The following is a 70,926-nucleotide window of genomic DNA, read 5'->3' as shown; positions in this document are numbered from 1 at the left end:
GATGTTATGTAAGATTAATGTTATCATTGTGAGCTATTAATGATACCATTAAACTTATAGGTTTGCTACTTACATGTATATCTGAAGGTATTCACTAATCATGTTAGGATGACTGAGGCATTTGCTATGTCTGTGTGTGTATATATATATATATATATATATATATATATATATATATATATATATATATATATATATATATATATATATATATAAAAGTTCCTTTTTTCTATAGAAAATATTTGAGGTTTAAAGCAGTTGAAAAGGTACTGCAGTGTTTTACCATAAGATCCTCATAATAAACTCAATGCCTTCAGACTACATTATTTTGCATGGATATTGAAAAATAAAGCAATGTAAGCCATTTTTTTTCCTGCAATGACCTGTCAAAACATCTGCTGGGAAAAGCACGTGTCGTTAAGCCTCTGCAGCTGATTTGAATAATCAACTGATTGATGAAAACGAGGCAACACTCACACTAGAAACTGCAGGATCTTTACTCCTAATCCGAAAAGCTCAGTCATCCGGCTAAATGGACGTTCCACAGCAAAATGTAAGTCTAATCTGTTATCACTATTCTTTCAATGAAGTTTGAGCAAAAAAAAAAAAAAAAACAATCCTAAATGTCATCAGTAAATGGGCTTTTTTTGATGGAACAGAGACCACGTCTGGAGCCCATCCAGGAAGAGTCAGAGCGTGAAGATGAAAATGAAAGAAACAAGACAGGAGAAGGAAATGAGGACGATTTTCCATTTCAAGTAGGTGTGGAAGAAGAAGGTGCACTGGCAGAAGATGAGAGCGATAAAGATGACGGTGCTGCTCAGCTGAGGGTTCTGAGACCTAGGAGACTGTCTCGTTCCATGAGCCAATTACCAAACAATCAGCTTGAAGAAACCGAGAGCTTTTCTGTGTTTGATCTGAGCACATATGCATTTGTTCTATGTGGTGAAGCTACAGCACCTGGTCAACCAACATTAACAAATGTAAGGAGATCCAGTACTGATAAGCTGAAAGTAAAGGTAGGTGTTACTGAGTACTTGCTACGTGCTTCTATTTAAAATCTGGCAACATTTAATTGAAAAGAAAAAAAGATGAACAGATGAATTTCTTTTGCTTTAAGGTCTCCAAAATTAAGTTGCAGAAATGGACACAACCTAAACAGCCAGCGCAGAAGCCAAGGAAACGCTCCAAGAAGGACTTTGTGATTGTGAGTGTAATTTTAAGCAAAGCAGTTTTAAATTTAAAAATATGAATTACAATGCAGCTCCTTTCTCACTACTGTCCTCTAACATATTTTAAAGCAGGAACCCTTTCCCCAATGGCTAGTGGACCTGATGGTCAGCATTGAAGAGGCAACAACTCATCAACTGGTGGTTGAGTAACACTGTCTCATGAAACATTCAGGACACTCCAAGCCGTGACCTCATTCGTGACAAACTGAACGTGGAATAAATTCTGGCCAACGTGCCTTATTGAAAGTTGCTGCTGGTGGGGAGTGAACTCCATGTGCAAACCTGTTTTGTTCGTCATACACGAATAAACAAAAGGAATGATAATTGGTTTCATTACAAGAGTGCACTACTTAATGCAAGCATCTGTTTCATTACTCTGTATATATTTTTGTTCAAGAGTTAATTATTTCATTCTTTTATCTTTGGTTTTTGGTTATGTGTCCCTCTCACCCACCTGTGCCTTCACCATACTATTATGTTCCTTTTGGTATTAATCCCTTTATCAGCCACAGCAGGCAAGGACCTCCTTCTGTCAGGCTCAGTCTGTACCTGTTTACTGCTCTTCAAGTCACTAGATTTGGATGCCAATGAAGAATGCAACTTTAAAGACTAAGGCTCTCTTCAGCGAGCATACAAAATTGTGAATACTGCTTAAGATTTTTAAAGATGGCAAATTTAAAACAACAAAAAAACATACATTTAAAATTAGCCAGACCCTCCCTATCAAATGCATATTGAATAAATATGCACTTCATGTACTTATTGTTTTATTTCTTGTTTTGGTGCAGTGCCCAGATCCTCAAAACCAGCAGCATTTCTCTAACTTCATCATCTCATCCACAGACTGTACACATACCTAAGTTACTGAAACTCATTATGTTTTTAGTAACTGACTGTATATCTGTCTCCTGGATGAATACTTATTACAGTGAGGGATTTTTTTTTTTTTTCAGGAAGTCTTGATTTAAGTAAAGCTTCTTGTATGAATGAACAAAAAGCTTGGGGTCACTACTTATTTAGAGTGTATATCACACATTAAATCGTATATGGAATTTGACATAGATAGTCATGACAAATATTACACCAAGAAATCAGCCTTTTACTGCCATCTTTTCCCAGATAAACATGTTGTGATTTTTAGCGCAGAATCATTTTTGGGTTAAGCAACGCTACAGGTGGAGGACCTTGTTTATCTGCTCGCTTGATAAGAGGAACCTTCACCAAGAAGATTCAAAGGACAAATGGGATTTTTCTGTCAAAACAGTGTCAGCACCCAACCTGTCGGCATTACTTCACAAGATAAAAGTTTGCTGATAGCCACAGCAAAGTTTTATTCATTAACAAGCCATTATATCAAAGCCTAGAACTCCTTGGATTATCGAATACTCCCTATTGCAGATGTTATTCACTATTCATCATGTTGGCAGCACTGTGCAATTGTTTTCATAACTCTAAAGTAAAGAAAGATGACAAGGTTGTTTTGATGTACAAGCCAACATCAATATTGACAACTGACCTCAATCTACGCAAGTCAAGCGGGGTCATCCACCTCTGTGAAAAATATTTTATATCTGTGCTGACATGTCAATCATTAACTCTTCTGGAGGCCAGAGCTTTTATATAAATACTGCTGGTTCACAGAAAACTAGTTAGAAGAAATCAACCGTTTTAAAAGACAAGTCTAAAAAGCCAAAGAATTTTGTCAGAAGGAGATGTTTGGATTAAACGAGAAGCTGACATTTGTGGCAGCAGCGGCTCTGGTTTTCTTGTCAGGAGTGAGGTCATCTCCGGTGGTGGGGCCAGAGCCCATCCGCTGTGCTCCCTGCACTCAACAGAACCTGAACGACTGCCCTCCCATCCCAACAGACTGCAAGCAGGTCATGAGGGAGCCCGGCTGTGGCTGCTGCATGGCCTGTGCGCTTGAGGAAGGGGCTTCTTGTGGAGTTCACACAGCCCACTGTGCTGAGGGTCTCCGCTGCACTCCCAGGCCTGGTGAAGCCAGACCACTGCATGCTCTGACCAGAGGACAGGGGGTCTGCACTGAAGATCTAGGCCAAGGTAGTCTGCCTGTGTCATGGATTCTCTGTCACATGTGCTCATATTAATACTTGTTAAGTAACTTCTAAAGCATTAAAATGTATTCTTTAATGGAAGTCAGGATGTAACTATTTTCTAAAATTTCTACAGAGGAGGCTGATGGAGTCCCTGATCATGTCTCCTTGCAACACCTTCTGGGCCTTAACCTTCCCTTTGATCACCAAGATTTTGCTGAGGGCCAGGAGAGTCTCAAAGCTAAGGTCAATGCCATACGCAACAAACTGGTGCAACAGGTGAGGAAAAAAAACAAAAAACTCTGACTGACTGATTATTCAAAGTAATTCATCTTTCTTTCCACAAGAGGGAGTGCATGGCTCTGAGGGAGTGTAGATCATTTGTTGGTGCATTTGTGTTTGTGATTGTAGCTCTCATTTCTTCTTCTGCACAGGGTCCGTGTCACACTGAGCTACATGAAGCACTGGACACGATAGCTATCTCTCAGCAGAGATTAGGAGAAAAGTTCACAACTTTCTACCTCCCCAACTGTGATAAGCATGGCTTCTACAAGGCCAAGCAGGTGAGAATTTTTTTTTTTTTTTTTCATAAATTTCACAAAATAAAATTGATTTTGACTCTGGGTGTCAAAATTACTTTGTGATTTATTTGTGAGAGCTGCCATTTCTATTTCTTCTTCAGTGTGAATCATCTCTCATTGGACCGCCAGCTCGCTGCTGGTGTGTCTCTTCTTGGAATGGGAAGAAGCTCCCAGGATCGAGTGACTTGCTCAGGGACTCAGAGTGCCATCAGGAAGTTGCTCACTGAAGGAAAGACTGTTGTCACTCATAAACCAACTTTCACACACACAAAGATTTATAGGCACGGGAGGTCACATTCTGTAAGTTGAGGTAAATTTACCCTCAGCCGCCGGATGAACTGGCTTTCTTTTGCAAAAATGAAAATGTGAAGACTTATTCCAGTGGAGGGAAATTTCCTCACATCTTATTTACATGATGTACATATGATCATCTTATTTATTCACTGCCTGTATATTCGTGCAAGCATTAACCATTTGTCATTTTTAGCTCTTTTATATGTTTGCCTGTTTTTTTTTTCTCTTTTCAGTTGTAAATATAGGGTGACACTGTATACATTTGTGTTTCTGACTAAATAACTCCATTGCTCAAAACCACAAGTCCATTACGGTGCCAAGCCCATTTCAGAGTCTTCAGGATAATTTTTTCTTCTTTTTAATTCATTCATAACTAGAGCTGTGCATGGAAGGAAACAACACAGCAGCTCATTCATTCATTCTGTTGACATTGTCTGAATGTATCTCCATTGGCGTTTCCTCAATGGGTATTGGGTGAAATACTTAAAGTGCCACAAGTATGTGCATGGTGGCCTAGCACAAACATATCAGTGCTCTTCCAAGCCGCACTGAGGTTTGGGATGGGTTCATCATTCGTCTACCTCTGCTGGTCTCTGCAGATCCACAGGTTGAGCAGAGGATTTCTGAGGCCTCTTCTTAGCTACATCTTCTCACATTAGGGACTTTATTTGACCTATTCTTTATGTGACTACCTACTCTAGTATTTATTATCAGTCACTTGTGTTTAAGGTTTTGTTTGTTGATGTAGCCACGTACAGGAGATCCAGTTTCAATTGAATGGTAATGGCCCTGGACTGCTGCTTTCCCATTATTGGGTTTATTGTATAAACTTAATATATTTTATTGTATATACTTAATCAATACTTAATTATGTGGATGTGTATCTTAATAAAATGTTATTTTATCATAATGGAGTTTTGTTTTGTGTCTATAAGTAAAACAGAAAAAAAAACAAAAAAAACTTTATACTGCCTTTATTAAGTAAAAATAGACTTCTGAGGGCTGCATTGTACATGCAAAACAGCATATTTAAACCAACCAGTTAAACCAAGACAAGTGCTGAAAAAATATCACTGGCTACACAGAGACTGGAGATAACGGTAAGAACCCATTATGTCATATATTCAGCTTATACAAAGTGACAACAAAACAGAAAAAAAAAAACAATACAGATTATGAAATCTCTTTCTGTGGCATGAAACCCAGCATAAAAATAACTTTTTATGCACTGTAGTGTCTGAGCTGCACAGTCCCGTCCGACTCTGCAAGGAGCCAGAAGCAACCAGAAAAATGGAATTCATACAAATAGCAATTCATAGTTAAGGCACTGCATGCTTACTTTGAAGGACTTATTCATATATATATATATATATATATATATATATATATATATATATATATATATATATATATACTGTCATGACCAAACACAACAAATCACAAGCATCCAAATAATGATTACACATCACAAGCATTTACACATATGCAATGCCATTTAATTGTGCGTAAATGAAGAGCTCTCTTATGACGGTTTGTGACATGTTTTTGTGCTTTATAATCAGAATAAGGCCTCTGAGATATTCTCTTTAAGTGTAATTATTCCAGAAGGTGTCTGGGGTGAGTCAGAGAAACAGGTTATGAAGGATCCATCCATGTACAGAGGCTACAGGCTTTTTCCGCCTGGTACTCTTCCGCTGTCCTCTGTGCCGTGCCTCAGAAAAAGGTCCCACAGGCAACAGATAGAAATAGCAAACATTCATATATCAGCTGAGCCATCTCTGGACTGCTCCTCCAATATCCTCAGTTTCTCCATTTGTTTACAGTTCTTCTCGTTCAATCCCAACCTACCTCCCTCCAGTCCTGCTCTGCTCCTATTGGCTGTCAGAGTGGTAGTACTGGGCGTCGCCTTGCTCCCTTCTATCAAAACCTGGCAGAGGCTGCCCATATTTGTCCACACACCAACAGTAGCCTCGCTTTCTGCCTTTGGAAGGACGGCACTGAAAGTGAAGGAAAGGACAAGGTGAAAGGAGGAAAGACAAATGAGGGAGGTGGAAAAGCTGAATATACAAATCCGGTTGAATATGAAGAATTATGGATAACAAGCCATTTTAGTCAGTGAAGCAGAACAGCATAGTTAAGATGCATTAATGGTCAGATTGTGCTGAGCCTCTGCTATCCAACATGCTGTGGTATTTTGAGCTGCTTTTACGGTCTACCTCCTGTTACACACACATATAGAGACCTTTAAGGTAAACAGAAACCTGGTAAAATATTTGCTTAGTCCCGTTTGTGAACAACTGTGAACCAAGATCTATTTTCAGAAGCTGGTGGCCAGTACGAATCATCTGTTGCTGATTATACCCCACAGCTCCAAATTATGGGTAGGCCTACTACAAATGACTTACAGAGTCTGTGGAGCTACCCAAGGGCTGTTATTTTACTGCCAATTTTACTAAAGGTCCACCTCCACTCTAGTTAAACATACAGCCATTCATTTCAAGGGCTAAAACAACTGTACCGCTGCTGCATAGAAGAGGAAGACATCCTTACTTAGCTAGGTCTGATCTTAGGTGATCAGTTTCAATATATATATATATATATATATATATATATATATATATATATATATATATATATATATATATATATTATAAATTTTATATATTATAAATATATATTATAAATTTTAGCTGCAAGTCAAAAGGATCATAGACTGTATAATGGGGAAAATGAATACAGTAATCAAAATTTTAAAAAAAATCTTAAGAAAAATCTTAAGTGTAAAAGAAATGCATCTGCTTCATCCACAAAATCTTTGCTGCATAGTTTGGTTTTGTTTTTTTCTCTAACAGGCATTTACTGTTAATAACAACACCTGTTTTCACTTAAAGTCGTACAAATGTACAAATTGAATTAAACGACATGAAATGCCTGCCACTGCCACTGCACCTAAAGGCTCAGTGTGGTACACTAGCTCCATTCTGCGTAAACACAGACAATGAGCCTGGCATTGTAAGGCTGGTTATGAGATGATTGCAGGTCAAGAAGAACGCTTCTATTAAGCGGGAGGGACTGCTATGTACTGTAATAGGGAAAGCTGCCTCTGTGATGCAGCAGCGCGGGAGCCCTAAGTGCCTCCATATGAATGCGTCAGAACCACTCATTTATTACAACCCGATCGTGGGTGAACCATGTGAGCGTAGGGATGGCTTCAGCTCTATTTCTGTGTCTGCCTCTCAAAAGTCCAGCAATTATGGGGCAAGCACATGGGGTGCCGGTGGCCACCTTGACGTATGTCTCCCTGGGAGGGTTTCCGTTAAATGGCCATCGTCCCAGCCGTCAACCCCACTGGGGTTTGGCCCCCGTGGTTCCAGTTTCCAGAGCCAGTGGCTAGGGTATACCTCACTGGTGTGGTGGTGCAATGATGAGGCTCTAATAACTACCAATGAATACATGAGGACAGCAACAAATCTGTAATTGGGATGCAAGAGACTTAAAGTTTGAGTCATTCGTCTTTTAATCATTATGAATGTACCCTGTAAAAAAGCAAATGTTGACTTCCTTTTTACAGTATTTTGATTCCGTAACCAAGTTTGCATCAAGCTGATCATTAAATAAAGTGCAGGCCTTCGTGTCCACTGAATAAAGATGCTCTGAGTCAATGATTCTCAAACTGTGGGAGTAGGCCCCACTGGTGGTTTGTGCCACTGGAGGTACGCACAAACAACCAGGTGACACTAAGGAAAGTGAATGTGAAGTATTTGCTGAAGGTATTGATTTTTTTTTTTAAATTCAACTTGGATTATTTTAGATTGTTAAATCTACTGTGGGGTATGGAGTACAAATATTTTTCTGGATTCTAAAGTGAGGCAGGCCAGAAAAAGCTTGGGAACTACTGCACTACTAAAACTCTCAAGTAATCAAGTATCAAGTAATATGATGTTATTACATGTATTTTTTCTTACCTGCTTTTTCTTATAGAAACCCTTCTTGTCACAGTTTGGTATGCGAAAACCTCTGGGGTTGAGAATGTTGGTAATCTTGAGGTTGCTGAGAATGCTCTCAATCTCTCTTCGACAGGGACCCTATGAATGAGGGAAGACATCATCACGTTTTAGTACTTTCTTTAAACACTGGAAACTCTATAGTTCCAATTTTAAGAATGGTAAAAAGCAAACAAAGCATTTATATTTCATCACCATCAATCCCATTTAGTGGTGTGCTTTTAACATTAAAGGTTTGGTGAACAAACACTTTAATAAAGCTCACTCACGCTGCATCACACACTGCCCCGCTGTAATACCTAAACAATGGTGGCTGCAATATGAAAGAGGTGGCAGACGAGGAATTAATTCATCTGACTTGTGAAAGTTTAACAGTTTGCCAAAGCTGCTTAGAAGTCTTACACAAAGAATGGGGGGGATAAAGCGAATTCAAACAGCTCAAAGACAGAGTCAAAAGGCTTGTCCTCAAGTCTAAGTACTCAAGTCACTAATCAGAACAGCCAGTCAAAGCCCATTACTAGAATGTGCTCACTTCTCGGGCCAAAGAGAAGATCAAAATAGCAGCAGGGCTTCCCAACAGGCACTAACATAAGCCAATCCATCATTCGCTGGCTCTCAGTACACCCGGCACGCGGACGCCTTGTGGCCAAACAACCGCCTGACCCAGGTCAGCCGCAGGGCTATGGCACCCGCTTGCTGCCATGCCATTCTACTGCTCACAATCCCTGCCAACCGTCAGCACCGCTACCCAAAGCATTTCATCACCCGCAGGGGGAGAAAAACACCAAAGCACAGAGGAAGAAGAGAAAAACATTCCTCCAGTGTGCTCTGAAGACAGAAAAAATACTGGTTGTGGTACTTACATACTCAGGCTCCCGCTTGGTCTCTAGAGAGAAGTTTTGTTGGTCTGTCATGAGTGGTCCTGGTATCTCCCCCGTTTTAAAGATCTGGGTTCTTCTGTGCTGCTCCCGCCTCAGGATTTCTGACTTAGCAGAAGGGATGAAGGGGTGAAGTGGAGGCTTAAGCGGTCCAGTAGGTCTGTGGGTGCTGTAAGTGGTCTGAAGACCCGAGTCGGTGGAATTACGCTCCTCATTCTGAGTCTCAGCGTTCTCTGCTAAAATTTTGTGAAAAATATGTTTACTTACAAACTGACCAGAGTGCTGTTTTCACACTTTTTCAGCAGGCTAGGGTTCAGGAGAGGGTCATGGATATTGTGTCTCTAAGATGCAGCTTCTGAAAAACTTTTGAAAAATATTTAAAATATGACTTCCAGGGGGAATAATATGATTTATATGATTTCATTTATAACTACAAACTAAATAGTCATGCAACCTTGAAGACTGGGGCTAGGCTTTAAAATCCCTCTAACCTGAATTATTTACAATTAATTCCGAAAGGGTCAAGTCTTCCCACTGCGGTACAAAAAGGCACGTCGTCTTTCCACAATCGAAATCCCTCCAGTGCTCACTACTTAAAGTCTTATCCTCTACCCCTCCTTTCATGAATGTAAAGAATACAGTGGATTTTAAATAGGAAAAAGTTTTCTCTTTTTACTCAGCAATTGTTAATCCCTATATTGACCGATGATCACTTGCATCAAAGATTTAGCAATTCTTCTACTTCTTATTAAACTATGTAAAATGGTTCCAATATCCTGTAATATGTGAGGTGTCTAAAGAATGCACATAAATCGTAAAGATGCACGCAGAAAAATTACCTGGTAGCTCATTGACTGGCAGTGTTGGTCTGTCAGTTTGTCGCTTGTTAGTAGCGTTTGCACAAATCCCCCGTCCCTCCAGCAGAGCCTGCAGAGGTCTCGTTTCACCGGGCTGATGTTGACAAGTCAGCCCGGAGCCACATCTCATGGTGTACACTCCGCACGGTTGGCCGAAGCTCAGCGCGCAAGTCATGCAGCAGCCGCAGCCCGGTTCGCGGACCTTCTCGGCGCAGTCCTTGGGTAAAGGTTTGCACAAAAGCCGTGCAGCAGCATCACATGGTTCGCATCTGATAACAGGTCCGAACGCACCTGACCTCCGGGTGAACGATGCCAGGACAAAAGTCATGCAAAGTGCGCAAAAATAGGAATCCATGGTGCTGTGTGAGAGCGTATGAAGAGAGGAGGCGCGCTGTCCTGCTGTAGGGACTTTTCACTGGGCAGCTTCGCTCTCATTCACATAAAGACAGCGGACAAAACATCTCAATATATAGACCCCAATGACTGTAGTCACACCCCCGAATAGCTTGCGGTGTGCTGATGAATTGCCTCGTCTCCGTTATTCCTTTAAAACATCAGAGAAATATGCTGAGGTTTTGCCGAGAAGTAGAACAAGGTTTAAGGTGTGGCTCTTTGAGATAGATATTAAAGAAAATAAAGAAAATCATAAGCCAATACCTTTATTTCCTTCACTCTCTCTCTGATGACTTTAAGTGAGCGATGTCGTTGAGATCTTAAAAAAATAGAATAATCAAAATATAATCAACCCCCTGCAGAGTATTAGAAGCATACTTAAGGTACTATGGATATTCAAGCAAAAATAAATTAAATAATAATAAAATAACTAAATATTTGTCGCGTACTCACGGGTGCGTGTAAAGTCTTAAAAGTCCCCCACACGAGAGGAAATCCAACCATCTGCTATGCGCGCAATAATCCACAGGGGGAGCCAGTTATCGTGTGTCAAGGATTATACAACTTGCTGATCTTCTGTCCCTCATTGATTTTTACAGGGACTCAGTGACAATTTACAATGTAAAAAATTAAAAGAAAGTTAAAGTTAAAATCATTTTTTTCTTTCTGTGCTTTTACGCGAATTGTTTAGTTCTGATGCTGCAATCTATGTACAAGTACAGTGACACAAGTACAGTGAAAGTAATATTAAAGAACAACTGCAAAACCAGTGGTGACATGTCACACTACCAACTTTACTCAGAGTTTTTGTTTGTTTGTTTGTTGTGTTTGTCTCCCTACTTTTTAAATTAAGCTTTCTATTGCACAGACTAGATAGGTGAACTGGTGTTTATTTAAAAAAAATAATATCATAAATACAAAAAAAGCCCAGCAGTATTTGCTGTTTACATTACCTGCACCTTGACTATATTCAGTTATCAAATGCTGCTCAATTATGAACTTGTTAGTGCACATATTGCATAATAATTTACATCCATCCATTTTATTAGTAGAGTTGCAGGCTCAAGGCTGTCCCAATGGATTTTGGGTACAGCAAAGACCTGAAGACCTCCTGAATACAGACGACCTCATCTTCAAACCCAGAACCTTTCTGCTGTGAGGCAACAGTTCCAATCACGGCACCACAGTGCTTCCCCACGCACTCTACATCACCTTTAAAAATATTATGAATTAACAATAAACATAATAATACAATTTTTGCTGCTTTGCTTGTTATTTTGTTTCTATATAAATTACAACTACCTCCAAAATGCAAAATATGAATTTACAAGACTTTTATTTGTTGTTGGCCAGATGAAAGCTGAAATATTATCCAGCCACAAACTAGGCCTACAAAAGTGCACATAAAGTAAAACGTTACATAAATATAATTCAGGATCCCATCTGGTACTCAGAGGTTTTGTGTCATGCAAAAAGTGTACCTTGTGTTCCTGCTTCTCACACACACAGTCATGCATTTGTCTCTGGATTTGTTTGTATGGGCGACGTAGTTGATCCTGTCCCACTTTGCTACAAAGCAGTCCTTAAAATAAGGACACATACCACACATGTAAGTGAGAAAATTCCTGAGTAATTACATCTGTGGTGTTTTTAGGTCCACTATTGGTTGCAGATGAGAGAGCAAATACCATAGCATAAATTGTCCAAAATACCTCAACAGGATAACAGCAGCAGAGTTTAGCTGCAGTTTTGTTTTGTTTTGTTTTTCATTTCTAAGAAGTCAGTGTCAAATCCATTGCCAATCAGCCCTGGGATTTCAGACAAGTCTACAGCAGAGCAGTGCTCTCTGGAATGCAAGACATTTGGTTCATATGTTCAAAATAAAAAAAAAAAGCCTGCTGATTGTCCTCCTTTTTCTCCACTCATAGCTCTTTGGAAGGGGGTTTCTCAGCCACCTGTGCATATTCAGCATAGCAGAGGAGAGTAAGAGTAATGCAGTGAAGGAATGTCGTCTCGCAGAGCAGCCCCTCAATAAAGAGAGGGAGTGTGAAGAATGTGCTTTTGCACACACAGGATATTACTGTACATGTGTTTAACATAACCTGCTGTCAGAGGCTACTCTGGCCAACCACAACAGCTTGTCAAATTGTAATGTGGAGCAATTTTCCACAGTTTTAAGACGTTTCAGACAAATCAGATACACTTTCTCGAAGCCCTGATAATGGCCTTCACTGGCTCCAAAAAACTCAGACTGTAGCTCACAGTAGCCTAATGCACCACTTCCCGCAGGTAAATATAAACGGAATTAAAATAAGCAAGTAAATTCCTACTTGTTGACATTGCAGTTTTAAATCTTTATTTTACTCATGGATATTTTTTAAAGGATTAAAGGAGCAAATTATTTTCTTTGCTTCAGTAGTGAATTTCATAGCTAGACAGATTTGGTTTTAAAGACACAAAGTGCATATAACATAAAAGTTCAATGGCTGCATATAAATAACTCAGCTTCTTTCACTTGTAAGCTTCATCAACTGCATTTGATTCGATTCAATTCGATTCGATTCGATTGTATTTCTATAGTGCCAAATCACAGCAAACTGTTGCCTCAAGACACTTTATATTTTGAGGCAAAGACCATACAGTTATTACAGAGAAATCCCAACAATCAAAAAAGGGGCAGTCATCTGCTGTGAGTGGTTGGGGGTGAGGGGAGTTAGACAGGACAAAAGACACACTGTGGAAGAGAGTCAGATATTAATAATATTTAATGATTAAATGTAGAGTGGTGTATAAACAGAGTGAAAAAAGGTGAGGAAAAAAAAGACATTCTCAGGGCACCATGGGAGCCCTCCAGCAGCCTAGCTCTATTGCAGCATAACTAAGGGAGGGTTCATGGTCACCTAATCCAGCCCTAACTATAAGCTTGATCAAAAAGGAAGGTTTAAAGCCTAATCATAAAAGTAGAGAGGTTCTCTGTCTCCCAAGTACAAACTGGGTGCTGGTTCCACAGAGGAGAGGCCTGAAAGCTGAAGGCTCTGCCTCCCATTCTACTTTTAAGTATCCTAGGAACCACAATTAAACCTGCAGTCTGAGAGCAAAATGTTCTCTTGGGGTAATATGATACTATGAGGTCCTTAAGATAAGATGGGGTCTGGTTATTCAAGGCCTTGTATGTGAGAATAACTATTTTAAATTCAATTCTGGATTTAATGAAGTGCCAATGAAGAGAAGCCAGTGTGGGAGAAATATCTTTCTAGTCAGGATGTTTCTAATTTTAGAGATACTGAGCAAATGCAAGAAAGCAATTGTACATATTTGTTTAATGTGTGTATTGAAGGACATATCCTGGTCAGAAATGACTCCAAGATTCCTCACAGTGTTATTGGAGGCCAAGGTAATGCCACCCAGAGTAAATATCTTGTTAGACACCATGTTTCTAGGATTTGTAGGGCCAAGTACAATACAGTTTTGAATCTGATCTGAATTTAGAAGCAGGAAATTAGAGATCATCCAGGCTTTTATGTCTTTAAGACATTCCTGCAGTTTAACTAATTGGTGTTCCTGGACCCTGAACAGGATAAGTGGAAGAGAATGGATGGATGGATGGATGGATGGATAAAGCTAGGTATCAACTGCAGAGCAATGAAAATTAAATATATATAATGTATATAATGCTTTCTAATAATACTGCCCAGGGGAAGCATGTACAGTAACAGTCAAAAGTTTGGTGCTCAAAAGTTTCTCTCTATAATGTAAATAGAATTGGTCCTAGCACAGAACCCTGTGGAACTCCATAATTAACCTTAGTGTGTGAAGAAGACTCCCCACCTGACATAAACAAAGTACCATTAATGCCCACAGCATACTCTAACCTCTATTATCATTGTCAACAGTTTTGAATGCTGCACTGAGGTCTAGCAGGACAAGCACAGAGTCCACTGTCAGAAGCCATATGAAGATCATTTATAATCTTCACTAATGCTGTTTCTGTACTGTGATGAATTCTGAAATTCTGAAACAAATAAACCTTTCCTCTGCAAATGATCAGTTAGCTGTTTTACAACTACTCTTTCAAGATTTTATGAGATGAAAGTAAAGTTTGAGATTGGCCTATAGTTAGTTAAGACAGCTGGGTCAAGTGATGGCTTTTTAAGTAATGGTTTAACTACTGCCACCATAAAGGCTCTGTGGTATGTAACCAGTTAATAAAGATAAACTGATCATTAATTTAATTGAGTGCCTCTTGCACTCAGTTTTATTGGCTAAACATCCGAGGACCTGGTTATGTCTCTACGTGTATCTGCTTTGAGTGATGCTTGTCATGCAGCCAACCAGAATGTGCTTGAGTGTTTGGGTTGAACATAGGGGGCAAGATAGGTCCATTCTGAGCTATAACTGCAGGTTTGAGGGACAGGGCAGAACATACATACACACATACCTTGGATGATGAAGCTCAGCCTGATGCTCCAGAGTTCACTCCATGGTAGTTTCCTCTTTTTAACACCCTCCCACCTGATTCAGCGGCCCTGTTTGGCTTGTGCTACAGCTCTGGCTGCCTCCTTCTGTCAGCACACTTCCTCTACCACCATAGTTTGACATTCAGTTGTAGATGCCTTTTGCCAGAAAGATTTTGCTGATCTGAGGCTGAGGCCTTCTCTGCCTTGTTGGATGTGGCCCACTACATCACAATGGAGAAGAACAGATTTGGCCTTTAGCACAGCTGTGGCTGAGGTCCACTTCTTCCGTTTTGCTAGGGTAGGAGCAGCACCTCTCACTACAAGGTCCCAGGAGTCAGTGAGGGACATGTCCAGCCTCACCTTGGCACATTTAAATTCTTCAACCAGGTTAGAAATGGGCAGTGACAGGGCTCTTTTGCCGTACAGTCCAACATTGCTAAGGCATTTTTAAAATTCGAGCCACTTCCTCGCAAGAATTCACTTGCCTTTCCAGTCAATTGGCATGGGATAGCAAGACCTCATACATGGTCATCAGCAACAGGAGTCTAGTCCAAACTGGAAGCACCAGAGCTTCAGTTTCTCTGGAAGTGCCATGTTGTTGATCTGCCTGAGGCTGTTAGCCACATCATGCTGGAGTTGTTTCAGATGCTGGGGGTCTCTGACGTCTGAATTACACCATTGTCTAAGGCTCTTGATGTGCTTCACTAGGATCGCTGATGTGGAACCACTCCTCTGTTAGTTGACCTTTAACAAAGGAGATCCTGCAAGATTTGCTTGGCTTAAACGCAATTCATGCCCACTGAATGGTTTCCTGGAGTTTCTGCAGCATGAGTCTTGTGCATGGTTTTGTTGTTGTAATGATAATCACGTCATCCATGTACACTCTAATTGGCGTAAGATGCAGGCCGCTCCTGGTCCTTTTGCCTCCTACTACCCAACAAGAAATATGTATGATCAGTTCCATCGCCATAATGAATGCTTGGGGGAAATAATGCAGCCACCATGATGCCTGTTTTCAGATGCTGCCAAAAGGTAATGTTGTTCTCTGCTGTTACACAAATCTGGAGATCCTGAAAATAGCTTTTGACCAATTCTGTGATGTGGTTTGGTACACCAAAGTAGTTGAAAGCTGTCCACAAGATCTTGTGAGGGACCAATCTGAGGTCTAGGAAAACCATGTGGAGGTCTCTCTGTTCTTTCTTAGCAGTTTAAATCTGGTGCCAGAGGATATTAGCATGCTCCAGATATCCTTAGAAACCCTGGATCCCAGCCTTCTGCAGTGAAATATGAACAAAGCTGTTTCTTTGAAGGAATAGAGAAAGCCTTTGGGTCAGCAAGCTAACAGAGATCTTTCCCTCTACATTCAGAGGGCTGATCTGGCGAAACTGGCTGATTGATGAAGAGTTATTCTCTTTGGGGATCAGGATACCTCCTGCTCTTCACCGTGCATTTGGTATTACTCCCTTCTTCCATCCTACCTTCATCAGATTCCAGAGGTATTTAAGGGCTCTGGGTGTGTTCTTATAGAGCCTGTATTGGATACCATTGGGCCCAGGGGCTGATGCTGATCTTGAGTGCTTCACGATCTTTTACACCTCACTCCATGTGGGGGACCTTGTATCCATTTGGTGCTTAGGTGCATGAATTGGTGGCATGTCATTCAGGATGGTGACTGGCTCATGCCTCCGGTCATCAGAATAAGTCTTCCTAAGGTGCTCTTCCAGATCTTTTATGGGCACCTTGAGGCTCCCACTCTTCTCTTTGCCTTTGCCTTTGACAAAGCTATATGGTTTGCTGCATAAGTGGTTCCTTGTCTGTTCTTTCCTCTTGTGTTCTCTTCTAAGGTGCTCTGCTCTTCACAACTTTGTCAGTTGCTGCTTTACTAGATCATTAAGTCCCACTCTTTCCAACTTCCTGGCCTTACTTCACTGGTTTCTCAATTGTCTTCTTTCTGTCACCAGCCCCTCAATTTCCCGCTGCCTCCTGGACTTAGACTGGGTTAAAGCTCCTTTCTGCTGCCTCTGTGTCCTACCCTTTATCCCAAACCTTTCAGCGCCATAGCTGTAAATGATGGTGCACATGTTTTCCAGTTTTCTTTCAACAGGACCCTTCTGTTGTTCTAGTAAGAGGACAAGGTCTGAATCACTGGTCTCTCTCTTCTGGCTGGATTTGGGCCACATAATCTGAGGTTACCTTCCTTCCACCTTCCTCTCTGTTGGCGGCAGTGGCTGGCTGGGATCTGGGCTAGAAACTGCTGTTGGCTGTGGTTGGCTGGGCTCTGAGCTGATGGCTACTGTAGGGTCTATGGCAAGTTGAAGTTCATCCGAGGTGCTGATACCCTGATGACTGTAGGGGTTCTCCTGCCTCCGGGCTTCACTCGACTGACTTGGCCTACTTCTTGAGAAGTATTGGTCAATGTGAGACCACTTGATGAGTTTGCCTTGATAGATTTTAGTCCCCTCACCCTTGTTATCTTTGACCAGGCACAGATGCAGCTCTGCAGCTTTTTTCTTGCCAATGCTGATGGTCCATCACTTGCAGTACTGGCTGTTCGATTATTGTCAGTTCCATTCTGTGGTCTTTTACCATAGAATCTGTCCGTGATGAGTCATCTTGTGCCCTTGCTCCCGCAGACTCTGGGGGAATTTTCTTCCTTGAAGTTTTTGTAGCAATAATGGGTGGATCCAAAAACGCTAACCAGCACTGGTCACTAACCCATACCAGCCTCATTGGGGTCTATTCCCCCCTGTCAGCAGTCTTTCCAAGCTACAAAATCCTTACACCCCACCTCCACCAGGTGCACCTTTATCTTCCAGCCTCTGTCCGCTGCCTCAGCATCTTACGCTCATAAGCTTCCACAGCTGGGTCTTCCCAGTGTAATGTCAGTTCGATGATGTAGGTGAGCTGGCAGTAATTAGACCAGAGGACGAGGTCTGGTTGCAGGGTGGTCTTTGCAATCTCCTGAGGAAATATAAGCTTCTGATGCAGGTCAGCTCACATCTGCCAATCCCTGGCTGAGTTCAGTGGGCCAAAATTGGGGGTTGAGGAGCTAGTCCTTAACTTGTTGCCCTCCTGAACACATGCTGGGGGCACAGGAATTTGTAGTACCAAAGTTCATAGATTAATATATCACATACTGTGTGTGCACGTGCGTGTGTGTGTGTGTGTGTGTGTGTGTGTGTGTGTGTGTGTGTGTGTGTGTGCGTGTCCCTCACTCTCAAACACCCTTAGACAACACTTTCCCTATTTTTTCTTGGAATTTGGGATGATTGTGGGGATCCATTGCATCTGTACTTGTGGAGAGAGTGTGTGGAATACACACTGTGCTGAGGTGTGTTGGGGTACAAGAGGAATGAGGTGGCTGCAGATCACATGACAAGTCTGGTACATTCAATGTTATTCTTTTCCCTTAATGGTCTCATGACTGTCTGTCATGTAATTGCCCATGTCTGAGAGCTTTTCGAGCAGACTGTGATCACAGATAAATTGGATGCAAAAGTTTCTATAGTGATTAATATGATAATTGTTTCCCTTTGATTCTGCTCTGACTGGGACCCATACATAGCTTCAACAATTATGCGATTATTGGATATGGGTTGAATAGTGAACAAAATTAAGAGCCAAGACGGCAAAGTCCACCTTTCATCTAATTCCAAGGCCAGTTAATCTTTTTTTTTTTTTTTGGAGTAGTCTGTTATGGTCCCCATTTCTGGAGGCTTAGACCCTGAGGCAGTTCAAAGCTGTAATTAGGCCTAAGCAAAGTGAAGGACATAGAGAAAGAGAGAGGAACTCTCAGCACTCACCCTGACGGATTACAGAGTAGTCGGAAGTGGGCTGTGAGTGGCGCCACTCAATTTAGACCCCAAGCCCCCCTCAGACAGTTACACTTCCTATGTCTCTGTCTCACCTACACTTAGGGGATATTTGAGCCCGTGCATATTAACACATATATGCCCATTTTCTCATGTGTAAAACACTTATTCTTTTTTTCTCACTGCACTCCATTCACTTTTTACCTGAGACATTCTGTTATTTAAATGCTTTCTAATTCAGCACAAATTACTTTGTCATTATGTTTCTTGTGCTTCACAGCCAAAATGATTTAAATGGAACTGAAAACACTATAATGTGATTTATTCTTGTAAACTGGCTTGTTGCAGACACGCATAGAAAAGACACTGTTATGGCTGCTGGGTATCAATCAGTCAGTACTAAACACTGTAGTCGCTGACCACATCTCTAGTCCCGAATTTCAGCCCAGCCAGGGGATTTAGTGGCCCAAACTACTGCAGCACATACCAGGATTCATGCTCCAAAATTTTTGGAGTAGTGTTTTGATAATAAGGAAAACTATGAATTTATTGAAAATTTTTATTCAGGGGTTAAAAAACAATAATGAGAGTCTCTTCTCTTGTATGATGAAATAATGTATTAATTTATATGAAATGGTTTTAAAAACAACAGGTGCTTTTGGTTTTGAGGTAGTTTGGGTAGATGAGTGTATGTCAGAAACCACAATCATCCAATCTCCAGATTCTTTCGGCCTCTGCTGAAAGCCAAGCATGGGCCTCAAATTGTGCAGCCATCCCAGAACGCAGTTTCTATTTTTGTCCACCAACCTTTGTTCTGCCTCAGAGGAAAGAGGTGGGTCCTGCCCCACCAATTAAGTGTCTGTAAAAAAGCTGTAGAACTTGGGTGATCGAGGACTGAGAACCAGTTCTGTCAAATGGGTAAACAAGGCCTTTCACCTCCAAATTATCTGCAAAATGAAATTTGGAGAGGCTGGTGTGAATCTGTAAAGGGGTTACTGCAAAGTTGGTATTTGCTGAGACAAAGATAATGTATGCGACTGGGATCAGCAATGTTATCACAGCTTCTTATAACTACAGGAAGCTGACAAAGAAACCCACATATACTGTCTAGTTTTAGTCAGTCCTAAATAATTAAAATAGCCTGGTAATAGTAAATATGAAGAGGAATGAATTAATCTTAATAGTAAATTATTGCTGTATTGTATTCGACCTACATATCCTACATGCTTGCACACACTGTTATTACCTATGTGAAATATTGTTTCTCCTGACAGCTTCCTCTGTAATCTGATGATCTTGGTTGCATTTCTGGACTTTCCCGTCCTTCTTTTATTTCAAGACCACTCCACACTAAATAACAGAGGAAGATGGGCTCTGTGCAGTCACCACAACTGGGCCTTCACTTCCTTCCAGCCCTCCCCGGGAATTCTTCACTTTCACCACCTGCAGACAGACAGTAGTGGGGGTGGGGGGTTCCTTTCCCGTTACACCTTTCCTCCTTCTTATCTCTGAAAATTTATTCCCTCTCTGTGCCATAAGAGCAACCTGCCCAGACTTGCCTGGAAGAACTCTTTTAGTGCACTTTATAAATGAGAGTGGACACGTGTATTGGATATGTGCATATGCAACAAGTAAGAAAGCTGTATTCGCACGCTATGGACATTTGTGTGTCAGCTGCATTAAAAGTTGCGGTGTTCCACTTTGGTGTGTAACAATTGCTGGCCTGTTTTGCTCTAAAGCAACACCAACAAAGTTGATTTTGACATGGGAATTCAGCCACATCACAGAAGTTTTGTGTTGCTAGTGTCCTCTGCTGGCCACACATTGATATGAATCATACACACTGGCCACTTTATTAGGGTCCACTGTTCAACTGCTTGTTAATGCAGATGTGTATTGAATCAGACGATCACATGGCAGCAGCTCAGCGCATTCAAGCATGTAGGCATGGTAAAGATGACCTGCTGAAGTTCTTGTCTTGTTGATGCCAGAGGTCAGAGGAGAATGGCCAGACTGCTTTGAGCTGATAGGATGGCAACAGTAACTCAAATAAGTACTCGTTACAACCAAGGTATGCAGAAGAGCATCTCTGAACTCACAATACATGGAAATTTGAAGCAGATGGATTACAGCATTAGGAGGCCACAGTGGGTGCCACTCCTGTCAGTTAAGAATAGGAAACTGAGCCTACAACTCACACGGGCTCACCAAAATTGGACAATAGAAGATTGGAAAACTGTTGCCTGGTCTGATGAGTCTTGATTTCTGATGTGACATTCAAATGGCAGGGTTAGAATTTGGTGTAAACTACATGAAATTATGGACCCATCCTGCCGTGTGTCAGAGGTTCAGGCTGGTGGTGGAGTTGTATCAATGTGGGGGATATTTTCTTGGTACGTTTTGGGCCTCTTAGTACCAACTGAGCATTGTTTGAATGCTACAAGCTATCTGAGTATTGTTGCTGACCATGTCCATTCCTTTATGACCACAGTGTACTCATCTTCTGATCGCTGCTTCCAACAGGATAACACACTATATCACAAAGCTCATATTATCTTAAACTGAAGTATTTCTTTGACATGACAATGAGTTCACTTTACTGAAACGGGCTCCACAGTAACCAGATTTCAATCCAATAGAGCACTGTTGGGATCTGGTGGAACAGGAGATTTACATCATGGATGTGTAACTGACAAATCTGCATCCACTGTGCTATCATGTCAGTATGGAGCATGAGGAATATGAAGAAGCTTTTCCTGCACTGTTGAATGCTGTTGAATCGAAGAATTAAAGCAGCTCTAAAAGTTAAAGGAGACCTATTAAACTGGCCACTGAGTGCATATCATTTCTTTACAGAAATATATTGGGTCTATAACCTTTCAAAAACATTATTAAATTTCTGAGTTAATAGTTATAATAGACCACAATGTGTGAAAGTTTATATAGAAGACCCTAAAGGTAAAAAGCCTGAGACCTCTGAGAAGCAGGAATCAAGCTTACTGTCTTTAATTCATTGAATTATATTTCAAATTCTAAGATACCAATATGTTTACAAGGTTACTCCTAATAATCCTGAAGTCTTGATAGTATATTTCAATAAGACTGAAATTTGAAGGTAATATTTTGATTGAAGCCAACCAAGAGCGCAGTGTACACAATTTTCATTTATTTTCTCATTTGCTGGTAGATATTACCATCCTGGGGTCTTTATGCTTATATAAAGCTGCATAGCATAGCTTAGCACAAAGATACAAGAACAGGAAATAGCACTAAATTAACCTGTTCTAATCAAGAGAAACAATTACCCAATCTAGCACCTCTAAAGTTCATGCAAAAACCAACAAATAACCATTTTACAGCACTGGATATGAGGCTAATTGTCCCGCTTGTTGCTGAATCTACTGGATCAAGATTAAATAAATGTTCCATTATGTTTATTATTTACACAACTCAACAAAAACATGGCAATGCCCATACACAAATAAATCATTCATATGTAGCATGTTTTACATAGAGGCACATCATCGTATGAGATAAGTATGAGGTACACATAATAGGTCATGAAAATGATAAGTGTGCATATGATGCAAGAATATCACCAGTTGTTAGTGTGGTTGTAGGTCCGTCTCTGGATAAAATGGTTACCCAACACAAATCCATTTCTATGGTCATCGTCTTTTTATACAGTGTCAACAAACAATCAGCTGCAGTAATAACAGAGATTTTTCCAGGAGCAAATGTGTATCATTGACAGATGACTAGTTAATTATGCTAAACACTAAACCTATTTGTGCAAATTACAACACTGACCTCTTTCTACCTTCTGTTTTCTTCTCAATAACAGCATTTGTTTGATCAAAATAGCAGCCTATATGTGGGTGTGTGTTTTTACACATTTAGTTTAAAAAACAAAAAAATACAACTATGTGTATACTGCTTTATTTTTGACACTGAAAGACTGCAGTGTTGTTCTCTGTCACATCAAGACCATCTCTCCAGTCCATTACATATTGCATATGTACAGGGATGATCCCCCCGCTAGTCAGGGCGTGTGGATACATCTTTAAGACATTGCGGCTGGTCCAGTCATGCCCCACAGCTTGCCTATAAAGCACTTGTGCTGGCGTGAAAACCCTGATAATTTGATCAGAATGTGTCTCCAAGCAGCCCTAAAGCTGCAAAGACTCTTCACTCAGAGAACCAAGTTCACAATGTAACATTGCATTTTTAGTCCACACAAAGTAAAAAATGATTGTAGCAGAGAGCAGAATTCCTTTTGTACCATCTACGCAAAGTACTAATGTGTTTTTAACCAGTTTCTGTCAAGTCAGAATATATATTAGGGTATAATTAAAATATTTTTCTACAACTTTTCTCATTTAAACACCTGCACGCACACACACACACACACACACACACACACACACACACACACACACACACACACACACACACACACACACGTTCGCACTTAAAATGTTGACAGCTTTAAAAGTGATCATTCTCAAACACATCTTATGACAAAATTGATTTAACAGGTTCAAAGAAGCCACTTAATGCAACATATTGTACAAAAGGCCGTGTAAAAAAAAAAAAAAAAAAAAAAAAGAAAGAAACATTTACATTGCATAGATTAAATAACCATGCATGTGATGAAGGTAGACACAAAGTCCAAATTATACATACTTGCAACACTGCTTTTGCATCTTTTTAAATCCACTGAGAAATCCTGCATGCTGGATTAATGCAGCATAGAGGTATTTCTACATCAGGTACAACTTGATAAAATCTTAATGAATGCTTGCATGAAGTTTTTTGGCTTTGGGGTTAAATAAGAGAGACACATACATACAACAATGTAGAGTTTTTCTTGGTTTGTCCATAAAATGCTATGAATGAATAACAAAAGCAGCCTTAGTATAAGGAAGTTAAAATATGTTAATAATGATTATATTACTATGTAAGACATTACAGTTGTAAACCAGGCGAAAATAATGATGATTTACTGGGTTGATTTACAGTTCTATTACTGAATGTCACTGAATGTCCTTGTACAGGTGATCATTATACACTTGTGTCATATCCAGTTAAAAATCCAGGTCACCACCATCTTAAGTCATTATATTTAATCCTTTCTTCAGCCGGTCGGTCTTTGATTTGTTGTTTGTACTCGCTGCGAACATCTGTCCAGGTGATCCACTTGGTCTTACTTACTCTTATGCGAACCAATCATCACCTTGGACACAAAGTTGACAATAGCGCTTGCTGGCTGCTCAGGGTCATGCTCCGCAAACAGGTGGCATATGTTGTCCGTCGACGTGCCAGTTTTCCTCGCCACAAAGCCGAAGATTCTGCAGAGGGGAAACAAAGTAGTTAGCAGCAGCACTGTCATCTGCTTCAAGCAGGTGGTCTGCCTTTAAAAAGAGCTGCTTTCATGGACTGTGCAAAAAAGTATAATGGTTTACTTACCTTGCTGATGGGCAGCCATCGTTTTTCCACCTATGGAAAGTAAAAAGGGTATATTAGTATCATCTTGGCAGGACCTGTTAAACACACTGAATCTTGGCAAGTGGGCATATGTTTGAACATTAAATCAGCAATACTCACTTTCTATCTTGAGGGTCCAGAGCACAGTATATTACTGTGTTGACATTGTAATGCCTCCTGAAAAAGAGCCTAAAAGAAGCAAAATTATGTTAAGAAATGCAGAGCTATGCATATATGAGGAGTGTAAAAATGTGTGTTGTACTCACTTCCGCTGGTTGTCAGTGAGGGTGATTCCCTGAGAAGAAACTTTGAAGTGGACCACAGTGGAGGTTGGTGGAGGGTTGGAGTTCAGGATCATAGTGGTGGCCTTCTGCACTGCCTGGACGCCCGTTAGTGACTCCATTTCCACAGAGCCCAGGTACCAAACATTACAGGCTGCAGCAGACAAGTTCAAATTACACTTGGATTTGCAAAGTGCAAATAAACGGCAAAGCATGTGCATTACGTGACACAAGGCATAATAACAGGACAAGCAAAATGCCTCATTTTTACAACAGAACAGCACACAGGGATTGTGTCTGTGTTCATGTGATGTCACGCCATCTGTTTGTCACAATCGCTTTTCATAGCAAGTGATCTAAGAAACCTGATTACCTGCACCCTGTTTTAGCAGCTCAGCAGCAGAGTTTGTTACTGATTGTGAGGTGTTCTCCACGACATCTTCAAGAGGATCTATGAACAAGAAAACAATGAGATTATCCAGCAAAAACCTCAACAGCACCATCAACAGATGAAAACATTAAACTGGCAGACAGTTAAACATAGAGACCGGCAGATGTTGGTAGCCACAACTTGAATAATACCTTTGTCAGGTATGATAAGTTTACAGGGCAGGGCCAAGGGAGTGATTGAATGCTGGTAGACCAATGCAGTTAAGCTTCCTGTAAAACAATAGCATATTAAATTAGAATTATATTTTTTTGAATTACTGACAGATCAGTTTATTGTAAAAAACAAACAAACCAAAAAAATTTCATGCAAGAGTGCAAAATATCACGCATAGCTTAATTTGCAAATTGTCGGCAATCTTACTTTTCTTTTGCTTTAAAAGAAAAGTAAGGGAGCAACATAAAGAAGAAAACAATAGAATAAAATCCTCATCAATGAAACAAGTAACTTGTTAATTTGATGGATAATCCGTGCACATTCATGGATGTTTGGACACATCAACTTCTACATTAACTTCTACTTATAGCTTACATTATAAGATAGAGAGGCAAAAAAATGCCAAAAAAAAAAAAATCAGATATAAACTATGAAACACTGAATAAAATTCTAGGTGCTTCAGTCTCTCACAGTCTATCACAGTCCTCTTCTGGTTGTGGTACAATGCACCAAACACCAATAGAGGGCAGTATTGTTCATAAAGTGTTGCTCTTTTCTGTAGTGTGGCCAAACATCCAGATGGTGCCACTGATGTGTACTATCTATCTAAAAATCTTGAATAGAGCATGTACTTACCAAAATATGGCTCATTGGGGCAGCCCTTCAGCCGCACTCCTTTCTGTGTGCACTCAATCAGAAAGTGGCGCACTAATTCATTTGACAGATCTCCTCCTGTTAAAAAACAAACAAAAAAAATAAGTAACTACTTACAATAGTATAGTTGCATTTGAAAGTCTAGAATCAGGGGTGTCAAACCTAGGGCCCCTGGAGCCTGCCAGTGACTCCAGTCTGGCCTTTTTGCAAGTGTGAAAACTGCAGGAAAGACATTAATTATTCATTCTTTCAATAGACAGCACTGCTATTCCTGGTATGGAAAGTTAAAAGCTTTCAATAAGTTTGCATCATAAAGAAGTAAATTACTTTTTTGTTTAGTTACAAAATATTCAAAGGTGAAGGCTTTTGCCCATGTAGGGCCTCTTTAATTAGTTATCCATATCTAATGAAACGTCTTGTTAAAACTGCACTTAATTTTCAACTCTGGCTCATCATCAGCTCTTTTGTAAAGGGACAGTTTAAGAAATGTGAACACTGTCAGAAAACATTTTTTACTTCTTTACAAAAAAAGAAAACTTAAAAAAAAAAAAAAAACATGTATATAGGCTGTTGTGAAAAGTTTTTACCAATTCAGATCAAACTGGGCTTTCTGTGGCATATAAACCAATGAATTAACCTCTGCTCTACACTTACTCTGACCTGCATAACCATCTCCTAGCAGTTAGCTCGGTACCACACATAATTTCCCAGCCTTTAAGTGTTACGTAAAACATATTAAATTGCTACATTCATTCTCCACAGAGATTAAGTGGATTATGATTCAACAGACGCTCTTCTGAAGGGGCAGGACGAGCGAATGTGAGGAATGTCTTGACACAAAAGCTCGGGGAAAAGACCGCTCCTCAAAGTGGGTTGGGTTTCACACTTATAAGCGGTCACAATACCCAAAGCTCAAAGTCTGAAGTTGGACTGTGTCGTGATGTCACCACAGGTGCTGTTGGACTGCAGAAGGGTGAAATCAAACAAAAGGGCAGGTGTGAATTGGGAGGGGGCACATGAAAGGACTCCACACAGCAGCGAGGTGGTGCAGACAGGGCATAAGGGCATCTTTTGTGCCCCTCTGTGTTGTTTCTGTCAGAAAATATATTTCATAAATAATCAGACTATTTCTGACCCACACTGTGTGGGATTCATTGTTCTTCACATTCCTTTTTCAAGTAAGAAAATGCTGATTGTGTCTATATCATAACTCATATCATATCATAAGCAGAGTCCTCTAGAGACTCTGTGTTCATTACAAAGAAAAAAACAAACAAACAAAAAAATCCTTCAGTTTATTTTCTAAATATGCAAAACCAACAAACCAGGAAGACAATCAATGACCAAACAAAAAGCTTGCTCTGACCTCAGTCCTCAGACTGACAGACTTCTCAGACAGACAGAGTTACAGTATGTGGGACAGAGAGCTTCCATGAGAAGGCACTGGGATTATAGCAGGCTTATGGACCCAGCACATCTTTTGTTAACGAGTGAAACACTAGCTGTACATCTAAGAGTATCAGGCAATAGGGGTCTCTTTGGCTTCATCGTAATGATGCCCAGGAGAGAAACACAGAATGAAGAGAGTTCACACAAAAACAGAGAGAGAGGAACTCTCAGGTTCCACTGTGACGGTGCGTACAGTGGGCTGTAACTGAAGATGGCTTTGTCCGTGATTATGTTATGCACCATTCCCAGGATTGTCCATACCACTGGACCAATCTCTGATACCTCGACTATGAATGAATTTCTCTGCAATACCCTGAGGTCCGTTCATTGCCCTGAGATATATGTGCTATATAAATAAATTAAACCTGACCTGAATGATCCATTTAAAGTATGTTGCTTACGCCGACGGTGTTTTCTTTCCCAAATGTTGACACAGTTCAATTAAGTTTAAAAACTAAAAAAAAAAAAGAAAAAAGAAAAAAAAAGGCATTTGATCTTTTAATCATTCGCATGTACTGTACCTTTTTTGTTCTGCTGGAGAACTGAGGGAGGGGGTGTAGCCACCTTCATAGCCAGACCGTAGGCCCCCCTGAAGGAGTGGCTGTCCCGCACAATAAAGCAGCCTGGCTCCTTATCTTTCAAGACTGAAATAGCTGAAGAAAGAGAAAGAATGATTGTGAGGTAGCTCTAGAGTTTTCTTAGCAAAAAAAAACAATAATTGTTTACACTTGGCACCTACCTTGATCCCTTGAGATGTCTGGCTTATACCAGAATTTTGACGTGTCCTGCACAAATTTTACAGTAACCTGCTTGTTGGCCAGCACATCTGGAAAACACACACAAAGAAAAATAAAAATCAACCAAAACACCCAACAAGCCATGTGACACCCACAGGGTTTTTAGTTTCTTTAGCACCCCTTACCTGGCAGAGGTGAGGTGGTGCCTGATGTCTGAGCTGACAAGTCAGGCAAGATGTTGGGGAAAGGAATACTCAGGGAGCTACCACTGTGGGGACTTGAGAATCCACTGAGGGCTGGAGAGGCTGTTCCCAGTGAGTGATCCCCATCTGATGCCCTCTTCTTTTCAGGTAGAAGTGGAGGCTGCATTTGGGGTACCTGATTCTGCCCGTCCATTGAGGGTAAAAGATCCCTGTCCAGGTTTGGACAGTCTGTGCCATAGCTAAGGCCTGAGTCATCCTGCTCGTCAAAGCTTTGAGCAGGACTACGGTTGAGAGCATAGCTAGCCATACGGCTTCGCTGGTTGCTTCGAGGAGAGCTGTGGGCATTAGGGGAAGGGTGGATGTGAGGGTGGTTCAAGGGAGGAGAGTGGTGGCCATAGTCCAGTGACAAGGAGTGCTGCAGTGGCTGTCTTGCAGAGGGATAGCTACTCAAAGAGGAGTGGTGGGTCAGGATAGGATGCTCTGGCCAGGGCTGGTTCTTGTTTGAGCTGGAGTTACAAAAAAAAAAGAAAAAGAAATCAGAGTATGGGAACATTTTATTACTGCAGGTATTAATACAGAAACTGAAGACGTGTAATTAATATTAAGGGCTTCTATTAAAGAATCAACTTTTTTCTCACTGATGGTTAAGAAAAAATGGGTGCTAGGAGGTTTCATGCAAGTCAGAGCTCTACCTGACTGTCTGCTGAAGGCTCCCAACAATAGAGGCAGAGTATGCAGAACTTAGCATCCTGTGGCAGTTAATGGAGGGGTCTGGCAAACTCTCTACTGCGACCTGATTGATCTCTGAATATTCCCTGGGCTCTGTGTAAGAAAAAACACAGATGTTACAAGCACACTTCTGAACAGAGTCAGGGTATCCATTTTATAACTTGTTTAAATGAAAATAAACACAAGCAAGGAAAACGATTGAGAAAAGCTGCAAAAAAGTAAAACTTTGGAATGTTTGAATATGCAAAAAATAAGCTCGCTGCAACATGTGAAACAGCATGATCTGCAGAAATATCAGCCAAAAAGAGTAGAAAATAATTCATGCCGATAAAGCTTGGGGTGCTTTCAAGTACCAGACATTAAAGTTGTATTTGAAATGTTATCAAAACTGTTCATATGACCTTATACCCACCCAGGTGTTCAGCAAATAAAGCTCAACAAGCTACTCCAACAATTACCTAAAGCTTTACGCGAGTGCAGCTGGGCAAACTGACGTCCCTAAAAAATTCTGACTTTCCAGCCGGGTTTTCTCTAGGTTTATGGAAACCAGAGGTGCAAAGCTGAAAGAGTAACTGGTTTCTTCTTGTTCCCATTTTCCCTCTGTGTACACAGAGCCACTTTCATGGGGAAGAAAAGTTCTTTTTTGCACCATGCTTCCTGACCCACAGTAACCATGGAGATGTGGCAGGGCTGAATGCGGCGCTTCTTGCCTGAATATCTGAGGTAGTAAGAGGCACAGCAGGGGCACAGCTCTGCTCCCAGGCCCTACAACCTTTAGACATACTGTAGATCTCTATGGAAACAAAGGGTTTGGTCCATAGAGGGATTCTGGATGAAACATCACGAGGACTTTAAATGAGTTTCTATAGTTTTGAGAAAGCTTGACTGACAAAGACTAAACATTAAAAAAAGCAACATTAAAGAATTTTGGAAAGTCCACCAGGCCTGTTGCAACAAAGTGCTATAAATGCACTCCTTCTCAAACTCCATCCATCCGTCTCTAAAAACATTTCAACAATCTCACAGCCTGGGTGTTTTCCACACTGGATAAAGGCCAAAGAAAAACAAAACAAAAGAAACATGAAAAAAAAAAAAAAAAACGAAACCTTTTAATATGAAAAACAACACAATTATGTCTAAAAAAGGGTTTCTGTGCAGGTCATGACCATACAGACATTCTTTAGAAACCAAGCACCAGGTGGTTAGGAATCTCCCTGCTTTTGCAACATCTTTTTCCCTCTGTGTCCAAACTGCTAAAAGTCCTCAGAAAACAACGCAACAATTATTTCATAAAACAAGAAAAATCCAAAATACGTCTCCTGTCTCTGTCTTGTAATGAAAACATGCTAAAAAGCACACACACAAAAAAAAAGATTTGCGTAAATGTAAAAAATCAGAGAGAGAAATGTTTTTTTATGTCACTGTTCTATTTTCTCGTGGGCATTCTTAAGAGCTCCTGTTTGAATGTTTGCATTACTGTTTCATGTGAGCTTTAATTTTCCCAAACAAATAAGCTCAGTTTGGAGAACTCTGAAGAACCTACCATGGTCAGTTCTGTAGCCTGCATAAGACTGCATGCTGGGAGACGGGGTAGTCCTGTGGTAAGTCACCTCTGACAGGTTTTTCACTGAAAATACACAGCACATGAGCACGGGGCGTTTAATGACGGTCACAAAAACACACACTATTGGCTTAGGCAAGGGTGCCTCTGAGTAAAACGTGCAGGTGGCGGGCAAAGACAACTGCGCACTAGCTTTGAATTCTATGCTATTCTCACATTGCACAAGCGGGTGTAGGTGGACATCACAGGGGCTGGTTGGTCCTTCCAATCATTCTGTGGTGATCATTTGAATGTTTACATGCGTCTCTGTCAGGTCTCCAGTGCATGTGTGAAAACTACACCAGTGTGCTTACCATAAGGTGTTGGTGGAGAGATGGGGAATGCAGGAGTGGGTGGAGGTATGTCAGTGCTGTCTATGTCTGCGTCGTGGCCTCTGTAATCTGCGCTGTCACTTCGGTATAGTATGGAATGCTGAAACAAACATTGCATACATGCATACGGCCAGAACTTAATGTTAAGCGGAAAGCATGTAATTTAAACACACTGTACACCCATCTGTATTCACCTGGGACTGTGGCACACAGGGGGAATATGTCCGTTGGACTCTGTACTCCTCTGTCTCACCCCATCTTGAGTTACAGAAGCCTGGATGATCCATGACGTCCCTTCCTTGGCAACTTAGAGTCCGTGTGACACCCACTCGCCCTTCACTGGACTGGATAGCTGCGTACAAACAGGTAGACAGCGGTAAGAAGGTCATTAAATGTTAACACACTTACATGCATCACTGATTTCAAGGAAGTGATTTGCATTAAAGACTCCAATGAGAAATAAGCAGTGCTTTGACCTTTGGTACCTTTGGAAAAAGTGGTCACAGGAGTCACAGTGAATTGATAAAAGACTTTTTGGAGCAGTATGGTTATAAAGAATTATCATAGTATCAATAATACTTTTTTTCTGATTACAATGTATCAAAATTTCTTAAATATCAAAGCAATTAAGTGTGTTCCAATCCACTCTTCAAACGCTTAATTGGACACAACACAGTGCAGGAATAATAATATGACCTATTATGATAATATGATCATGTCTATCATTATATAATTCTGCCTTATCTGGAACAGTTTGGGAATATGTGACATCTGAAAATTGAAAAGGTTTGCCACTTGTAATGTTTTGAGAGGACAGCTGAGGAATGCTGGAAGTCTAGCTAGATGGTGTTGAGTGTGGATTCGTGTTGAGTGTGTATTGGGATGGGTGGGTGGGAGGTGTTCAATGTTGTGACTGCTCCGAAGCACGCAGCCACTCAGCACCAGGCTGTTAATTTGAGCCCTCCCAGTGAGCTCCGACCTCTCAGCTCTGAAGAATGCTCATGGCACAGAAGTGCTAATGCTTGGCCTCATTGCTCACTTTGTCTGAGGTGAGTATGGATGACAGACAGTGCTGTGTTCATGCATGGCAGTATTTCTTCTTATATAGCTGTGGGTCTATGTACAGCACTGAGCAAGTCTTGAGTCACCCCGCATTTCTTTATATTTTGCTTCCAAGGTGCCAGAATATCTTGAACCTTTTAAAGTGGACTTGAGCAATAGTTCTTCGGGTTCTCTGAAGGTCTTTCAACCTTTTCCTTTGGACATTGGCTGCTTTTCACTCATTTTCAGTCCAGTCACTGTGGACCATTTTCATATGAATCTTTTTTTTGTCTGTTAACCAAGTTTGGCTCTTAAACATTAACCTATAAATCATTCAAGAATTTAAAAAGGCACCTGATTCAACAGATGAACCAGTGTTGTCTCTACACATAACTTATCAAAGAGTCAATTTTAAATAGTGTCTTATGGCACTTTGTTACTTGCAGTCTAATATAAAAACATGCATTTTGTTCCCATTTATGTAGTTCAATCTACAAAAATTGTAAATAACAACACAGTTTGACAGGCATCAAACAGCATTTTTGCACCATCACATTGATTCTATTAGCCAAAAACTTATGTCTCAGCATGGTGTGCAGTGGGTCCTTCAAAAGTTTGAGGAAACTGGACAAGTAGAGGACAAAAGAAAAAGCATCAGACCTAAAACACTAACTTCAGCAGACAAAGAGTATCTGAAAGTCATGTTCTTAAGAAACCGGAAAAAATCCAGAAAAGATCTGACACAGGATGCATCTGCCCCTTCAGTTGATCCATCTATTGTTCACTGAAGCCTCATCAGAAATGGCTTCAGTGGAAGGCCATTCTTAAGGAAGGGAAATGGGGATAAAAGGCTGAGGTATGCCAGATTACACAAGAACTGGGCTGAAAAATCAGTGCCAACTGGTCTTATGGAGAGATGAATCCAAATCTGCAATTTTTGGTTCAAATCACTGCCAATGTATATGTAGGAGATCAGGAGAGAGGTACAACAGGAAGAGTCTAAAGTCATCAGTGAAACACAGTGGAGGCTCTGTGGTTCGGGCTGCATTTCAGCCACTGGTGTTGGGGATCTTGCCATCTGGAATGTGTTGCCAGTAACTACATTTTTTTAACATGACAATGATCCCAAACATGATGCCAGTGCAGTAATAGAATACCTGGATAAAAAACACAATGAAACGCTATCAGTCATGGCCTCTACAGAGACCAGACCTCAACATTAGTGAAGCGGTGTGGGATCATCTTGACAGAGCAGAACAAACGGCAGCCAAAATCCAAAAAAATTTTTGAATGTCTCGGAGAACTATTCCTGAACACCACCTGAAGAAATTACAAGGAAGCCGAGCGTTGAGGCTGAGCTGAAGAACAAAGGTGGTCGTACCAAATATTGATGTTAGCTTGTTAGAACTGTACAAACTCTTTTTGCGTGCATGTTTCAATAGATCACTTCACCCATTTCTCCACATTTATGTACAGTAGTGTGCAAAAGTCTTGAGCCACACCCATTTCTTTATATTTTGCAAGGAAATAGGTGCAGTGATTTATTGAAACATACAAACATACAAATACAATATGTAAGCGTGGCTCAAGACTTCTGCACCTGTATTACAGGTGAGTAAAAAATGTGTGTATTTTCTGTTAGTAAGCATGGATCTGAAACTATTATACAACAGAGACATTCCCTCCAATCCTTCGCTTCCTAGCGGCAGCAGTTTTAGTGCTAAAAATTTTAAACATTATTTAGAGTATCTTGATGCCTACACAATTTCCATCAAGGCAGTTTGTGCCATGTTGGCATTTTAGCTATAAATGGCTTCCTGTTTTGCTTGTCACTTCACCAGGATGAAGATGAATCTTAGATATATATTTTTTGCTTATAATGTTGCTTGTGTAACATTATAAGCAAGCAAAAGTAATTCATAAATACCACACAAAACAATAGTCTGCATGCCATCCCCAGTTCCATTCACAAAATATAAATACCATAACTTCTCTCTATATGCCTAATTTTCCTTTCTTTACATTTTTAATAAAGCTATAAGTTGAAACAGTTGGTGTTAAGGTAAAAAAAAAAAAAAAAAAAGAGTAACAGCATGGAAGCTACAAGCAATAACACGATGAGCACAAGCAAAACAGACATGATTGGTCAGGCTGCAAAGATGCTGGATGCAAATTTTGAAAGCATCAAAAAAAAAAAAAAAAAAAAAAAAAGCCCTAGAGCATCATATTCATGAATAACTTTTACTCCAGCTTCATGGTCTAACACTGCTAGGCAGAATAAATGTGAGCCATGATCTGTCACCAGTGAAAACCTGTATATCAAAAGCAAACAAGCATTCTATTGCTTCCTACAGGTTATTTGCAAATTAGAAAAGTTACAGCCTTTGGCATTTTTTTTTCTTGGAGTGCGCCTGTGTAGTGGATATGTGCGGACAGGTATGCTTTTGGAATCAAAAGGCAAAAAACACTGCCTGCGGGCTGACTTGTTCCTCTTTTGGAAATTCCTCAGGCCTCCCCATTTTGTGCCCCCCTGCAACCACGCACACATGCTGTGATTCATTCACGCAGATAGCTTCCTGAATTTCCTCTGCCTCACTAGTTTTTTACTAAAATTGGACTAAATGAATATGAATGCTGCATTTTAATTAATAAAATTATAAGATGTTGTTGATGGCTTCTGAATGTGTTTATCAGCAGTGTGGAGCTCAATTAAATGTTACAGATTGCCGGTAGAAGCAGAAAGGTACCAAAGGGAATAATGTGAATTCTTTTGCAACTTTTCAAGAACCCCAGTACAACTCCACGAATCAGTTTCAACCTGAAGGAAGAGGAAATAACTTCAGTGGCTATCTATTGTAGATACAAGAGCCATCATGTTGGCTCTAGTAAGAAAAGAGTTCAGAGAGATGGAAATGCGATGCTGAGTAAGAAAATGAAGGAAAGAAGTGAGTATGTTAAATGTGGTGCTTTAAACTTCTGTATGCAGCAAAGAGCTTTCAGTATGCGAGAAACACTGATTCTGGACATATCTGTATTCTCACAGTCTCTATTATAAAACACTGCGATGGTGAGGTTTGGAATAGTTGACGACAGCTGCTCTGTCTGTCTTCATGTACCACACTGATCCCGCCCTCAGATAGCTAAACACACAGCTAAAAACAAGTCAGGACAGCGCTCTTTCCTCAGAAAACATCTGAAAACCTGGCAACAACCCTGTTGTTTCTGCCACTAAAATACACCAGGTGGGAAGGGGAGGGAAGGTGTGCTTTGTTATGTGAAGGGGGAAAAAAAGCTGATGGTGCTGGAGAATAGCAACTCTGCGTGTCAACTAAAGTTGTTTGGTTGCTTGTATTTTTTCCTGTCTTTGTTGTATCAAGGTAAACAACTTTCCTGCCTGGTTTCATGAGGTTAGTCACACATTTTTTTTCACCACATCACCACCAGCACCAGCACCATCACCACCACCACCACACCCAGACTGACTATCTTACCTGTCTGCTGTGTGTTTTTCGGGGCTGCTGAGTTATTATTGCTGAAGCTGAGGTTGATGCCGTTTGAGCATTTGCTGACGGAGCCGTTGACTGGCGCCCCACCCTTTCTCTTAATGGAGCTGCTGTGGCTCGACACCGGCACAAACGTGGGATCCAGGTCCATGATCAGCTGATTGAGCTGGTCGATGGAGTTGTCGATGTCCTTTGTGAGAGACTTGAACTCCTCATCACGTTTGTTGTTATTGTTATTGTTTATCGCTGTCTGTTCTTTGTGTGGTGCTGTGTTTCTAATAGCATCTGCTGTAGTGTCCCCAGTGGGGCCCTGTGGTTCAGCGGGCAGGTCTGTTTTAGGTGGACTACCCCCCTGCTTGTTCCCATGGTATCTATCTGCATCGTTTCCATCCTCGGGCATGTAGATAAACTGTTGTGCAGCAACCATTTGCTGTTGACGAACCCAGGACTGTGTGGAATAGCTTCCCTGTCTGTAGACATGATGCTGGGGCACGGAGGTATTGCTGGGATTAGAGGAGGCTACAGAGTTGCTCCTGTAGCTCAGATAGCCCCTCCTAGCCTCAGCATAGGATCTCTCATAGTCCTCAACAGCATGAGGTGCGACATGATGGACGTGGTGCTGGCTTTGGCTTTGCTGCTCCTCTCTTCCAGGACTCCCAAAGCCATCTGACAGCAGAGAATTTTGGCTGCTCTTGTGGCACGAAGATGACAAGGTCCCTAAACTGTCCACACTGTGTAGATCATGACCTGTAATGACCTCATCATCAAGAATGTCCGTTTCCCTCTCTCTGGGTCGTGGGTTTCCATTGATGTGCACTTGTGCTGGGACTACCTGCTGCATGCCCACTCTAGAGCCTTGGTTAGACATCTCATCCAGTGAAGAATCCTCAAGGCCAAAACCACTCAGGAGGCGCTTTAACTGGACCTTTTCCTGCTGACTTGGTCCTTGGTTAGCTTTGATGGTGGCGGCAGCGGTGGTGACGACAGGTGTGGGTCTGTCCGCCCACAGAGAAGTGCTAGATAGCCCTGAGTCACTGCTGACGGAGAGAGCGTGGTCACTATGGTCAGGGCTAGAGGTGGCAGAGGTTGTGCGCGGCCCTTGGCTCAGAGCGGCGTCTCCTCTGGTCGGGCTCCTCTTGTTTGCTGCTTTGTCCTGTGTTAGGCCTTGAGAGCGAGGTGCTGCAAAACAGAAGAGATGCAGCGCTTCATACAGTCAGCTGGTATGGGCACACACAGATACGCACAAACAGCAGAGACTCACAATCACAAATGGGACAAAAACCACAGACATAACTGTAAACATGAAGACGTCAACATTCAGAATCAGTGATTTACAAAGCTCAGTAACAATCCCACCCCACTTGATCAAGACAACATTCCTGACAACACAGACTACAACACAGACTAGGAAAAGAAAAAGATGTGACTTATATTATTGAACTGAGACAATTCACCAAATTAGATGTGTTGGAAAAAAGTGTAATGTTAAGTAGAATCAACCACGTTAGTCAAATTCTTTTTTTTTAAATACTCAGTTTACTTAAGCAAAGACATTCCACTCATCCTTTCCCATTAGGCCGACTGTCAGAGTACTTGTTTAGTAGTAGTAGTAGTAGAAGTAGTAGTAGTAGTAGTAGTAGTAGAGTAGCGTGTACAACAGCTAAAGGTGTGCCTCATTACATAGATTATACACGAGATGTGAAGTCTTCTATCTCCTGCTACAACAGTCAGACAGCTGTGGATCTTCTCTGACCCTTGCATTCCTCACCCAGCTGTGACGAAGCCACCCAACTCCCTCGCTCTTGCCCCTTGACCCTCAGCATATGTCCAAACAACCTCCTTAATCCTCAGAAGTAACAGATAAATCACAGAGGTCAGTCACCAACTTAAGTCACGGCATACACAACAATAGAGAAATCTGGTTTTAGCCTTGCTAGACATCCTGCAAAATGAGGTCTGGAGTTGAATTCCAAGGATGAGGGAACAATGTTGCCAAGTAAACACAACTGCTGTTTCACTGTCACTCTCCCTCCGCTTCAACAAAAGAGAGCCGGGAACATGACGCCAGCAATTCTCCCTCAGAGTACTGCCTTAAAATACTTGCCTTTCAGTCAATCTACAACCAGAGGATCTGAATGCCAGACATGCATGATAAAAGACCCCCCCCCCCCCCCCCAAAAAAAAAAAAAAAAAAAATTCATACAAAATGCACTTTTGCAACCTATATTGAGGCATGAACTCCAGGGATTTTTTTCCCCAGCAAATCCCCTACTTTCATAGAAATTCCTTCCAGTAAGATATAAGTGGGTTTTAACGTCTTAATCTGAATACTTGCCATCTTTCTACATCAACTCTCTCAACATCACCGCCCTCCCCCCCACACACCTTGCCTCCTCCTTCATGGCCACTCATTTGGCTGCAGAATAAAATCTCTTACCTTCACTGTCCCTGCCAGGTAAGCACACGAGACAATCTCAGCCTCCAGTGAAACAGAACGTGACGAGTAGAAGAGGCAATGAGCGCACATAAGAACAAGCATTGCTTTTAACCCACAGGTAAAAGTAAGGGGCAAATCCAGAGACTTCGAATAAGTTGGCCCTGCTTTCTTTCACTGCTAGGAAGGTGTTTGCACTCTATACAAGGCAGAAAGGAGGGCCGGGATAGTGGTGGTGGTTGGGGGGGGGGCCTTGAGTTCTCCAAATAAGGGCAGTGGAATGTAAACAAGTGAGGCGGGACTAAGGAACTGAGGCGGGCTGGAGGAAACCAGTAACCAAACCTCTTGCCCTGCATTAGGGGACTACCCCACTGGGAAGAGAAAAGCGGGAAGAAAAGAAAAAAAAAAAGCAGGGAAAAAATGAAAAGATAGAGGACGGCCCAGAAAAGATCAAAGAATGAAAACAACATTCTTGCAATTCAAGAAATTTTCACTCTGCAAAAAGACACTTTTTAATTAAAGCAGTCATTAGCTTCCACAGGGAGCTCGGGGCCATTTTCATGAAAAGCGCCAGCCAAGTTTGTTTTTCTTTTACTCTTCTGTGCCATGAAATTACACGCCTGATCCCCTCATGTAAAATGCACGCAAGAAACAGATGTGCTTCAAACCCAATTGTGGGGTTCACGAATTGTTTTAAAAACAGTTTTACCAGTCTAGATTACGCTGACATTAACAAAGCCATAGATGGTTCACCAAATATGTACTAAGGTAGTAAACTTAAGAAAATCAGTCAAACCATTTATGTCAAGCATTCATCATCTTGGCTGCTGTGGTATGGTCAGTCCCTGAATAATCTACCAATTACAGTGCAAGAAAGCAGCAAAACCAGGACTGTTCCTCAAGCTGCTTTTGTATCGCAGGAGGAGGTCTGGTTGTGTATGTCTATGCAATTATCCAGCCCTTTCCATTCCTTCTCAGTTACTACCATCCCACACCCCACGAATGCCAAAAATGTGAGTCAAAAGCATAATGATGATGAGCGTCCTCATTTTCTTCCACCCAACCTTCTACATGCGCCTGCGATCTGCAGACTGCAGCACATTCGGAATCACTTTAAAATCTGCTATACATCTTGTAACAAAAAGCTGCTTGCAGCAAAGCAAAGAGAGGAACAAATAATATTACTGAACAGTCTGTCAGAGTAAAACGTATTCTCACTCAACCCTAGCAGTACCTCGCCATGGGGAAAGAGATATTTACCACTGTAACTTGCAATGGTCAACACAGCACCTCGGAACAGTACAGACACAGCCTTTCAATGGCTTAAGTAAAAGGTTTAATTTTACAGGTGTATATATCTGATGCTAGTCTTTTCCAAAATTCTATATACTTAGTCTTAATGTTAAGGTCAGATTCTCCGCACACTTTACTTGCCCTTGCAATCCAGCCATTCCTGCTTGCAGGGATGATCTGTAGCCATTCCCAAATCTTGACAAAGTGGCAACTCTGAGGGCTTAAAAATAAAACCGGTGCACAAGTGTTGAAAAGTGAAGTTCACGAAATGGCCACTTGAGGCTTCTCCAAATGTGAGTCAATCCCCACAGACTCTCATGCAAAGATGCTCAGCATCACAGAAGAAATAAACATTAGGCATCACCTCAGCTAATATGAGTCACTGATCTTGACCTCTTAAACATTTTTGGTTTGTGCCTTTTTTTTTTTTTTTTTTTAAGCAAACAAATGTAATGTATTGTACTGGTATGATGCACTAGTTAGCAGTTATCTGTGTTTGGATGCAACCCCACAGTCTATGGATGAACCTTGTTAACCAAGCGCTGTCCAGATATGATCACTTCTGGCTAAAAAAAAAAAATAAAATAAATAAACAAAAAAACAGACACACACACACACACACACACACACACACACACACACACACACACACACACACACACACACACACACACACACACACAGAAAAGAACATGAAAATGCAAAAAAGAAAGGCTAAAATTGTGGCATCAAGAGAGAATTTAATAGGGGATAAATAAGTGGCTATGTCCATCTTTTATGCACTGTCTATGATTTAAAAAAAAGTTTTTAGCTAATTTGTCAGGGGGTTTGCCCAAGTATCAAGTGTCAGAAGTGGCAACCTTACTTGAATTAACAGTCTCTTAAATTTAGCCATTAATTTACACATGGGCATAAACACATAGTCTAAAGACTGAAGAAAAGCCACTGAAGTAAATGAGTTTTTCTTTTCACAGCCTCAGCACTATAGTGACAAACGTTACCTAGACTTCCTCCTCCTGAAGAACCTCTGAGCGACAGCCTCTCAGAGGTAAACTAGCCCTGCCAGAGGACGGGGTGGTAAGTGGATGTAGAATTCCAACACAGCTCCCATTCTTCCTTCTCAGATTTAGTGTTTACATGAAAAAAAAATAAGGCTGTAAATATCCCACATAAATGCGCTGGAATAAAGGCAATAGAGAAAAATGCTTCTTTGCTGTTCTCTTTGCTTTGCCTTGATGAACTCTTAAATTTGACTGCTTGTGTTTTTATTGCATTACCAAAGTGTGCATGAAGAATTCAATGTGGACGTGTTGGAGCATTTCAAATGAAAGCAAAAAAAAAAAAAAAGGCAAGCTGAACTTAGCTTATAAAAACACTCAATGAATTCTGGAACAGGGTGGATCTGTGTTTTAATGCCACCACCACGTTGCTCTATTCTGGGAGGTTGTTGTGAATTCTGTGGTTGAGTGGAGAGCAACAACCACAGCTAGGATGGGACGCCCCGACAGGGTGGCTCTGTGTGTGTGAGTGTTTTTTTCTATATCTATGTATATATATATATATATATATATTTATTGAGTATGTGTGTGTGTGTGTGTGTGTGTGCGTGTGTGTGTGTGTGTGTGTGTGTGGGGGGGGGGGGGGGGGGGGGGGGGGGGGGGGGAGTGGTTTAAAGCATGCCTATTCATTTCACAAAACAACAAAACAGAAATCTCCTGAGAACTGACTGCTCTTCCTTTGAACCCAGCATTTCCTGCATACAACAATCCTCCCTATCTCTCACACAGATACACTCGTTGCCATATCCATCATCCTGGAATCCAGAAGTGCATTTAAGCTTCGATAATGTCATAAAAAGTCTTGTTTCCAAAGGCCTGCCTGCTTGGATTTGAAGTCCCACTCATATGTAAACATCTTGTCTGTGCGTGGATGTTAATGCAATCACACTGCAGTCCCTCAGTAACATGCGCCCCAGGACCTGTCAAACTGGGTTAATTCACAGAGAGGAAAAAATAGAGTGTGTGTGTGTGTGTGTGTGTGTGTTCATGTAAATGTAAAAGAGAAAGAATGCACTGAAAGCTGGTAAAATTATAAGGAAATAAAAGTTGGGTAACTACCAGTCTCGTGAGTCATGTAAAGACTACTGAGGCATCGCTACAGTACCTTCGCCATCACAAATATTCTGGTACGAGTCCCAGCGAGTTAGAGGATCTGCTGTGTTGTAATCCACAATAATATCGCCCCCATTTTTCCACTTGTCAGCACCTGGGAGAAAAAAAATAAAAATACCAGAAAACAACAAAAGATTACTGTCCAGTTTTTATGCTATGTTAAACTAGCTGGCTCCTGGCTGTTGCTTCATATTTACAGTAAAGTGAAGAGAAAGTAACACTGATCCTCTCCTTAATCTGCCAGCAAGAAAGTTATGCATTTTATGAAGATGTTTGTTTTTTAAAAAACAATGTGCTTCAGCATTTCATTGGATAATTACTACAAACTAAGTTAAAATACATAAATTCAAGGTTTTGATTTGACACCAAAAGTCATTGCTAAAAATATTATCAGTAGCACTTTCTGTGGTTTGCAGGAAATGACAAATATATAAGTTCAAATATGCTTAAAGTCACTGAAGGCTACATATCACTTTCACTTTTTTATATGTCATGATTATTTTCAGGTAAGGCAACTAAAGATTAACAGCGTTTGCTTTAAATTGTGTTAAGCTGAATAACACAGAACCTAAAATTGTTACCATTAAAATGAAATTGATTACAGTAGCACTGAAAGCTGAATGCTATTATTAAGGTAAACTGTATCTCATTTTCAGAGAAACTGTTTTATTGTTAAAAGGCAGTTAAGCTGAGCTGTCATATGGTCAGGATGTTAAAGTACGCTACTTTTGTTTTCATGTCGTAAGTCTTATGAAATCAGACCTGTTTACAGGGCCACAGCATCTTGTATTTGCTCATCAATTACTCTTTTGAGAACTATGGCCATCATTCAGCCTGTACAGCTACACATAAATAGCTAGTTTCCAGTGGTGTAATGTAAAATAGCCATAAAACTCATGCTTGAGTCATGATTATAACATTTACGTTTAGTGAAACAGACACGTTTTTCTGGTGCTAGGTTCTCAGTTGTACGAATTATTAATATTATTAATATTACTCAAGTACAACTACTGGCACACAAGATATTACTTGGATATTATTTTGGTATTTAAGTGGTAATAACTTGCTATTTGCGTACTATTACCTTCTTGTTTCCACCTTTTTACCCCACTATTACCATGTTATTACAGAGTTGTAATAGAAAGTGAAACCATGTTATCGACACATGCTGTGCTTCTTTGCCTCTCTGTCAGCACACACTTCACACTACATTTCCCTTCTCACCAGGGGGCAGAGGGAGAAGGCCAGAGCACAGGATAGCAAGGAGAAGTTTAAAAAAAACCAAATAAATAAAAGAAGAGAGCACCATGTCTTCTTTTCTCTTTTTTTGTGCTACTCCCTGTAGCAACTTTAAATAAAGATAAATGCTTAGAAGTCTACCTGGGAACTTCTCTGGTCCCTCGGAGAACACCAGCTCCACTTTACCATAATCTGGAAACCTGGGATCTGAAATGTCAGCACACATAGTAAAGTGCATGACTGTGAGCCATTTAGAACTAGAAAGATGAAAATTACTGGTAGTTTGCAGCTCTCTCACTAACCGTAACATGTTTGAAGAAACAAATGATTGCTCTAAAAGCAAATTAAGTTCAAGCTAGAGGAGTTGTTTACTATCAGCAGCATTTTGAGATCTGCTCTTGGGTTTTCTGGGGTCTACCTTTGTTGGCAGTCTCCATGTCCTCTTTTTCAAACATCAGGTTGTAACCCTGTACTGCTCCCGTGTGGAACTGCACCCTGAAAATAACCTCGCGCTCTGAAGTCACATCACTTTTATGATAGCATTTAATCTACAAGAGACAAAACAAACAAATATTGTGCCGACTGCAGCGATTTTGAAATCTCTGAAAATAGATGGATGGAAGAAAATGCAACTTTTTTTTTTTTTTTTTTTTCCCTACCATGATGTCCCCTTTTAGGAGCTGTGCCGGCTCCAGCATGATGCATACACGGTCTCTGCGGCCTGGACCAATGTGACTGAAACAAAAACGACAGTAGAAGTCTGTCACATGGAGCCAGAGTGTGGAAGCAATTACAGATATTTACAGAAAGCAGTAACTAATTAAAATTAACATTAAACTTACTAAAAACAGAAAGCTGCTTTAAAGTCTTCAAATATACTTTGAAGTAAACTATAATGTTCAAATTACAGTACCACATGTGTAAACTACTTACTAGACTCCAGATGAATACACTGCTTGCATTCCCTGGTAGACCTTGATGTAAGGACAGCACACTATAAAAAAAAAAAAAGACAAAGTGTTTTATAAATGTTAGTCACAGGTTCCTTGTTATCAAGACCTCGAGAAGCCTGTTAGCTAAAATATTCCGGAGAAGCTCCCTGGCTTGTTTTGCTCACAGCTGAAGTGTGATAAGCTGTTGTTGTGAGAAAGGGATTTTTAGCTCCACGATGTGACGAAGAACTTTGTTGTTTCAGTAAAAATGAGTGAAAACAGCAATTTACGTGTCCACATGAAAATGCATATGTGTGTGTTCCCATGGTTTTACTGGGAATTGGGAAGTTCATTTCTTCAGTTCTGTTTATGTAAACAACCTCTATCTGTTTGAGCACGCTTGTGAGAGCTGGAAAAAGAGAAAGGCCGTTCCAATCAGACTCCACTCTGTTTACCCCTCGAACTCTGATGTGGTTGTCTCTGAATTCCTTTCTTTGTGCCATGGTAGAAATGATGGCATTTTCTTTGGAATTTGCTGCTATATACAGTGATAAACAATATGTGTTGAACCTCTTGCGGAGTTGAAGTCTGGAATCCCATGAAGGATGACACAGTGCAGGAACAAGGGGGAGGCGTTGATCTTCATGGATCCGCTTAGCAGGCTATTGAGGATCCAAACATACCTGAGAGGAAAGCAGAGGTGGAGATCAACATTACACAAGACTTCTTATTACTTCAGTGATTTAGTATTACATATTCAAAGGGAAGGGGGGACTGAAAAGTGAGAGATTAAAAGAACAATATCCTTGTACATTGACCCTGCTTGGATGTGCAGTTTTCACAGCAAAAGTCTTGTGACCTCACTTGTTGTGATATCACATGTGACAGCACTTCAACATTTTAGAAAATAGGCTTATTTGCTCTCCTGCAAAGTGAGACCACAAGATCAGCACAGTAGCATTTTTTTTATGCTTAAAATGTGGAAAAGAAACCAGCCAGTGTGGCTCTGTCCCAAGGAATCAAAATGTTTAGTAGCTCTAAAGATCTCTGGCTACTATCATCACTGTTTATCATTGATAAGCATGGGGACAACAACAAGCACTACAATAAACCAGTTTTGCCTAAGAGTGATGAGTGTGAGTGAGATATATAGGGTTAGGATTATATCAGGTTACCATGGGATGCCATTAAAATGATAAACATTGACCTGCTGTCAGCTTGAAAAGTAAACAAACAGCACAGGGACTGAATGCATTGTATTGAATCAGGTGGGTCTGGGACCTGATTGTTTGGTTAGATCTCTATTACTAAACAGAAGGGTGTGCTTTTGCTTTGGGACTTACCGCTTCTGCGAAGGTGTCATCAGGGCTGAGACCTTATCATCGTAGTATTTCCTCATGGCGAAGCGGTCCAATGCCTGGTCAGCACTTTGAAGGAAACAGAGAGACACGTAAAACACTTTAGGTAATTATGACTCAAGGGAAAGATTAGACTCTCCTCTATAATTGAATAGCGTGAACTGTAACATCCAATTAAGTCAAGGCATACACACACACACACACACACACACACACACACACACAAACACGCGCGCGCGGATGCACACACAGACAAGAGGGAAAGTAACCGGAGAAACAGAGGATTCCAACATAGAGGAAGAGAATGCCAGTTTTAAGTAAACACAGAGGAGGAGGACACAGAGAGGCCAGAGTGTGTGCGTAGCTTGGCTATTCAGACAAACCTAAAACCAACAGGCGCTGGAGCCCTTTCACCACAGCTCTGTTACTCTCTCTCGGGCCATCTCCCTCTGCTCCCCCCCACCCAGAATCTATTCCATTGTAAATCTGTCCCATTGTGTTTTCCTATCCCTCCCTCTACCTCTCTTTGTCCCCTGTCTTTCACATTCACCTTACTATGATGGTATTCCTCAGTGAGACGCGTGCTAAGAAAAGCACAGACTGGCTGAATTAAGGGCTAATGTATGCTCATGCCACACTGTCTGCTGTGTGCAGAGGGGATCTACATAGTGGCATAAAAGCAGGTCGTGTCAATGTCAGCCTTTACTTCAAACTTCAGCACTTCTGAATTTACTTGATTGAGAATGGTTAGAAAATTATAATCTGATTTCTTCATGATAAAATATGTGACACTGTGGCCAGAAGGCATTAGAATAACTAACATGTTTCCAAGTTGATTCATGCAATTCAATACAGGGTGATTCATCACTTAAATTATGTGGCTTTCCTTTGAATCGGAAGAAAAAAGTGACTTTTCTGTGACTCACTTTCTGATTCACCTTAACCCCAAATTAAAGGAGGTAAATAAATCACTGGTGGTTGCTTTGACATTGCTTATGTTCTACAAAACATAAAATACTGGGTCTCTGTGAATTGTTGTGGTTTGGTGTTGATACTGCTCACTGCCAAAAGTGAGCGGTTGCACTCGTTATGATAAATCCTGACTTCAGAGCAAAAAAACAACACTTACAGTAACAAAACATGAGAAATGTGACGCATGGTGGTGGTTACCTGGCTGACACGTCAGTGAAATGCACAAATGATGAGATGACGACGCCAATTCGACCCTTGCCACCCTAAAAAAACCAAACAAACAAACAAAAAAACCAAACAAGAGATGATTCACTGCATATGCGGCAGTAGTAGCTTTGCTAAAAATGAAACCAAACCCAAAAGATCCCCACAGTCTTCATAAACACAAATTTCAGCCAAACTAACAGCACTGTGCAAAAATCTTGAGTCACCCTTCAGTTCTTTAGATTTTGCTTCCATATAGCCAGAGTTTCTTGTAATTTTTTAAAAATGCTTTTGAGCAATAATTCTTCCAAAGTGTTTTTTTTGGACATTGGCTGCTTTTTCACTCATTTTCAGTCCACTACTTGTACCTGTCCATTTTCAGAGGGATGTTTTTTGTTTGTTAGCCCACTTGCCACAGATCTATAAATAATTTAAGCATAAAAAGGTACATGACTCAGGGGATGAGCCAGTGTTGTGTCTAAACATAACAGACAACTCAGCAAAGAGTCCATTTTAGTGTTTTTAGATACCTTGTTTCTAGCAACACATAATTTGTCCCAGTTCTTTAGCAAAACATGCCAAAAATAACACAGGCAAAAATTTTTATTTTTGCACACATAAGGTTATTCCCAAAGACCCATTAGCTAAAAACTTGGCACATCTCAGCATAGTGTGCTGTGTATCCTTCAAAAGTTTGAGGAAACTGGAGAAGTGGAGGACAAAAGAAGAAGTGGCAGGTCTAAAAAAAAACAAACTATCTACAGCAGATGAACAGTATCTTAAAGTAATTTCCTTAAGAAATAGGAAAAAAAAATCCAGCAAAGACCTGAGACAGGACCTGAGAGATGCATCTGGCCCTTCAGTTGATCCATCTGCTGTTCACTGAAGCTGAGGTATGCTACGTTACTCAAGAACAGGACTGAAATTCAGTAGCAACAGGTCTTATGGAGAGATCAGTCCAAATTTAAAATCTTTGGTTCAAACTGTCCTCAGTATGTATGCAGGACGTCAGGAAAGAAACACAGCAGCGAGCAGATACAGCCATCTGTAAAACACGGTGGAGGCTCCATCATGGTTTGATGCTGCATTTCAGCCAGTAGTTTTGGGGATTTTGTCAAAGTTGATGGAATTATTATTTGAAGCACCATGCAGTACCATCTGGAAAGCATCTGATTGGCAACAGCTTCATTTGTTTTAGCATCACAATGATCACAAACACATTTCCACTGCAGTAAACGCATACGTGGATAGAAAAACACACAATGGAACACTATCAGTTATAGACTGGCCTGTGATTGAATCCCACTCACCTTAGTCTCAAGTTGTTGCATTTTTTTTTTTTTAGATTATTATATCTAAGGGCATTTTTATTTAAAAATAGTTAAATGTGGAATGTAGCTACAACATGTTCTGTAGATGCTCACCCTGCAGTGTATAACAACCACATGTAGGGGGTCGGCATTGAGCCAGCTCTCCATGGCCTTACAAATGGTGCAGATCTTATCCAGAGGTGGAGCATGCAGGTCTGGCCAGCCTGTATCCAGGGTCTAAAAATAAAACACCATTGGACACTGTGAACACACACTATCTGTGTGACTCATCCTCTTGTCCTTTGCTTTATCAATCAATAACTGCCAGAACTGTACAGTCGCTCTTTCTCAAACTTATGCATAGTGATATTTTCACCCTGCTGTTTTAAAGTAAATGCCAGTTAACTTACCTTGGGGTTCATTCTGGAGAGATCTTGTCTTTTCTCCGACAGGTTGATAATCTAAAGGAAACATAACACAACAAACCACACGTCTTCCAACTCTGTCTTTAAGATTAATGCATTCTGCCTTAAGAATGATCCTTATATAAAAAAAAGATAGTGAAAGATAAGCTATGCATTCTGAGATCAAGCCAACAAGCTTTCAACACTTCAACACAGTTACAGCACATTTCGAGGTGAGAGCAGCAAATGGACTGGCACTGACCAGGTAATTGTCTGCATGCTTGGACTTGAGCATTCGTGTGACATCCTTCAGGTTATGCAAGTAGATCTCCTCTGAGCAGCCCCGGGGGAAGGAAACGGCTATGATACGCTCTGTGATATACGTCAGGTCGAGTTCATATCCCTCCTCCATTATGAATCTTTGGCTTTCCTGTAAAAAAAATATATATATAAGTAGAGACACAAAAACCCTTCAGTCTCGCAGCACTGCAGGTGAAGTCAATATTTGAGGGTCAAAGTCCTCAGATTTTGTCATTGTGTGCATGTTCTCGCAGATAACGTTAGAGAATGACTTCAATGCCAGATTGTATAACACAGCATACCTTGTTTACACAGCAACGGTCAGCAGTGTGTGCCACAGATACTGTACTGTCTCAAACAAAACAATGTATCTGGGTCTTTTTTAACCTTTTGAACAAGACAGATAATTCACTTATCTGCATTGCAAAGAGATGAACAGGAGAAGATTGGATACAAGCAATCTGCGAACCGCAGTCAGTCATCCACAGCAGCAAAGACAAAGGAATAAAAGAAAAAAAAAAACTTTCAAAGAATTCCAGCTGAAACCAGTTTCTGTAAATCCCTGAGTGATGGCGTGTCCCTGTGACCTCATGGCCATGAACATCCTGCTGTGGTGGTCTAGGAAGCGCCTGTCTCCTCCTGCCACACAACACACCCCACAGACTCATCCCTAACTCTCTTATCTAATCATCTTTGTGCTGCCTGTATGACCACCTCATAGTCATAAGTTAGAGTGGAAAACTTTATAGATTGAAATCCATCTTGGTTAAGAACTTCTGTCTCCTGCAAGCATGTGGCAAGCCATCACCAAATTAAAGATGAGCAAAATCCTTCCAGATTTAAGACAAACAATAGAAATGGCTCTAACAGAATATTTGCTGCTTTTGATGAATTAAAGTTTTCAATTTTTAACCTTTGTTTTATCATATTTCTTATTGTGCTCTTGCAATTAAGGTAAGTAGTATGCCGCCTTTCAATTTAAATTTCTTCCAGTCAAGAGTCAATTAACTAAGAATTACGCTCTAGTTTTATAAATATAAAACAGTTTTATGAATTTTATAAACAGAATACTGTCTGTCAATCAAACCAAATCCTGGATTAAGAAATGATCTCCACTCCTGTCTTGCATTTGGAAGAGATTACTGTTCAACACAGTTTTCAAATATTAATTTTTCACAAGCACATGCTCACAAAAAGAGAAACACATTCCTAAAGCTGCCAAAGATATCATCATCACTCTTCCCTGACCGAACCTGATTGTTTGTTGTGATTAAACGATCTTGTCAGGAACGCGTCCATTAATTAACTCTGAGATGTCTCCAGGCTATAGCCCATCACTTTGAAGGGGCACAGTGAGGGAGCCATAAATCAGGGACAGTGTAGCCATGACTTAAATGAACCCTCGGAGCGGAATGAAAGAGGCCACGTGAAGAGGTCATCACTGGGAGAAACTGTGTTGTGTTTTTTTTTTTTTTTTGAGCATGTGTTGGTGGAGGTGCTCAGGTCCTCAGGGATCGTTGGAACTTATGACCGGGTTAGTTTATGTCCCCAGTGACTGTGAGGGAAAACTGTTGACTAATGGGAAATTAATGAACAGATCGGCCAGTTCTTAGGCTCTACGTCCAGGGCACGGCTATGGGAAGAAGGCACAGTAATATTTTGGAAGTGTCAAAGTACTGTGCTGACTATATGGAAAAGGTATCAGCTTAACCAACATTTCAAGAAGCAGAATAATTGTATTTTAAAGCAACAGTTTAACATTTTCCCTTCTTCTTTAGAGACATAACTCTTAGGTATATAAAGTAAAAATAAAACTTTATCCTGGCTTTGATCAAAGGTCACAAAATCTGCATATTTCCCAGAAAGAAACTATTAAATAATTAATTAAAGTACCAAATTGAAGATGATGACACAGAGTGATGGGTTCCACCCAGTTCAAATGGGTGGAACCCATCTCCAAAGATGCACAAAAATAACCAGTGCGTTACATAACACGTGACAGAACTTCTAAACTGTATTCTGTTTTTCACATGAAACATTCATGTGCAGCAGCACTGCAGTAATCAGCATTTTCTTCTCAATTCTCCCACCCTCCATTCAATCCAACGGGAGCAGCATGCCCCAGCACGCACTAAAGATAATTGGTCTTTAATTTGCACTGACTGCTTTTGTTCCTGGTTTGAGGCAAGGCATTAGCTCACAAAGGCAGAATAAGCAGTACCAAGGAACTCAAATCCAGAGCCCACCCATGGCACTGTGAGAGCAAGACTGGTAGAGGAGTGCGGGAGACGGGAGAGAGATTTGAGAAAACAGGTTGCCAGGTTTACGGTGAACAAGCTGCAACAGGTTTACTAAGGTCAGGATGTTGGGGGGATTAGGGTGTGTCTGGCTCCCCCAGCTCCAATCCTTACAGGTAGGTGCTTGACTAGTCTGGATTGCTGCTGTCAGATCCGCCACGTTCACACATGCATGACCATCACTTAGGACTCATTCCAAATACCTTTTTCTTTTTACCTGGAACTGTGCAGAAAATAAATGAATCAAACATTCCTTGTATGAGTAATGAAATGCTGAGGAGAGTACGATGAAGCGTGCTGGGATGAAGGCCTGTTTAATGGGCCACACCCGCCACCTGGCCAGCACCCATGGAATCTTCCACTATGTTTGAGCAGGTGAACCACGAGATAAAAGAAGCAGCGGCGTGGGATAGGGCATAAAAAGCAATGAGGACTGTCTTAGTATCCAGACATCAGAAAGCCCTGTGGGTTAAATAGCAGCCTAATCATGTGATCAGTGACCTCATGGTTGTTTATTTTCAAGTCTATTGTGGTAACAAGGGTTGGCAAAAACTTTACATACTTGCCAGTCACAAATAATAAGACTCTGCAGAGCCTCAGCAACTTAACTGATTTATGTGAAGGTTTGTGATTAAGTTGTCTGCAGTGTCCTCGACTTTCCATTAGTGATTTTGATGTGCAACATCACATTATATGTGCACAAACCAGCAGAAGGTCTACAGCACAGAGACGAGCCTGGCTCACATTAAAGAAGGAAAATTTTTAATTTGCAAGTTTAAGGTGAATGTTGCAGATATGTATTCTTTCCAAAAATATCAGTCACTAGATGGGGATATCAGTGCTGCTACAATGACAAATAAACCTTAAGCTTAAAAATTTGTGCAGGAAATTTTATTTTCAGAATTAATTAATGTGTTATTTCTGTTTTGGGTTAATTATTTAGTCTGTAAAATGTCTAAAATATGACAAATTTGCATTAGAAGCAACTATCAGAATTATCTAACTCAATTCCCCAGTGCCATATCATCAATCCATATTTAAGTGGATAGGCTGCAAATTAGTAAGAAATGAAATGAGACAGAGCAAAATTAAAATGTGCACATATGAAAGTAATCAAGGCATCCCTTCCCCCCATTCACACTCCAACATCGGTTCTGTTGGCTCAAACTTCAGTACTGTGATTGACGTGTTGCGGCAACAGACTCCATTTCCGAGACGCCGCGAATATTTTCACAGGTCAATTAAACTGAAATGATGTGCCTGAAATGAAAAATGAGCGTACTGATATTCATCAGACTTGCTTTATCTGGTACAGAGTGAGCGCAGCTTCAGCCAAAGTGAGGTGATAAACCTCAAAACTGCTACACACACACACATAACATTACTGTTTCTTTGGGAGAATCTGGAAAGATCAACAGTCTTCTAAGCTGTTGTCTGCAAACCTGAGTAACACCTCGAGTGCCATAAAATACTACAGGAAGTCTGGCTGCCTGCAAACTGCTGCTGGACAAAAAGGTTTTCTTACACTACATTTAGCTACGATTTACCTTTAATTCTTTCCTTGTCCAGTACAAAAGACTTTTTATGCCCACTCTTGCGAGCAGAACCCATTTGTTTCTTGCCCCTGTCGTGTGGCTGTAGTCCCCTGATAATATTTAGCGATTACATCTAATAGCCTTCTAATAACTTTGATACCATCAGCTCCACCCAAACCACCGTGTAGTCATACTTGGCATGAGTGTGACCCCATACTGTGGAATAACATGCTCACAGTGACATGACAGGGTTTAGGAGCCCAGAGAAGGACAAGGCCACAGTTTGTTCTGGCCTTTTCCTGTCAGGGGCTCTGTATGTTTATGCTGTGGCTTTGACACCCATTCACTGCTGACAGACTGAAATAAACAAGCCCTGAGAACTATTGAAAAAAGCCACAGAAGTGGATGCAGGGTATTTTTAGTACGTTTATTTTGTAACTCTGGAACTCTAGCGTGTATTTGTCTCAAATTTTCATGAGGTATTTTGAAGGAAATAAAAATGACAGCCCCAGCTCTGAGCAAATCCATGCACCCAGAGGCTCCTAAAGTAGTCCCTAATTACCATTTTCAATCCTGGGGTCATAGTGGAATGTGCTCCAAAATGGATTACGTTAGCACTCTCCCTTTTTCTTTCCGCTTTTTTTTTTTTTTCTTTAAACAATTTTTGCCACTTTATTGCCTTCATTCTCCAAGTCTCCTCTCTGTATAATGACTTACACATGTACAAAGAGTGGTGCTGTGACAAAATTAAAATGCCCCACTGCTCTGTCTCATGCTGGGATCACAGTGTTCTGCTTACAGTACACAGTCCCAACCCTCTGCCAACCCACCTGTCCAAACTACATTATCAGGATTCCCCATTCATGTGTTGCTCTGCCAACCCTTTGCAAGTGCCTCCTGTTACCAATCAGGAAAAAACAAAAAAGAAAATAATAACAACTCTTTGTATTTCTGACTCATCTCTTTTCGCCTGGAGGGGTAGGTATTAGTCATATGACTCTAAATTATAAATTAAAGCCAATCTCGGAGGAGTTCAGCCTGCAAAATGTTCAGAAGAACTCACATGTTAGGTAAAAGAAACGAGCAACAGGGTGTAAATTCGGGAATAGGTCAGCTCTTCACTGGAGGGAAAGGATAAAAGTCATAGTCAGGTGAAGAGGAGCTGTAGCTGCTGTGATCTAAGGACACTTGTACATGTCATCAACAATGGCTGCCTGAGAATCACTGCCTTAGGGCTACAAATACCATGCAGCAGCTGTAGCTCAAAAGAAAAAGAAAAGAAGGTCAAACTTAACCATATTTATGCACTAGTAGCACACTCCAAACAGCAAAGTAGGCCCGTTTCTTTTGAAGCCTTCTGGACTACTGGATGCAAGTCTTCCACAAGAATAGTCCCATATGCTTCACATTATAAAGGTCTTCAGTAGAGCATAGCCCACAACAGCAAGGAACACCAAATTATAGCTACTGCAAAATACAATTCACTGGGGAAGACATTTAAAAGCTAAAAAGACTCTGCTGAGCCTGGCTTTATAAAGCTGAATTCACACTCCTTTAATGGTTTCTATTAAGTTTAAAAAAATCAAAAGCAGTTTTTGATCAGAATGAATGACTCGTTTCTTTTTGTTTTTTTTTAGAATTTTACATCAGAGTACAAACACACCCACACACCCTGTTTCTAGCCAAATTAAGTACAAAATATTGACCTCTTTGCTATTTGAACAAATGAGAAAACTCAAAGTGTTGAAAAGTACTTTGGAGTGTGGAAGTCTCATCCCGCTTTAAAGTGCCCACCAGTCCGACTACTGACGGACTTTTTCGGACACCATGGCTTACCTTTTCAAAGTAAAAGCGACGGCTTTTGTTCTTCTTCTTGTTGTTTTCCTCCTCTTTTTGTAAGTCAAAGCTGCTGAAAAAAAAGAGAGCAGGATAAAGTTCGGAGTCAACGAGCCCTCAGCCGTCAAACAGGCTTACAGCGGGCGGGGAGGTTCATTTTCCTCTGCTGGAATGCGCTCTCGGGCTGATCAGTTTACTTGGACCAGAGGCTCTTGTCGCTCCTTTTTGTGCCTGCTGGATATAAAATGAAAGTCTTTGCTCGTATCCTTAAAAACTGCTCCTGCTGTTTCTGTTCTGCCCCCAATACACTTCCTCTAGTCCAGGCTGCCGCTGCAGCCGCCACAAGTCCTGGCATGGGATAGTCCTCCCACGGCTCCGCCGAGGCTGTCTGCCTTCTTCCCTCCCCTTTCAACCTACCTCCCCTCGCTTTGGCCTCCTCCCTCTGCCCCTTTCCATTTGTTCTCACCCTCACTACTCATACACTTCCTGCCACACCCCCCCACTCACCCACATAAACACCTTTAATATGGCTACTATATAATTAAATACATAAAAAAAAATATTCGTAATGAAATATATCATTATAAGGAATGTAACCACTCTAAGGTCTCACAAATATATTCTAGAAGGTAATAGCCAAACCAGACTACTTTTTAAAACATTTCAATTCTGGAGCAGTAGAAGTTAAAATTAGGCTATACCTTTTAATGTTTCACAAATGCAGAATTACTAGTTTCCTCAGTAGTTCATGGGTATATTACATGTTTAAAAAACAGAGTTGAATTCAAGATGTTCATGAAAACACTGACAACAAAGCCTGTATCTCCTGGTGTCCAAATCAAACCTGCTTTAGGAGGTAATCTTGGATCTTTCATTATATTTAATGCACTGCTGGTGAATGTTCACTTATTTATTCAATGCAGATATTCTGCGCTACCATCAAATAACCAAAGTGTAAAACTTTACTCTCAATCTGGATAAGATCTGGGTAAATAGGCATGCAAGTTCAAGTTTAGCATTACAATCAGTCATCCCTAAAAACAATGCTGCTTGACTAACATCTCCTCATATGTAAAAACACTTATTTAAATGAACCAGGACACAAATGCACATGAAATTCTGTGACTTTATTTGATATAAGGCAAGAACATTTTAGTAGTGAGAATTTGCTACAGTTACAATGTATAATGTAATGTATTGCAATGTATAATATATATATTAAGCCAAACCTCAGGATTTGCAATTAACAAAAATTCATGAATTAACTTGTAATAACCACACAACAATGCAACATTAATTCTGAGGTCATGTTAAAGATAAAATCAACAGATATTTATTATGTATCATTATAAAAAGTCATACTGTAGTAAAATTAACTAAAACAAAGTTATAGCAATTAAAAAGCTGTTACAATAAAACCATGAATAGCATTCAGCATCTAATATTGAAACACTCAATCATTAAAATCTGCAAACAAAAAATACTTTGGGTTAAGTATTAAAAACAGAAACAAAACCTTTTCCCAAACTTTTAAGTAGCAGAATTTTTTTTGAAAAGCAAATACTTATAAAGAAGTCAAACTAAACAGGAAATGCTGGTCTGATATTATTTATTCTCATTCTGTGGTGTACATTAAAAGAATGTGTTGGAGCTAAAAGTGGAACTGCTGGTGGATATATAGGTCATAGAGCTGTAATCAACACTGCCTCTACGAGATCCACTCCTTGAGCCGGTACGGGAACCAGCCCTTGACCCAGAGCGAGATCCTGGGTTAGAGACATTGTAAGGGCTGCTGATTCCCTTGGTAGACACTGATGATGCCTGCAGCATCTTCATACCGTTGCTTTCCTCCACCATGCAGCTGTCCATGGCTTCTTTGTAAGATATTTTCAGTTTAGTCTTGGGACATGTCAGGTTCTTCTGGTGGTTCCGAGTATCTTGAAGCTTCTGGGCACCCTGACCATCTAACCAACTTCTGCGGATAGCCTCTTCAATACCGATGCGGCGTCCAGTGCCAGGTTCTATTAGGCCTCCTGTCAGGTACTGAAACTCCAAAAATCTCTGGCCAGCTTCATATGGCAGCCATGTCTCCTTGACTGCCTCCGCTGCAGACATCCTTCTTTTAGTCTTCACATCTTCAAAGCCAGCATAAGCTTTCTGGGCAGGTTTTAGCTTACTGGCCATGCTTTCCTCAATGATGCTCTGATGGACGGCATCTTGCAGTGACAGTCTCTCACCAGTAGCAGGGTTGATGAGACCGCCAGTGCATGCTTGGGCCTCGAGCAGCCTCTGTGCTGTAATAGTGTCAACTATGCCTCTTCTAAGCGCTTCACTAACAGTTATTTTCTCCAAAGTCTCTGTGTCAAATATAGCTGCCACAGGGCTATGGTCATCAAACATCTCAGGGGGAGAAACCGTAATGGATATACTGTTGAAGCGTTTACGGACAGTGGGAGAAGATGGTGTTGCGTGGGTGGGGCTGCTGCAGGTGATCATGTCATCAACATTGCTGGCTGCAATGGTCATTTCAGAGCTGTTGGTCCCCCTGGCAATTTCATCAGCAAATTGGGTCAAGGTTATTGTTCCAGCACGATACTGATCCAAAGACCTTTGGTTAATGACGCCGCGCTCCAGGCAGTCCTGAATGTCATGCTGGGTTCCAGTTTTTCTGTCCACTATAACCAAGCGTGCAGAGCCATCTGACCCTGTGATCGTTATTTCCTCCCACTCGCACTCCTGCTCTGACAAGTCTAGGAAAGTATCATAGTCAATCAGCTCACGGTGATAGGCCTCTCTCACTGACATCTCGAGCCCAGTGTCTGGATCAACAATTACAACCCGCCTCTTGCGGAGGACGTTCGTGCGGCTTTCCTGTGACTTCTGCGGCTTTCTCTTGTCTCTGATTGGTAGCAGTATTAGACCTGTTTTCTCGTCTTTGATGCACCTTTCCTTCAGCTGAAGATATGTCAGGTTCTCCTTGGTATTGGGATCAAAGAACCCCTTTGTGTCATCTCCTTCATAAGTCAAGATTTCATTCAACTCCTTGTCAAAATATCCCCTCTTATAGGCAACAGCAACATCAATACGATGGCTCTCTTTGGGGTCAATAATCCCACCACTGGCAATTTGAGCCTCAAGCAGTCGGATTCCATGACCTTTCTCAATAAGATCTTTCTCAATAGCTTGGAAGAGGGATATTGTCTTTCCTGTGGATGGGTCTCTGTATCCTGTTACTGCCTTCTCTGCAGACAAGAGCTTGTTCTTAAACTCTTTCCCTATCAGACATCTCTTTGCGGCTTCTTCCACTGTCAAGAAAACATTGTTGACTGGATCAACTATGAAGCCAGAAGCAGCCTGGGCCTCAAGAAGCTCCAATGTGGTCCCTCTCATAAGCAGACCCTCCTTCATTGCCTGATAAAAAGGTAGTATTCTGTCATTGGCTTCATCATAGATCCCTGCAATACAAGTAGAGCCATAAAGATAGGACTTTAGCTTGTCTTCAATTTCTCTGCTAGTGAGTTTGCCTTGACTGAGCTTCTGCAAGTCAGTTTCATCCAGCAGTTCAGATCTGACGAGCTCTGAGACAGAAACTTCACCACGGAGACCTTTCACTGTCAAGGGCTTTTCTGGACCAGAGAGCAAAAGCAAGCCAGAAACAGGTTCCACTGTACACTTCAACCGAAGGTCATTATAACTTGTCTTCTGTCCTGTTGTTGGATCCAGGTAGCAAGTCGGTTTTTTAGTCAAAGCCCTGTAGAGGTCCTCATCAATAAGATTGCGATCCAAGGCCAGATCTTTTGGAAGGAAGACACTCAAGACAGGATCCAATATGCCCCCAACAGACTCCTGAGCCTGGAGCAAGCGGACAGCTGTCTCTTTATCTATGTGTCCCTGTCTGCAAGCCTGACCCACAGATAACAATTTGCCTGTGAATGGATCTTTGAAACCTGTGCTTGCTGCTTCAGCTTTCACCAAGGCATCTCTGTCTTCTGTGTCTACAATTCCTCTGGAACAGGCAGAATCGACAGACATCTTCTCATTAAATACAGGATCCACTATGTAGCCTGTTGCTGCCTGAGCTTCCAGGAGCATAAGGGCACTCTCTGGGCTGAGCATATTCTTGTTTTTGGCTTCAGTGAAGGGGATTTTCCATTGAGAAGCAGATGTCATACCAGCAATGATGCCAGTGCCCTTAAGATTGAGCTGGATGTCTGCAGCTACCTCCATCACTGTCTTTCTTCCCTTTAGAAGCTCATCTAGAGTAGCTTTACTAATTATACCACAGTCGCAAAGCTGGTGGGCTGTGACTTTGCGGCGCACCCCATCAAATATGAGCTTCGATGGATCAACTGTTTGGACCTTCTCATCTGTCTGGGTCTGCCTAGTCAGAGTGTTGGGTCTCTGCTGTAGCCTGCGTATTTCTTTTTCCAGGGACTCTTTCTTGAGAGCCAGCTCTTTTGCCTCCCTTTCTGAGGTCAACAGACGGCTCTTGTACCTCTCCTCAATACTCGTAAGCTCCCTCATGAGCCTCTCAATCTCGCTCTTGAGGGAAAGCCTCTCTCGATCAGCCTTGTCTCTGTCTGACTCGCACTGCCTAATCTGAGAACTTTTCAGCTCATACTGGCTCTTTATAGTGCTCAGTTCCTTGAAGATGGAATTTTTTTCCTCCTGCAGCTGCTGTTTGCTTCGACGCTCGGTCTCTAGCGTGAGCTTGATGCGCGTGAGCTCCTCTTCTAGTCGCAGCTGACGGTTCTTGTCCTGCTCCAACAGTCTGAGCTTGGATAGCAAACTATCCTTCTCCAGCAGCAGCTCGCTGTATTTGCTTTGGGATTCTTGCACCACCACAGATGTCTGTGAAAAGATAACAGAACACAGTTATGTATACAAATGCCAACATATTTCCACATATGCATATACATATAAAATAAAAGCAATTTAAGTTCAATTACATGTCTCTCATTTGTTTGAAAGCACCTATGCGGAGATGGTTGCATACCTTTTTTCAGCATGTTAGTGTTAAGACTGTTTAACAGTATGAGTGAAGCATTAGTGGGTAAATGAATGCTAAAAGAAGCAATTCACAAACTGCAGACTACTTTCAAATCATGTTGATTCTTATTGTATGTATACCAATTCATGCAAGCAGTGACATATGAAATGATAGACGTGGTGATTAAGAGGTAATGATCCTTCAGTGCAAACAAAAATACCTCAATTGACTGCTTTTGGAATTTGTCTATTTCCAATTTAAGCTTTTCTCTCTCCTTGGTCAGGTCATTGATGAGACCCTGGAGCTCCGATGTTCTCTTGTTGCTACTCTGAAGCTGGACATGCAAGGCTGAAATCTGAGTGGCACTTTCTCCATCAATAGCGTTTTTGCTGAGCTTCAGTTCATCTCTCTCTTGTCTAAGTGCTCTCAGCTCTTCCTCCAATTTCAGTCTCTCCTTTGTAAGGTTCTGTGTCAGGGTCTTCAGCTTCTCAATCTCTGTGGTGTATTCATTAAGTTGGCGGCTCTTCTCCTCAATGGTCTTATACAGACTTTCATTACGTAGGTTTAGTTCATGAATACGGCCCAGTTCCTGCTGAAGCTTCTGTTTCAGTGTCTTCAGCTCGGCTGTTACACCTGCCAATTCCTCCTTGGTGGCTTTATGATCCCTGAGGCTCTTGTCCAGAGCCTCCTGAAGAGCCTTGAGGTCCTGCTCATACTTCAGCCCAGAGTTGGAAGCCTCTATCTGAATAGATTTTAGCGTGCTAATTGTGGTGGTATGCTCTCTGCAAGTATGTGTCATCCTCTCCAACTCAGCTTCCATTCGCTTTCTACGAGTGAACTCCTCCTGAGTTGCCTTCTTTTGCTTTTCCAACTCAGCTTCCTTCCCATCCAGAGAGCTTTGAAGTTCCCTAATACGGCTCTGCAACCAGGCAGAATTCTGCTCAGCCTTAGTTTTCTCAGTGGTTTGCTTTTCCAGCTCCACTCGAGTGATACGAATCTCCTGCTCAGACACTTTCAGTTTGTTAATCGTCTCCAGATAAGAAGTGTTCTTTGCCTTCAGCTCAGCAGCAGCTTGTTTCAGGTGATTTATTTCCAATTCCAGAGCTCTCCTCTTCTTCCCTTCTTCTTCCAGGTTAAATGTTAGCATGCTGATTTGCCTGGACTTTTCCTGATAGTTTCTGGTGGCTTCCTTCAATTTGAGCTCATTCTCTTCTCTCTGCTGCTTGAGCGTTATCAGCTGCACCTCCAGCTCACTGCGCATCCTTGTCTCTTGTGCCACTGAGGCCCTCTGCTGGCTGACCTCCTGCTCTGCCCTGCTTTTCTGCTCTTCTGCAAGAGAAATGGACTGCCTCAGTCTCCTCAGCTCCTCCTCTAGATCTCTCTTCTCAGCAGCAAGTCTTTCAACTTGCAGCCTCAGTTCTGCTGTGTCTTCTTCTTTCTGCTGTGAGGCTTTCAGGATTGTGGTCTTGGTAACGTGGATCTCTGTCTCGTATGTCTGCTTAAGTTGCTTAATCTCCTGGGTGCACTGTGTTCTTACCTTTGAGATTTCAGATTCAGTATTTCGTCGACGTGCTGCCTCCTCCTCCAGCTGTATCTTCATCCTCTCAAACTCACGTTCTTTGTCTTTCACGGTCTTTTCTAAGTCAATCTTGGTCCAGCTGAGTTCTTCCAGCTCTTTCTGTCTGCGGCGAACAGCTGCCTCGTACTCTTCTTGCTGGCTGTTGTAGCGCTCCTCTGCCAGCCTTCTTTTCCTCTTTTCTTCATCAAGTTGGTATTTGATGCGGGTCAGCTCATCATTAAGATCTTGAAGCCTGTTTTGTGTGCTGTCTAGGCTCTCCTTGGCGGCATTAACTTGCATTGCTGAGGATCTCTTCACTTCCTCAATAGAAATGATTTGATTTTGTGATTGGCTGAGCTCCATCTTATAACGGGACAAAGCATCCTCCAGAGACTTGTTTTTCTGGTTACGATCATGAAGGTCCTCCTTCAGACGCCTCAGTTCCTCCTCAAGCATTTCAATCTTGGTGTTCCTTATCTGAGGATAGCAAAAACAGAAAGTGCATCAGTTACATCCAGTCATACTGGTGGACAATTAAAGTGAAATTAATGGCATTATTAAACTATCATTAATAAACAGAAATACTATTTTGTAAAATGGCAATATATAAATTCAATAACCACCTTCAGCTCTTCCATGTTCTTCAGTAACTCTCCTAGGAACTTGTAGTAGTCACTAGAGTGTGTAAGTAGCTCAATATAACGTGTCTGTTGGTCAGCCGCCTGATGAGATAAAATTAGTAGATGAATACTGAGGATGAGCAGTCTAGTGATCATTACATTCCAGTATTTGTAAAGGACACAAACGATTAAGGGAGTAACTTTAATTATATAACACAAACATATAAAGACAATAGCTACTCCTTCAAAAATTTCAAAAATATACAATGATTTATTTGGTTTCCAAATGTACAATAATAATAATAATAATAATAATAATAATAAAAGATTTGTAAATATACATTAGAAAATGTGACCAGAGCAACATAATTGAAGGCCAGTGTTTGTACCTCTTGTCTGAGAACAGAAGCAGGGGACTGCAGCATAGTTCTCTTGATGGGAACATTAAGCAGAGTTTCCAGGCCTGAACTGTAGGAAGCCAGCTGCAGCTCATAATCCTGAAAACACACAATGCAATATTTAATTAGTCATTTATAGCACACTTGTATATGGTAGCTTGGCAAGATGTATAGCAGTATTTTAAATTCAATTACCAACCTTTATAGATGCGGCACAGGTGTCTGCATTTTTCTGTATATCCTCTATTTTCTCCTTCTTTCCTTTGATTTCATTGTGAAGTGCCTATTTGTGAAAAATAAATTAATAAATTCAATTATTTCATGCAAACTCTTCTCAGTCTATGCTGCTTTTAGGGACATCAATCACTTTATTAGACAGGACTGAGACTGTAAACTGTTTCTCACCAAAAACATTTCCTGCAATTAATTTTCTTTATCTTAAATTTCATAAATCATCTGAGCAACATCTGACAATTTGAAACATTTTTCACAGTTGTTGCTGCATAATCCAAAACACATGAAACACCCAACAGTAAATGGTGTCTTTTTCCAATTTGAAATCAAATCGGGTCATCATAAACTGATCTAAACAAGTAAAGACATACCTTCTGTTGGTTGAGGTGGTCCATTAGGGTCTGGATGTCACTGAACTTAATGCTCTGAAGGGTGTCCTGGCGTTTCCTGGCATTGTCTATCCACTGTTCCAGGGAAGTGCTGCTCTGCTGATAATGCTTTAACTGAGACTCCTGCTTCTCCAGGTCCCATACTCTGAAGGAAAGGGAAGTGGAAGGAATGAAAGAATATTTTTAGTGCTGTTACCAGCAATGGCAAATGGGCAACACAGAAACACAAGTATGGTTAATGAAGTAATGTGACCATGGGCAGGTTATCCTACTATACCTGCTATCTATCTGCGCTTGGATGCGGCGCCAGCGGTCAGTCAGCTGACCCACCAAGTCTGAGTACTTGGACAAATCTATGTCGCATTTGTGGAAGGAGTCAGAAATTTGACCATTCAAGTGCACTGCTTTAGACAGCTCAGACTCCACAGACGTCAGCAGGTCTCGTCTCTGTTCCAAATCACTCTTCATTTGCTTTAACATAGAATAAAACACACACTCACACACACACACACACACACACACACACACACACACACACACACACACACACACACACACACACACACACACACACATACACACACACAAATCCATTAGAACCATTAATCTAAAACATAACTTCAAACCAAAGCAGTCATTTGCATCTGGTCATTTTATTCGAAGATTGTAACTTTTAAAGTCTTAATAGCGTAGAGTCACACTCATATTTCGAGGCCTTTATTAGCAGATGGAATTGGTTATTATTTAGTAGATAAAAAAAGATCCTATTAAAATGATTGTCAGATAAAAAATGTCAGATAAAAGAAGTACCAACTACTCATAATGCAGAGATATGTCCAATGTAAATACCATTCTTATATAACACAATGGGTTGTTATTTTAGTGATGCATTCATTTCTAAGTGGCATTTTCAAATGCACTTAAAATGGAATTGCTTACTATTTTAACTGCTGTGTAATCTTCACTGTTAGATTGTATTTAATATGATGAAGAGCCATTTTATGCTGAATTATAATCTGTAGAGCAACTAGCTGTCAAAAAAAATGTAAATAATGAAAAAGCACAGTAATTTTATATCAGTCAACTCCTACCAGCCAAGGGTTACATTTCAGGAAAGCAAGAGACAACACCTTGAAGTATAAAATGTATCTCAAACCTTGAGTGTGAGCCGCTGGTTTTCCAGCTCCCGAAGATCCAGAGAGCTGGTCTCCTTCTCAGTCAGTCGAGCTTCGTGAACTTTAATGATATCCTCGACCTGCATAAGGCTCTGAAGCAAGGCCCTAAGTGCTGAAAGTCTGTAGAAGAAACATAGCCATGACATTAAAAAAAATAAAAGTTAGGAACATTAACCTTAATTTATATGACAGAACAAATAAAAAAGGTGTTGTGGAACCTAAAATAATGTACCTCTGAAGGTAGGTTGTGTGAAGGTCCTGCAGACCTCCCAGTTTTTGACTTATGACTTCCAGTTCAGAGCGAAGGAACTTGGCATGCTCCGAGTCCGCAGGAATCCCTTCCAGCTGCTTTATAATCTTCTCTCGTAGGCGCAAGTACTCATCATGAATTGAGTCCAGATCTTGGTGCATAGTCTAGAAATTAATATCATCTGATATTCAGTTTTTTTCCCCCCACAAAGAGGCTTTCATGAATATTGTCGCTAATAAACTGTGAAGGATCTTGTATATTGCAAGTATTTCCTATATTTTTAGTCTATAGTTTCATTTTACATGAATAAATTACCTCGAGCTTCTGAATGTGCACTGAGCACTCATACACGCTGTTATCCCCCAGAGGAATGTGGAGATGACTGGTAAGACCTGATTCGGCCAACTCCAGCCTGCGTCGAAGATCTTGGAAACTACTGAGCAGTGTGAGGTTGAGGGTGGAACTCGGTGGTGGAGTCTGGGTATTGGGCTTTGGGGCAGGTTTTTTGGTGATAGGCTTGGAGGGATCCGGTTTGGGGGATTCAGGCTTTGTCCCTTCTTCCCCTTTGCTGCCTGATGGAAAATATGACAAATATGAATTTATAGAGAAAAAAACAGAAGGTTTTTGTTTTACACTTTCAACAATGGCCCATTATGAGTCATATAACTGCTAAACCAGAAATATAAACTAGACTCTAATTTTAAAATTATTGATTTAACATTAATTTAAGTGATTATAAGTAATTAATATTAATAGTTAAATCCTGTCGCTAAAAGGCAACTTCACTAGCATGCTACAGCAGACAATTAGTAACTGATGTAGAGAGAATTTATGTTCTAGAAGTAAAGTGACAGTAACTCACTAAACTGAGGAAGTTCATACCAATCCAAAGTACCAAATCACCACACTCCTAGGAATGTGGCACAGACAATTTAGACTCACTGTATGTAGGCAGCTGGATGATCAATGTATCATAGTGGCTCTGGGCCTTGTCAAAGTGGCCCTGGATGACCTTCTTATCATCTTCCCCAAACATTTCAGAACCCTGACTGGTCCGCATGAACTCCTGGTAGTGAGTCTCCAGTCTTTTGATGATAGCGCGGTACTCCTCAGGACGCATCTTTGACAGCTGCACAGCAATTAAAAAGGGTTAGACGAGGCACAGGTGGTGCGCAAAATGTTGCAGGCAGAGCTTCAGGTAAAATATAAACAATGGAAACAGACGCACAAGCACAGACTCTGCTTAGTATGAAAACAATATTGCAATTGAAGGCATTCACAGTGTTATTTGTGGTCTTACCATACTGAGGGTGAGAGAGTTGATGTAATTGATGTCTTTCAGGCAGTACTGCCAGGACATGAGACTCTTGATGTTGATGAAGAGTTGATTCCAAATGCCCATGATCGCATCATAATACTGCTCATTTCTGGGGAACGGCACAAGTAAACAGTCACTTTATATTTAGAGAAACTGCAAATGTAAAAGTCATGTAAAAGTCACTATAAGGCAGAACTGGATAAATCAAAACATCTGCAGAAAGGAAAGCCCCACAGTGCATTTCAACACAGTGAATGACCCAAAGCATTGTGTTCTATAGAACAGAAGAATAAGATGAGCTTCAGCCAAATCAACATGTGAGCAGGAATTTTCTCAGATTATGTCTGATCTGCTTTCTTCCATACTGCTGAATGTTTCTTACTTGTTGGCAAGGCCGATGCTGAGCGGGTTTGGTGGTGGGATGAGTAAGCACACTGAGGGAATCATCATGTCGAGGCCTCCTGGTCCCGTCACAAGCCACTTGCTGCGCTGCGAGTTGTCCTTCAGGATGCCCTCATTTCCTTTCATAATACCTTTCTGAAACGCACAATAAAACACACATAGGTCACACTGAATTCCATGCCTCTGTGTGTGAGTGTGTGTGTGTGTGTGTGTGAATATCCTACCTGGTCTTGTTTAAAGTCACATAAGGCCTGGACGATAACTGGGCTGTTGCTCTTTTCCTCAGCATTGCGAGGCTTCAGCCTCACAATGGTCTTAGACTTGCTGACCAGACTTTGGACCTGCCTCTTGTTCTCCATGATGTATGCTTTCTCTTTCTGTATGAAATCAGATTGAGGTTCTTAACTGAGCCACTTTATTTCAAAAGTTTGATTTTTTTTTAAGTCGCCTAAAAACTGGCTTTAATAACTTCCATGTGACTCAAGTGAAAAAAAAAAACATAGTTTAAATTTAGCTTGTAAAGCTTCATAGCAGCAGGAAAATCCATTTAGGTATTTCCTGTGGTTAACAGAGTACTGTAAAATGATACCTCCAGGTTTTTCAGAAGTTCTGTGAGGTTATCCAGGGGGGTGTTCTTATCACAAGTGAATTTGCTCCGAATTGTCTCGTGCTGCTTCTGCAGCTTCATGTAGGTCTCGTTGGCCTCTTTGAAAAACTGAGGAATAAAGGTTTGTTATTAGTCCCATGAAAACACACAAGGCTATATTTTCCATCAGATTAGAGGCAGGAAAGAGCACTTACTTGGCTGTAGGCAGAATTCTCTTTCAAATGTACATGAATGCACTTAGTGATCTGGAGAAGCCAGCTCCACTGGGTCTGTAAGGTGTCCATGTAGGCCTGTGGACGTAAATGGAGAGCTCAGTACAAAACTGCAGGTTGATGTGCTGTTTAAGATAATGAAACCCAAACAACTTACTTCAATCTTATCAGAGGCAGGATGGCTGTTGTTCACGAGGCCATCTGCTTTCACCTTCAGCTTGTTTAGCTCTTTCTCCTTCTCCTCCAGGTCTCTCATGAGCCTCTGTTAAAATACAAAAACAAAACAGAAATAAGGGCCCCAAAAGACCCAGAGAATCACAACATAAGACATAAAAAAAAGAAAAGAAAAAGAGATTCTCACAGAGTAGCTCTCTTGTTTCTTGGGGATGTAATAGTCAATGTTCTTGTCTCCCCAGTCAAACACAAGCTCCTCCTCCTCTTTCTCGTTGACCCACATGATGGCTTGAGAGATCTCCTCGATGATATTCTGAAGCTCACGCAGCTGACCCAGACGGCTGTGGGAATTTTTCTGAAGCACAAGGCGAATTCAAATAAATTTGAATAATGCAAAAACTAATGACTGTGACAAATGAAAACATGTTTCTCAGAGTTTTGTTTGTTTGTTTTTACCTGCAGGCCTTCCCATTCTTGCTCCAGTATGGAGAGGTAGTACTTGTCACCTCTTGCACTCTAAAGAAAGAGATGTTTGATTTAACTCAGGTTTGCATATGATCAAAAAAATTATTGAGTTCTTGTATGCATGATGCATAGCAGGCATGGAAATCAATGGGTAACATAATAAAATACCATCACATTATGCTACAAGTGCAATACTTGATTAATAATAAACCACTCATTAACCACACATTACTACATCTGTGTAACTCAAGGAGGTAAGATATGCTTTAAAAGTCAAAAAGTAGGATTTTATGTATTTACTCACAGCATTGTGGTGTTCAGTTTTAGCAGCTCATCCATTTAGTTAACTGTCAGATTAACTTCCCTACAATTTCCTGCCCTCCAATATCTTGCTGCAACAATATTTTGTCCCACTCCCAATGGGAGAGACTATCATGGTCCTTACAGGCTTTTTATTTATTTATTTTCCAGAATAACCACTGGGCTGAAAGAGAAGCTTTATGAAAAGCTTCAAAACATGGGACCGGCAGAGGAAGGAAACTTACCAGTTCATCTCTGGCACGTTCTACTTCTGAGCTCTTTTGGATAGAGCTGTGGAAGCTGTTGTGGGTCAGGATTTGCTTTTGTATGGCAGTGGAGTCATCTCCCCATGGAGCTGTCTCAATCATGCGCTACAAGATGAAGAATGACAAGTTATCGTTCATGCTGAATTACATACTGAAATTAAAAAAAAGACTTCTGAGGAAAATAAACCATGTTATGGAATATGTTTGGCCCTAAAAAGGTTTATTAAGTATTAAAGCTAAATCAGGTTTATACTACACAAAGAACATTTATAAGAAGGATAAAGTTCTTGTCTTGGTTTATTTACTGGACTGGTAGACAATGAGAAAATGAAGAATGTCACCAGCTTTGTTCCCTAGCCTCCCTAAGCTTAAATCTTCTCTTCATCCTCTAGGTGTCAGCATATAATCATTAAGTGGATTGTTAAGCAGGAAACTATTCCAACTATTCCCCCCATGTTGACTGCCCTCAGCTTTGATAGGAGTCCTGCCAGCAAACCAGTCTCAGTCAGTTTCTGTTCTTTACTTGGGATTTTTTTTTCTCTCTCTCCCCTCTCTCTAGGCTTTTGTTCTCTTGCCACTCCCTTTTACTTCATGAAAACTTGACTTAAGCTCCACACAAAAGATCCAACTTTAATCGGCACGGTTAAAGTCGAACAGGGAAAGGTCAACAAAGCGGCGTACTGATACGTCAGCACATTAGCTGAAGGCATAACTAGCAGCAAGCAGCAAAACATTAGGTGATATGTCTCTAACTCTGCAGTTGTTTAAAAAACAGCAATGCCCAATATACAAAGACTGATGCAGAAAATATGTTTTGACAGCAGGTAATGGATGATGAAATACAGAAGGGTGAGGCTGGACATGGTGAATGAATAATAGGTGGAGTGAGAGGGCTGGGGAGGCCATTTTCCCATGAGCATGTTAAGTGATAGGCTGAACAGCCCTGTCCAATAAGAACCGACTGAGTGAAGAGTGTCATATATCACACTCTTTTACTTCTTTTTGCTGCCACAGCTCTTTCCATTCTCTCTTTTACTGCTCTGTTTATTTCTACCTCTCTCTCCCTCTCTCTCTCTCTGCCTTGCAGGCGCACTCTCTCCCCTTCTTTGTTTCAATCCTTCTTCAGCCCTCTCGACTTCTTTCACTCACGGATCAGGTTTTGGAAGAATGTCCAGATGGTTTCAGTTACAGGAGGTCAGAAAGCCTGATAGTCAAAGAGAACAGCCTCCTCTTCCTCACTTTGCATAAAAAAAAAAGATGCACACTAGCGCACCCACGTAGGTATGCATACACATACAGTTACAATTATTCAGCCTGGACAAACAACTTAACTTGCATAATACCCCTAAATGTAAAGGATTCTGATGCTGGTAAGACAAAATTGTTGCTATGCAAGTTAGTAACATAAGCAAAGTTGTAATTGTGGCAACTAATTTGTAATGTTGTTGCATATTTTAAAGTGGTACAAAGATCCCTGAAAGGCAGATACAACCTGCACGGGTCACCAGTCTATCCCATGGCTGAGTTTAACCATAGAACATATATGTGTTGTGTATTTGGTTATTTCTGAATATGCCGAGCTCACCTTCTGTTGTGAAATCCAGGCCATAGCATCATTAAAGAGCCTCTCCCCATCAGCGGAGCTCCCAGTGCTTCTATTTCGTCTTACAGACAAGTTGCCGACAAGTTGCTGAGAGATCCCTGCATGCATGTTCTGTAACTGTTCAATGCTGCAGAGCAAAACACATGCAGAGGGTGCTGAACTCTAAATACTGCTTTCTCTATGTAAGCTTCCTTTTGAATGACAAAAAAAAAAAACTGGGAGTCAGATCTGCAACCACTAAGCCCGCATACACATGCAAAGCTGTATTCACTATTACTCTTACATGCAACACACTAATGAATGAATGCATGCAAATGCAAACCAAAACAACACACAAAGTCACATGAATGTACATCTGCACTCTGCAAAGACAAAAAAAAACAAAAAAACACTGTGCCTTGTTTTACCTTCTGAAAACATTAGTTTGGACACGCATTTGATTCAGGCTTTGGCCACAGGTCTTCAGCTGCTCCATGGCTTCTTCAGCAAAAACTAAAAACCTATCAGCCTCCTTTGGTGAACCCCCCTATAAAATCAGGCAGAATAGACATTGATATATTGTTTGCTGTAAAATTACATTTCACTACAGCTCATAGTTTCTGCTTTTAAACTCTGTAAGTACTGGGAAAGCTTTAACAATGTCTGTGATACCTGTAATAGCACTTCACACCTAAATTAGCAGACCTTTCTTAGTATTCTGTATGATTACTTTCCTACAGCCTAACATTAAAGCACAAGTCAGATCTGTGAGTTCAGTGTAATGTGTTGGCAACACTTACAGACTGGACAATCATGCTGGCTTTCTGCAGGAAGTCCTGACACTGTTGTGTCAAGAACAGAACTTTTTGCTGCATATTTGCAACAGCACTGCACATGGGGGGGGAAAGGATATATTATTTAACTTACAGTGAAACAGCATCTACTTCTTTATGTACACAAAAGAAAGAAAAAAGAAAGACGCTTAGTTACTGAGTTATTATTCCTCGTAAATAACAGCTGAATTTCACAGAAAGTTAAATGAACAGACCTAAGTGTCTTAAAAACAAAACAAAAAAACATATACTGTAACGCATTAACTCTACCATAAGCCTAACATGCACTTGCACAGTATTTTTAATTTCGCCTCATCCTTGAAAATGAAACAGTTTGACAGTCTTAGACGCTGACATCATAATGAATTACAGTAATGGGAGGATATTCAAGGCTGTGCTGTGACTCCGAACATTGTGCAACAGATCAGGGGTAAAGCAACTAGGATTACTTAGATACTCCTAACACAGAGAAAATGACAATTCTAGTTAGGAGGCCGAGCCGTGTGCATTTTGACTGACTAGTTCCAGGCCAACAGAACAACTGCGCTGCACACTACAGCTTTCATTTTTTTCTGTCTGTTCTAATCAAAGGTGAGCTTCCAGTGATCCTTCCAGTGAATCTGCTTGATTCGATTTTTTTTCCTCCATTTCATGCATGATGTAATTGAAACGCTCCCAAATTGCTCGCAAACAGTTGACAAAAGCCTGTAGCTTATGTAAATCAGTTTCGTTTTCTCCCAGCTCATTCCATCCTTATTCTTACCTTCTTTTTTCTGGTGCGTCATGTAAAGCCCGCACACTTTTCCTGCGTTATATTTCCGTACGCCTTTAACATTTAACCACGTAGCACACTTTCCTGCTATTATAGTGTCTGAAAAGCAACAGGTGATTTCAACGCACTTACTTGATTCCACCGCCGCCTGCACCGATGTTAACTTGCATATTCTGCCCTCCCGCACCTCCGCCGTGCATGGAGGTCCTGGAGAAGGTAGTGTAGGTATATCCGCCGTCCCCTGCTTGGTATTCCCCCTGGAAGCCGTTTCCACCGACGAACATATCGTTTCTGTAATTCGCCAGATCAGGTCGCGAATTACTTCTGCTCATAGTGGGCAGTTTTGAAGTGGATCCGTACAAACTCATTGTTAATGAGTTTGTTTGTTTTTTCTTTATGTTTTAAGAAACTTTTTCGATGTCTTTCTCCTCTGCTGCCGGGACAGCGGACAGACCGTGCGCGTCTCCCCGCCCAGTCTCCTGTTGCGCAGATAATGGTCTGCTGAGAATAGTCGGAAGCTGCCCGCTTTTGGACTGAAAAAAAAAGAAAAGAAAAGAAACCACACCTTGGTGTGTTTACGAAACACTAGCGAATACCGCTCTGTGTGGGAAGATAAGTGCTGGGCCCGTCCTTTCACTCTGCAGAATTTGTTTTAAAGTGCGTAATTTATGTAGCAATAACTTTGGATGCATTATGAAATACAATAGGTCTCCAACTTTGTAGAGCTGTGGGGAATTAAATCCCCCCACACAAGCGACGCTTAAATAAGACTATTTATGTGACAACTTAAAATATTTCTATTGACTTATACAACTTGTGTACCTCCGATTTACATTTTCCCTGCAATAAAAAAAAAAAAAAACACATTTTTTTGTGAAGCCTCCCTGTCCCTTTATTGACCTTTAGGGCTAACTGAA

General features: G+C 41.0%; 4 protein-coding genes across 5 annotated transcripts; 1 reads left to right on the top strand and 3 right to left on the bottom strand.

The window, feature by feature from the left end:
* The first annotated feature begins 2,897 nt into the window (after nt 1–2,897).
* Nucleotides 2,898–5,012, top strand: LOC115795987 (insulin-like growth factor-binding protein 1). Its single transcript, XM_030752156.1, has 4 exons — nt 2,898–3,290; nt 3,420–3,562; nt 3,718–3,846; nt 3,966–5,012. Exons 1-4 carry the CDS (start codon nt 2,945–2,947, stop codon nt 4,089–4,091), a joined length of 744 nt encoding a protein of 247 aa, XP_030608016.1. The 5' UTR covers nt 2,898–2,944; the 3' UTR covers nt 4,092–5,012.
* Nucleotides 5,013–5,580: 568 nt separating this feature from the next.
* Nucleotides 5,581–10,779, bottom strand: LOC115795963 (insulin-like growth factor-binding protein 3). Its single transcript, XM_030752124.1, has 6 exons — nt 10,744–10,779; nt 10,555–10,609; nt 9,880–10,441; nt 9,026–9,276; nt 8,124–8,243; nt 5,581–6,155 (listed from the first exon to the last, which is right to left on the bottom strand). The coding sequence occupies exons 3-6, from the start codon at nt 10,250–10,252 to the stop codon at nt 6,030–6,032; spliced, it is 870 nt and encodes a 289-aa protein (XP_030607984.1). The 5' UTR covers nt 10,253–10,441; nt 10,555–10,609; nt 10,744–10,779; the 3' UTR covers nt 5,581–6,029.
* A 10,958-nt stretch (nt 10,780–21,737) lies between these two features.
* LOC115795903 (tensin-3) lies at nt 21,738–53,832 on the bottom strand. Its single transcript, XM_030752034.1, has 27 exons — nt 53,465–53,832; nt 47,759–47,926; nt 47,503–47,553; nt 47,207–47,329; nt 45,777–45,841; nt 44,592–44,675; nt 43,819–43,931; nt 43,250–43,310; nt 42,976–43,051; nt 42,735–42,864; nt 42,458–42,523; nt 41,070–41,171; nt 35,168–36,358; nt 30,830–30,987; nt 30,618–30,735; nt 30,247–30,330; nt 28,667–28,796; nt 27,957–28,480; nt 27,774–27,860; nt 27,556–27,687; nt 25,568–25,663; nt 24,910–24,987; nt 24,701–24,778; nt 24,313–24,481; nt 24,167–24,235; nt 24,029–24,058; nt 21,738–23,910 (listed from the first exon to the last, which is right to left on the bottom strand). The coding sequence occupies exons 2-27, from the start codon at nt 47,906–47,908 to the stop codon at nt 23,766–23,768; spliced, it is 4,110 nt and encodes a 1,369-aa protein (XP_030607894.1). The 5' UTR covers nt 47,909–47,926; nt 53,465–53,832; the 3' UTR covers nt 21,738–23,765.
* Nucleotides 53,833–54,585: 753 nt separating this feature from the next.
* Nucleotides 54,586–70,525, bottom strand: dspa (desmoplakin a). Of its 2 annotated transcripts, none has more exons than XM_030751398.1 (24): nt 70,142–70,525; nt 69,205–69,292; nt 68,833–68,951; nt 68,408–68,552; nt 66,802–66,927; nt 66,248–66,307; nt 65,979–66,146; nt 65,775–65,879; nt 65,600–65,695; nt 65,388–65,513; nt 65,023–65,175; nt 64,779–64,933; nt 64,379–64,505; nt 64,021–64,207; nt 63,394–63,650; nt 63,061–63,242; nt 62,810–62,948; nt 61,931–62,124; nt 61,636–61,798; nt 61,230–61,313; nt 61,022–61,129; nt 60,636–60,734; nt 58,675–60,489; nt 54,586–58,315 (listed from the first exon to the last, which is right to left on the bottom strand). In XM_030751398.1, exons 1-24 carry the CDS (start codon nt 70,375–70,377, stop codon nt 55,097–55,099), a joined length of 8,151 nt encoding a protein of 2,716 aa, XP_030607258.1. In that variant the 5' UTR covers nt 70,378–70,525; the 3' UTR covers nt 54,586–55,096. The 2 variants fall into 2 exon arrangements, with proteins under 2 accessions (XP_030607258.1, XP_030607259.1); XM_030751399.1 differs by having other exon boundaries at nt 59,992–60,489.
* Nucleotides 70,526–70,926: the final 401 nt, after the last annotated feature.

Source organism: Archocentrus centrarchus, chromosome 17 (assembly GCF_007364275.1).
Source record: "Archocentrus centrarchus isolate MPI-CPG fArcCen1 chromosome 17, fArcCen1, whole genome shotgun sequence".
In the NCBI taxonomy this organism is placed as follows: domain Eukaryota; kingdom Metazoa; phylum Chordata; class Actinopteri; order Cichliformes; family Cichlidae; genus Archocentrus; species Archocentrus centrarchus.
This window is presented reverse-complemented; position numbering and strand designations above follow the sequence as displayed.

Coding starts and splice junctions, on each gene's coding strand:
- LOC115795987 (XM_030752156.1), top strand. CDS start 2,945: ATGTTTGGATTAAACGAGAAGCTGACATTTGTGGCAGCAGCGGCTCTG. Junction 3,291..3,419: donor CACTGAAGATCTAGGCCAAG/GTAGTCTGCCTG, acceptor AAATTTCTACAG/AGGAGGCTGATGGAGTCCCT. Junction 3,563..3,717: donor GCAACAAACTGGTGCAACAG/GTGAGGAAAAAA, acceptor TCTTCTGCACAG/GGTCCGTGTCACACTGAGCT.
- LOC115795963 (XM_030752124.1), bottom strand. CDS start 10,252: ATGGATTCCTATTTTTGCGCACTTTGCATGACTTTTGTCCTGGCATCG. Junction 9,277..9,879: donor GCCAGTCAATGAGCTACCAG/GTAATTTTTCTG, acceptor ACAAAATTTTAG/CAGAGAACGCTGAGACTCAG. Junction 6,156..8,123: donor GTTTCTATAAGAAAAAGCAG/GTAAGAAAAAAT, acceptor CTTCACTTTCAG/TGCCGTCCTTCCAAAGGCAG.
- LOC115795903 (XM_030752034.1), bottom strand. CDS start 47,908: ATGGAGGAGGGATATGAACTCGACCTGACGTATATCACAGAGCGTATC. Junction 47,330..47,502: donor TCTCCAGAATGAACCCCAAG/GTAAGTTAACTG, acceptor TTTTATTTTTAG/ACCCTGGATACAGGCTGGCC. Junction 23,911..24,028: donor GATGGCTGCCCATCAGCAAG/GTAAGTAAACCA, acceptor TCCCCTCTGCAG/AATCTTCGGCTTTGTGGCGA.
- dspa (XM_030751398.1), bottom strand. CDS start 70,377: ATGAGTTTGTACGGATCCACTTCAAAACTGCCCACTATGAGCAGAAGT. Junction 64,506..64,778: donor AGCATCGGCCTTGCCAACAA/GTAAGAAACATT, acceptor GCCGTTCCCCAG/AAATGAGCAGTATTATGATG. Junction 62,949..63,060: donor CACACAACCTACCTTCAGAG/GTACATTATTTT, acceptor TTTCTTCTACAG/ACTTTCAGCACTTAGGGCCT.